Genomic DNA, 64,187 nt, shown 5'->3' on the forward strand with positions numbered 1-64,187 from the left:
ATAACATAAACAAAAGAAGAGAGATGAATCGGAGAGAGAGAGAGAAAAAAAAAAATTGCAGTGACGATTTTGGAATATTATAACAAACTCAATTCGGGTTTTGATAAGCGATCACATGAATACGTATTTTTTACCATATGCTTAATTTGTCCTTGCTTGATGAATATTATATCAGGCATATTATATATAGGCCTCAGTCCCTTTTGCTCCAATGGCAAAATAACTCGTGTTCTATGTGAGGTGCCCTAGAAGTTGTTCGTATTAGGGCATATGAATGTCACTTTTCTTTTTCAAAATTCTGCGACGACTAATTTGTTTACTAGCAACTTTAAGAGGAGGATCAGAATAATTCATGTCGAACTATATAGACCTATGTAGACTCCTCAACCTACCCTTCTTAACATATTGTTGGAGATGATAGGAAAAAGGAAAAAGATTCTTAGTGACAAGGATGATGATGGTGACGCGCATAGGGCACATCACCCTGGTAAAATTGTAGCATTGAGATAAGGATGTCAACAGATCGAATTTCGAATTTACATTGAATGTTCTATACCATATCCGATTCATCGGATGTTTGTATATAGAATTCAAATTTAGATTGGAATATGAATGAATGAAAGTCTATATCATACCATATCTGAATCTGGCTTTAAAGCTCACAGGCTGAATCCAATCAATCAGTATCTGGCTTTTAAGTCCATGTTTGAATATGAGACTCATTTCTAAATATATAATTGAATCCAAGCTGCATTACGATAGGAGTATATATTTCAGTCTTTACTATTACCTTATAACCTGAAATCTTTACTATTACCTTATAACCTGATTTGGGTAACTAGTTTATTGGAATTAGTATTTTTGTTACAAAAACTTTGAAAAAAGTTGGTTGACTGAGAAGAAAAAAGGCTTTAGGAAGTGGGGAAAATTTGTTGGCTGAGGTGCATAAAAGTGCAAAACTGCTTATGAATGATGCCTCCCATTATTGGAACAGAAGAAGACAATAAGCATTCACTTCTTTGCTTTTCTTTCTAGCCAGTTTCTAAAAAATTGCACAAGTTTAGAGTGCAATCTCAAGAACAGGAAACAAGTAGGTGACAAAGGAAAACCCATCTCATCATCTATGTCTATCAAGGGAGAACCACAAAAAATAGTCCTGCACTTTTTTAATATTTGAAATTCATGACATCTCATCACCCAGTGATATTCGCAAGTTGCTCCCGTTAAATGGGGAGCCCTTGCTTTAATATATATATATATATATATACACGCACACATTGAAATCTGCCAGCTGTTGGATGTTACTAGGTAGGTAGATAAAAGTATATTGCTGAAAGTATCATAAACCATTGATAAAATTGCCATAAACCGTAGCTAATACTTAATTTTGTGTCTTCAAAAATTAAGTGGAGATTAAGAACAGGAGTGACATGGGTTTCTGAGTACGAATTTAATTTCTTATGAATAAGTATGTGTTGAGAGTGCCAAGGTACACACTGGCGGCCACTATCCGTCAGCAATTCATACGCCCACGGAATTTATCTGAACGGTTCTGCAACTGTTGATATAGGAAACGAGAACAGCTCTGGGGCGTCAACAACGGCCGCTGTTGGCAAAACCAAAAAATGTTGTAGTGAGTCGATGTTGTTAACTTTAAAATTCTGTGGACTTTTTTTTTTTCTGTATTTTCCAAAAAATCCATAATGTAAAAGTCAAATTCTTACCAAAACAGGATAATGATAGAAGGAAATATCGATGTTTAGCCAAATTTCAGAAGGAACATTGAGAATCCATACTGTTCACATCAGGGGCGGAGCCAAGATTTTCTTGAGGGGTGGGCCGACAGTCTAACCTCTACATTCGAGTAGGGCCAAACTGAATTCAAATCCAAAAAATACATGACGTAATTAAAATTTTTTATTTTTTTCAATGTAATTTTTTTTCCATTGGCCGGGGTGGGGCCATGGCTTAAGTGCCCCCCCCCTCCACCACCCCTGGTACACATGGTGTGCTTCTGCATATGTATGTGTGTGTGAAGCAGCTTGATACCGGTTTTGGTTTGGTTTCGGTTTCCAGTTCCCAACCAAAGTACAAAGAAAAGATGAACAAGTAGGTGCACTCCAACCCGAAAGCAAGATGAACAAGTGAATTAACTCTGGTTCAGCAACTGAATCTTGGGCACAATTAGATGAAGGAGGTTAAGTAAGTTAACCTAATTTTATAGGGCAAACAGGCCATGGGCTTGAGTGGATTTGATCAAATATATCTAAAGTCAATCATGACATGAGATCGATGATGGAAAAGTCTGGCACAAGGTATTTGGCGCTCTGGAAGGAACCAATTATTGATAGATGCAAGTTATGTCCATTAAATCTGACCAATGTATCTATTCTGCAAATGGTTAGTTTCTGCTGTTAGTAGATTTGCAACTTTAGGTAATGTCTCGCCTAATTTGAAGTTGTAAGGATTTTGAGATTAGGTTGACCAATTGCATTCTCAAAGAGCTGCTTATTAACAGAAAATATTATTTTTTGATTTAAAATGATAACGGCATAATGCATCTGGGTGGTAAGTTGGCTCACATAAAAGGGATTCATTGTTTGAACCCTCTCGTTGCTGTTTCATTCCCGGATGTTACTCATCTAACTTGCAAATGATGGCAAGTGCAATACTTGAGTTGAAGCTGCACCGTAGGTTCACTTAAGCCCCGAAGCAACCCTATAACCTGAAAAAAGTATTAATCATTTTATTTAAAAAACTGTTTGCATGATCGCGGACACCATGATGGTCGTGTTCTAGTGGTCTGCCTTCATTCATCTACACCAGCGACCCGGCAAGGAACAATTTCTTCGCAGTGCCTCTCTCCAGTGGTAAAGTCACATGGTGGCAAGTGTGGGAAAGTTTGTTAATTTTATGTTAATGCTTTGACATATTTGATTGTCATATATATATATATTTTGAATAGTGTCTCTCTCTAGACAAGAAGCATAATAGACGTGCCATCATCTACAGGCCATTCCTCTGCCACTCGTCGAGAGTTTATCTCAGAAGTAGAATGCCCATTTATTAACTTTTAAGAGTTGAATCATTATTTGCTCAAATATTAAACTCTTTTTATATTTTTTCTGCACCAACCATGTGAATCAGTTCTAAAGATGAGATTTCAAAATAGGAAAATTTTAAATGTGAAAACATCACATCCTTTTACACTTCTAGACGACTTTTATATTTTGAAGTCTCTTCATATCCTGTTCCGTTGTCAATGGAAGACGATGACTTCTACACATCGGAATTCTACCCTCATGGTTGGAAAAAACAAGTTCAAGGCTGGTGTTCGTGGGTCTAAGATCACAACCTTCTTCTTCTTCTTCTTCTTCTTCTGCTGCTGCTGATGCTTCTAACTTTTTTATCTTTTATTCTTCTATTGTCAACAAGATAATGTGACACAATCAACCAGTTCTCTCGTTGCCATGAGGTTGGTTTCCTTGTATAAGATAAACTTATTTAGTGATGCGATATAGAACCCCATAGAACGTCTTATAATTTCATAGACATTTGATTTCCAAGATATTTGAACTCAATATATGTAAAAATTCAGAAATGCTATTTTTTGCTTGATATTAGATCCTATCTTTAGGGAAATCCAAGAACTAGAGAAATTAATGCATGTAAAGATGCCAAAGATTCATGATTCATGTTGATGGCTTGTACCATATGGGCAAAAGAGGCCAGTCGAAATGATAGGAAGAAGCACAAACTGGCAACATAATAAATCTTTATAGCTGGAATCCATTATACATATACATGTTAGAGACTAATTTCCATGTGCATGTTCTGTATTCTTCATGGAGAAAGAAGGAAGCAAGGCAACGTTTTGATGGAGAAGCAAAGAGCACAGGGACTTAAAATCCAACTCTGAGTTTGAATCCGTTTGACCGGATCTGGAAAAAAGATTTAGATCCAATCACCAATCTTATTTGAAGTTGTTATGCAATTTTGCAGCCATGTTTCAAATTTGAGTTTAATAGATGTCGATTCTTACGCTGGCTGGTTGTACCTGATTTTGGTTTTAAAAATGGGGTCTGGATCTGGATATGATTGCATCGGTTAAATTGATGTGATAAAGGGTGGACCAGACCCGAATCCAAGTCGTTCACATCCCTAACAATAATTTCGGAAATCATTAAATTAAGAGAATTTAGGGAAAATAAAGAAACGCACAAGGAAAAGAAGGAGAATTTTAATATCCTCAATTTGAACTCAACTAACTACAAAAAAAAAGTTCGGCTATTTAGAAACAAGAGGAAATACGATGAATTCAACTAAACAAAATACTGGTCTTAGGTAATTGACAACTTCATCCTTGCTTAATTACTATTACTATTACCAAATTGATACTGGAACCTATTGATACTGAGCTTGGACCTTATGACATCGATCGTCATTCTAGGTTTCTATGTTACAGTATCTCGTTATACATCTTTGGCAGCAGGACACTAGTTATGAAATTTCAATTTTTGAGGAGCATCAATATCTAAATGAATAAAATACATGAAATATCAATATGAAAACAGAAATTTTTTTGTGGGTCCGTGGGGGCAATTTCCCACACGGTTCCCACACCTGCCTCCGCCTCTGTAGAGCTCTTACTAATGAGTGAGTGGAATGCTTGTGACCTTTTTCATTAGTATTAGCAGGAAACCACACTTTCGAATAATAGACTGACTTGAAATGTTGAAGGTTTAATGTCCCATGACTAATTATAAGTGGTTCTATAGGAATTTGAACTCTAACTTGTCCTCTGACGGCCAAAGCTCGATAGGGCACAAAACCACTTGAGGCTAGAGCATTTGCTGCGGTTAATGAGGATATCAAGCTTTTGCCGGCGCTTAATATGTGTGGGGAATGTGTGCTTTTTGTATCACGCCAGGGTGATCGTCACTGAATCTCGTGACTGTAATTGTTTCGCGGACGAAATGCGTAATTGACACTGAACGTCCTCATCTGTGATGGTTTTCCAATGCAACAAAATGTCGAATGAGTGCCAAGGATTCGATGACTATTAGACAACGCAACTGATTAGCATTACTTGGCGGCCCAGCAGTGAATGCGATCCTTGATGCAACATTTATATTGTCACATGACAGCATTTACTTTGCGTTAATAACATATTTTTACACGATCCTACTTATATTAGGTTTTTGAAAATTGTTAAGTGTCGAAACATTTTCTCTCGCTAGCATATTATACGCGACATTTTTTGTCTCCGTCTTTAGAATTGCGCTACTATAATAATTTTTGTCACTTAAAACCAAGGTGTAATGATGCTAAATCTAACTTAGCGTTTGTCAGTGAAAGTACCTACTTATTCTTTTATAAATAAATAAACAGCAAACACTCACAATTATAGAAATAGAAATTCAACTTATGGCAGGATCTGATGTAGTGATATGCACCCACCCATGTTCATTCTCTTCTTGGCACCGCCTGTCTGTGCCTCTGTAACAAAAAAAAAGAAAGAAAAGAAAACAGGAGTAGCAAATCGGTATTGCAGAGACATCTCAAATTGTTGAAGTATTAAGTAAAATTGATCTTGTTGAATATCGTAGGTTGGCTGTGTTAGTGAATATGGTCACGTCTCAAACTGTCTGTGGAGTTATACAAATGCTTCTCCAGTTCAAGCCTAACTAGATTGTCATCCTGTGGGTCTACATAAATACTTCTCCAGTTCATATTTAACTAGATTGCCTTCATTTGCATATTGATGGACAAAAACTGGTGCTATGCTCTGCAGTAAGATGCTTGATTGTGTATAGCTTTACTAACAATGTTTGATCCCACTGACAGTCCCGTTAGGGGGCAGCATTCATCAAGCAACTTGGTCAGCCACAGGTGAGTACTTGCAACTGGACTCATGCTTCCCTGGCTTGGCCAACTCAGTCTTCATCAAGCCTCATACTTCATTGATGACATGAAATTACATCTTCAACAGATGCCGTGGACTTTATTGGAGCCACCATGGAGCAGAAAACCCATGTCGACAATGTTCATAGAGGAACATGGCCACCTTCACAACTGTACAGCAGAACAACCATGTCAATGATGGTCTTAAGAGGAACACGACCAAGAAAAAATTGCTGCTTCAGGTCAGAATTTTCATTAGACTGTGTCCTCTGTTACCGATGGTACTATTCCCTTTGCTTCAAAAGGATCTCCAACACAAATTGATTAGAATTACTTAAAACATTTGTCTGCAGTGCAAAACATAGGCCCTGATTCGACCAAAACTTCATGTTTATGCGAACACAATAACTTCAGATTCCGCGTTCAGGTTGCATTAGTGAATACAGAAGGCATAATGTTATTTTCTGCCAGCCAGTCTTACAACATTAGTTGAAGAGATTTCCCTAAATCAAAGTTAAAAATGCATTTAATAGGAAGGTCTCCATTGAACTTAGCCTAATGCAAATCTGAGTGCATTCTTAGAATCTCAATGTGGCTGGTTGAAGGGCTGGATTTCCCAAATGCTAAGCGCATCACAATGGCAGGTCAATCATCTGTAAATAGCTGAAACCAAGTCTCATTTCCATGAACATTTCAGATAAAAGAAAAAAGGGAAGGCAGGCTATCTTAGACAGTATCTCACATAAATGACAGTTTTTGTTGCCACCATCTCCCTGTCTATAATTGTGCCACCATTGGAATATTAGAACTAGACCTATTTCAACTGTTTGTGTACAGCAGCTTAAACCTAGTTACAGAAAGTACTTAACTTGGTTTCAATGACAACCCTAATCCCAGTTATAAACCGAGTTTAAATGACAAACTCAATCTAGAAAAAGGCTACTTGGTCTGGAGCATGTTTGGGTGATGCAAATTGGGTCTAGAGAAAACTGAGATTCAAAAAGAAAGCTCAACTTTTCGTGATGGATTAGATGGTCTAACTTTCTCTCTTAATGCTTAAGAGTTAAGACTTACAACAAAATGCTACCCAAGTTTTGTCCAGTCAGTTTTCTGGCCAAATTTTCAAATTTTAAATGTTTAGATATCAAGAATATTGAAGCTTCCATTGTTTTAGGTAACATTAAAAAAAAGTAGCAGTTAAATTGGCCATTTTTCAGACCACTCTCCGGCTAGAAAATGGGCTATAACATGGCTTAGCACCAGGACATGAATTTTTATTTAAATTAATTTTGATTTTTATGGGATATAAAAACAAAAATAGGTTTAAGCATGCATTTGTGAAGTTTCTTTCTTCTGCATCCCATTCTCTACTTCTAGTTTTCCATCGTTAGTGATCATACTTTTCTTAATTTGAGAAAAACCGCATCTAAGCCTCCCCAGATTTAGGGCCCATTTGGATGAAATATAACAAGTTTGAGTACAAAGATCAGTTACAGAGAGGTACCTTGGTTTGAAGAAAACTTCGTTTCAGAATGAAAGCTCAATTTCTCAGAATGGATTAAAGGTTTTTTTCTTGTCTTCGTTAAGTTTATTAAATTCTCATAACCTTTGTTTGTCATTACCCAAGCAAGAACTATGTTACATAAAGCGAAAACCAAGTGTAATCAGAACAAAGAAAACTTGGTTTTCGCTTTTCAATTACAGTTAGAAAATAAACCAACTCTAACAAAGCCGGCTAAAACCTAAGATTTGTTCATTTGGTCACCCATGTTAGATGGAAAACAGCTTTTTCCAAGTCACCAAAGAATGGGTGGTTGCTTGTGAAGTTCCTTACAGGAATGTTCCAAACTTCAAGATCTCAAACTCCTTTCCTGCGCTATATGCTTCTCCCACACGGTTTGCTTTTTCGCACCTTTTGGCTGCACAGTCCCAGCCATGATGGACAACCTGCCAAACGAAGGATTCTTCAACTCCAAGCAATCAAAATGCCATGAACAAAAACAACATGAGCGGAAAACAATCTTCTGCAACTGAGTCCTTCTTTTGATGTCAAAATGAACTCTGATTTCGACGTCGATTTCGGCAGAATTTTTGGATCACATGAAGCGAATGGTACACTAGATATTGACTTAAATCAAGAGGTCCTGGAGAAAATGGCGCTTCTAGTACTAGCCAACAGGAGTTCTCGGTTGTTCCAGAGTTGTTCCGCTGGAGGCAGTAACAGTTCAGTTTGATTTAAGCAGATCAGACTGTACAAATTAAGCTGAAAATATAGAAACCAAACTGTTTTTCAAAAGAACAAAATACCTCTCAAAGGAGTCCAATGAGAGAAAGAAAGTGAGAAGCAAACCAGCTTTCTAAACAAGAACACTTGTCTCATTCGAAGAGTGTTTCAGACTTTTAGTCTCTTAATAAACAGCTTAGCTTCCATTTGATCTGCCTCTTGATGAGAGAAAAACTGTCAAGTGGGTCGCTTGCCTTATTATAATGCGAACGCAAGAGGAAGAAAACCTTAAAATGGTGGGACTGAAGCAGTTGAAGTTAGCAGTAGTTATTTACCAAATGAATCCACTCATCGGAGCTTAATCATTGTAAGTTTTATAAACTCACCTTGCCAGAGGTGAATATTCATTATACTATATCTTAAGGGGCGCTTGTTGGTTTAGAATTTTGATTCAAGAATGAAAATTCTATAATCATAATTTCTACTCAAACTGTTATGGAATCAAATTTACAGGTTTCAGTTTCCTAATTCCAAAAACAAAATACTCTGTTTGTTTAACACTTTTAATTTCTTAAAAGATGAACATTTTGATTTTAAAATTTCATAACGCCCCTTAATTAGTAATTTTTAAGGTGACATTTTTTAATTCAGCGATAAATCGATCAATATAATTGGTGTCATTTTCCCATTTATCTAGAGCGATGTCAATGTACTACTTGGAATTCTTTGTAGAAATCTAATCAGTTTGGTTAGGTTGGAACGGTAAAGAGAGAAAATGTGCATGCCTGTATTAATTTGCTTGTAAACATGACTTGTGGATCGACATCCGAAAGGACGCACAAACACAGGCGTGCAGCATTGAAAATCTTGGGTTTGAACTGTTGCTACGGAACCTACATATTACTAAGCCCACCCCGGATCTAATGTAATCCAGATCTGGATTGGAATCAAATTTGGACTTGGATTCTAATGCTATATTCATTCAGCATCTATATGACTGTTGGTTGATCTGATGTTGACGACCGAAACTGGCTCCATCGACTAGTCAAATGGAAATTGACTGCCACCAAAGATGAACGAATAGAATGCAGGCAAATTAAGTCTCAGAAAGTAACAGGAATCAAAGAAGAAGAAATCTGGACTAAAGTTAACTGAAGGTATTGAAAGACAATGATAAGAAAGAAAAGAGCACCGAAGCTTTATCTACTGATCAAGAAAGGGTGCTCTAAAAGGGTATAGCATAATTGGTTAGATAAGCAGCTTTAGAGAAAACACGTTTTCTGTTCAATTCTTATCTATGTTACTCCCCTATACTGTAAACATATACTGTAATTTACAGTAGGATTGCGATCTTCTAGTTGATCACTTTTTGGTTAGAAGGCTTAGCACGCACGAATCGCAAGGCTAGAAGCCTAGAAGCTTTCACCCTCTTAAAAGATTCCAGCATTGTAAATAGGCTTTCAACCTCTGGAAAGCATTCCATTATTGTAACCACAGTGATAACGGTAGAGTCCAAAGAAAGGAGAAGAGAATCCCTTGTTACCATCTTTACCATGCAATTAGTTTTATTAATTTGTTTACCTCTTTAAGAGTGTTCAAAGCCACAAGTTGTCAGCATAAATTACTTTTCCTGTTCTATTCATTAAAGCGAGGCAGGAATCAATGTTATGAACATGACATATAAGTTGATGGTCCACATTGTTGTGACACTGTTTATTTCTTGAACTAAAAAGCAAGATAATGTGTTCCTAAAGGGGTTATTTGGTTATCCAAACAGTAACAAACTTCCATGAATCTGTCCTAAATATAAAGGCCATATTCATAAAAACATTAGTGCATAATGTTCTATAAATTATGAAAACAGCTTATTATTGTTCCTGTCACCAAGCGGCTCCGCCTGGCACCTACAAGAATCGAACTAATAACTGAGCCTCTACAAATCATTAGTCCAATCAGCTACGCCAAAACCTTTATCAACCAGCAGAAAGGCATTAAAGAACTTTTGCTGCCCCAAAGAAGGCATCAAACTCTTGTCCTTTTCTAAGTACTTGACAATATAAATTGATGACTCAATATGTACGAAGATGGTTGTAGCAATTTTTATAAGAAGTAATTATTTTTTCCGATAGCAATTGTTAAGCAATTGAAAATTGCTTAGATATAATACCCGTACATTGCTTTTTCTATAGAAAATTTGAGGTCAGGTAGGTTCCTGCTAGTCTATGCCAAATACAAAATCATCCTGGATAGTTACCTCTTGGTTTTCTTCATCTTAAGTGGGTGTCTCTGTTTGATTAGCTCATATCTGATGTGCGAGGATTTTAATTTATTTGAAATTGTGATTTATGATCGAGCTTTCATTTCTGATCTTAGATCTTTTAATTCTGTAAAGGCAGCGGCATGTGGATTTCAAATGTTGAGCTTAGGTTGACTTAAAATCCTTAGATTGATGAAATATGATTTTAGAATCAATCTTCATTTGTAATCTTTAGTTTGATAAATCATGGAGTTTGGCATGGATTTCTTACCACATTCATTAACAAACAAAGCCGACTTAATCGACAGCACTACTAGTGGCGGAGGTACATGTGGGCTGGTAGGGCAATTGCCCATTCCTGTTTTGTTTATTAGTTTTTATATTTTGGTGCCCTTTAAACTTAAAATTAAATTACTTCATTATTTTTCTTTATTTAAAATTAAATTATTAGTAACTTTAGTGGAAAATTTCTAACCTGGCCACTGAATGGTGAGCGGCTGAACGCTTCTTAGATAAACTTTAACATCGTCCAAGATGTAAGGGTTGTTTGGATGACACACTCAAAAAACTTGGTTTTGTGAAAACATCAGTTTTATAAACTTGGTTTGGATGTTTGGATGACAAGTAAAAAACTTGGTTTATAAGCAAAAATAAGTCTTACTTCAAAAACCTCGGAGAAGCAAGTTATTCAGGCCCTTTATGAAAACCAAGTTTTGGCAAAACTCAATTTTAATGTCATCCAATCATTCTTGAAATGGTGTTTTTGGACAAAACCAGGTTTTGTCTCTCAAAAAACCTGGTTTTAAGTTGTCATGCAACCCCTTTAATGTGGCAATAACGAGCAGATCAAACTAATGTAGCGGAAGTGAGCCTTCCTCTTTAAGAACATTTTTCATGGGCACCCACTGAAAGATTTCACTGAAAAGAAAACTTTAGAACAGCATTTCACCGGTTTGGTTTAAGTGCTATTCATTTAGTACAATAACTTTCGAAATATTTCAAAATTATTAAACATTCTTCAGAAGGCATTTGATAAAAAAGAAAAAAAAAAGTATTTATCCTGATAATCTATTCAATTTTTACTCACAAAACGTCCGATTCTTTTTGCTGTCTTAAAAAGTTCTTCTCTTTTCCTTTTTACTCCGTCAAACGCCGCATGAAGTAGGAAAAATATGAAACTGGGTAAAACAAGCACATACTGCACCGCGGCAAAACGATACGTGGGTCCTTCCACCCATGAAAAAGATTCTGAATTAAGTTTTGGAACCGTTCATCTCAAGATGGACGCGGCAAGCAAGTTTTCTTGGACAGTAGACCCCAGATCCGCCCTCGGTTTCTCCTCCCCATTGAACGCGGAATGCATGGTCGCCCGGGTGAAATGAACTCCCCATTTCTCCGTTTAAAGGTCGTCCATTTTCCTGCCACCTTCCCCTGTACCTTCGTTTCTCCTAACGCCCTTCTCGAATGGTCTGTCCCCCTCTTTTAATTCACCCTTTAGGCTTAACTACCAATTTCAATCAACTTTATTGCACCAAGCCTGATTTGGGTTCTTGGTGTTTCCGTCTCATTTTTTGTCTCCTTTGATTTCTGGTCTTTTCTTTTGGGCTTGGTTGCTCAATCTTGGGTTCTTGCTGACTTCTCGTGTCTGTCGTTCGATTTCTGGAAAAAAGAAACTTGGGTGTTCTTGCATGGAGTTGGGGGCCTGGCGATTCACAGATTTTGGAACGTTTTGGTGCTGATTTCGTGGTGTTGTGATTTAGTTCTTAATTTTGTTTAGCAGTTGAAAAGAAAGGATATCTTGAAGTCAGGATTTGGGTGATCGGCAGCCATGATTCAGTTGCTATATACGCTTCTGGTGGGCGAGGGGTTTGTGGTGTTGCTCCTGATTCTGAAAAACCCCATGAGAAAGCTTGTGACTATGTGCTTGGACAGGATAAAGCGCGGCCGTGGTCCCGTCGTCGTTAAGACGCTCGTCGGCGTGTTGTTTGTCTTGATGGTGGCGAGCCTTCATAGTATTTTCAAGATCCATAGGCGTTCGGATGAGTTTGGCTCGATCACGCCCACGGATCAGGTTCTTGTGAGCAGGCTTATGTTGGAGGCCTCTCTGATGGGTAATTTCCTGTCCCACTTTTCTTGGTTATGATCTGAATCAGACAACCATTTATTGGGTCATTAACATACGTTGTGTTTTTTGTTGACTATTAGTGACTTCTCTGATCCTTCATCTGAATCATTCTGATAGCCTGCGGCAAGATCCTCTAGATCTCTAGTTATGCATTTATGGTTCTGCTTAAATGGAATTCATGTGCTATAATCGTCAGAGCAATCCACGGAATCGGTGATATTTCAGTCCCTTCCGCGGCTATGTTTTATTAGTACCAGTGGTATCTATTTCGTTTTTTATCTCACATTGCGCTTGCTGATAGGAAGTTCGTTCATGATTCGAAAATTAAACAGAAGCTGATGTATTTTCTCGAACAAGAAAATGAATCACTCAATTTTTTTTTCACCCACAATTCTTTGCTGTCAAGCATCAAGAACTCGTACCCTCATAACAAGAGGTCGTATAAGTTCTAGTGTCCAGAACAGTAGCTAGGTTCGTTATATTTGGTACTGATGCCTTAAACAATCTCTATCAATCACTACTAAGTTTTTGGATTTTAAGAACATGGTTTTGAGAATTAATGTTGGTACTTATATGTTCAGTGTTCTTAGTTTTTTTTTTCAATCCTTATTTCAAAAGCTTGACCAGGTAGCACCTCTTCACTGAAATACGTTTAGCAGGAAAAAGAAAAAGAAAAAATCACTTGGCATATCTAAAAGTAATTAACAGATATGACAAATGGCTATCCTAGCTTATAACCATTAGAACATGTTTGCTTTTAGTTTGATATATTTGCTACCAGTACGTAGACACCCAAAAGAACTATTCTGTGAGTAATGAATCTGATGTGTGTACATCTAATGCTGGTCATGCATCTCAAACGTTCTCCTCCAATATTCATATATCCCCTAGGGTGTTTATCATCTTCTTGACTTCTTGTTACTTGAGAAGAGTGGCGCTAGATCTTCTGGATCCAAGTACTATGGTAACATTACAATTTCAGCTATTTTATGAATAACCACCCGTTTGGTGATCCACTGATATTTCCTTCGGTAATATTCTTTCTCCAAGTTGATTAGATCTGATTACCATTCTGGAGCAACAAAAATGCAGGACAGTTGTTTTGTGATTATGCGGTGTTGTGTCAAACACCACCGGATTGTGGATGGCCTTTTCCTGTAATGTCATTCCATAGTTTTGAGCTGCTTGTAGAATTTCATGAAGATTGAGGAAAGATTATCTGGCTTTGATGAGGCAATGTTTGAAAATATCTCTCTAACACAAAACCTAGCTAGATGTGTTTTACATGTTTTCTTTTATTTATCACACTGCAACTCCTTTTGATCCATAAAATATTATGGATTAATTCTAGGGGTACTGATAGCAATGATTTTGATATGAGTAGATTCAGTGCAAGGATGATACCTTTTGCTGCCCATCCTCATAACAATTGACAAGTATCAATCTTACCTTGTCCTCATGTCTGTGCAGGGTTTTGCATCTTCCTTACATTGATGATTGACCGCATGCACCACTATATAAGGGAATTACGGATGATGAGGAAGACTATTGAACCTCTGAAGATGCAAAGCAGAAGCTCTGAGGAATGGAAGAATGGTGGGTCAACGGTCAGTGAATTGGAGAAGGAAATATCTTCTTTGAAGGAGAAGGTGAATCATCTGGAAGCAGTAGCTGAGGCGAAGGACAAGGATGCAAAAGCTGCAGAAGCAAATGCTTTAGCTATGAAGAAACAGTCTGAGGGATTCCTCCTTGAATACGATCGCCTTCTGGAGGATAACCAAAACCTCCGTAGCCAACTGGAATCATTTGAAAGAAAATCGTCCTTCTCGGATGCCAAAAAGAATTCATAGTTACACTTGTTAGCTTCCCTTTGAATAATCAAATCTGAGAGCTGTGATTTTGTCTGATTTCCTCATCTTATTGGTTGCAAGCATGACTTTTATTTTCACAACTAGCAACCATGATTACTTTAGTGTGAATTTTCAGGTTTGTCATCTGAAGTTGGATTTGTACATTCTAATGAGATGTTATCAATAATTCATCTGTGTGTAACACAAGCTTTGTTGTTGTCGTGGAGATATCCACATTTACGTCGTTTACATATTCAGCAGCTGTTTATAGCTGGTATCAGTACCATTTCCATGCTCAAGACGCCTAGAATTGTCCCAATTTCATCAGAACATGCAAGCGAGATGTCACCTGCAAAGAATGTAGTTATGATGGCCTGCAAAGAAAGGAAGCAGGAGATGTCTTTTTACACTAGAGATTTCATTCTCATCCACATCTGGACTGTACCATCGCAATTACTGATTGCAGCACAGGCGAAGATCTGTCCAACTCCAGCTCCATCCGTTCAACACGGGCCCCCGGTAACGTGGTACCATGTATTCCTGGAAAAACTAAAGCACTGAAGATCTGTCCGTGTCGTTGTTTCTTATTTTTGTTGTAATGGTACTTTTTAAGGTTTTGGTACTTATGCTGTACCTAATTCGACTCTAAATTTCTTCATGATCATCATTTAAATCTGAGCCATAATGTAAACTCTACTTGCAACTCTAACTTCAACGTTGAGAAATTTCCATAGGCCATAGGCACGGGTGTGTTGTCAATAAGAACATTTTCTACCTGGCCTGTGTATTTGATTTTCAGAGGAAGATGTAGTTCTGTCATCTCTGGGGGTAAACTGGTCGGATCTGCTTAACCCTAGTTTGTCTCCCAAACAAAGAAGACCTTCAAACCACCAGTTTACAACATGATTCACCGGTTTAAATATTCTAATAGTGTTGCAATGTTGTTCACATCACAAAATAAGTCTATTCTTAGGTTTCAAACTCAGACTTGTTTTCGAGTGAAAGAACCTTCAAAAGTCGGATGAACAACATAAAAAATTGTGAAGTTTTTTATTACATCAAGACACCCCCACGTATATATTAAGAGAAATAGAGAAATTGGTATGTCCAAACTGTTTATGTTTTTGGTTAAGAGACAAATGCAGCTTAGAATAGATAAATTAATGTGTTTTTTGGTGTAATCTAATATTATAGATGTGGCTCGAAACACGTATTAAGACTGGCCACTTTCAAATTAGGTGTGCTTTTTTAAGCCATAAACAAATCAATGGCTTTCATAGCACCAATAATGAGGTAAAAAAAGTTCAAATTTCTTGCAGAATCAACTTAAACCAAAAGCATGTTTTCTCATAAATAAGTGGCGTGAGAGACATTAGCATGCTTTGTTAAGTTAACAAGCGTCTTTAAGTGTGTAATTTGATATGGTAAAAATATACAAACTTTTCAAAAAACTTGGTTAACTGTATACTTTTCACTTAACCACCCGTTTCTTATGGAATAAAGTTCTTGAACAGCTAGTGATACTCACCATTTGCCTCTTGTTGGTTGACATGAACAGGCATATTTTATATCCAATGCTTCTATATTTTGAAAATATTCAAAATTCGGATTCAAATATGAAAGTAAAAATCAGATTTGGATTGGATCCAAATTGTGAAATTGGACTTTTTATTCAAATATGACTTTTTTTTCGTATTTGAATCGAAAAATCTGAATAACCAAAAAAACGGATATGGTTAAGAATACATCTGGTTCAAATCCGATCCGATCTGTTAGGTAAAAACCTGACACCTATCGTCCATCTATACAATGCGGGTAGACGTAAGAGAATCCAAGACACAGATGATTAAGACCGCGGGCTACGCTTGATGCAATTTTCTTTTTCAACTTGTAATGTACACATATATACAAGAGAGAAAATCACTGTACTACTAAGCTTATTTAGACATCATAAATTAGATATGCACAATTGCTTTTCGCAAACCTGGATGTTCCGGTGCCAGGCACAAGCGCCTACAAGACAATGTAATGCTACAAAGCTGAAGTCGAATATGTACTGGAAGACATACTGTTTTCTTTGGTTGCATATGTACACCTAGCCTTGTTACTTCCACACTTTAACTGCACCATCCCTGCTGCTTGATATCAGTAGTCTCTGGTTTAACTTGACAGAAGCCAAAGATAGTACGGCATCACGGTGGCAACCTGCAGAATCTGTTGCGGCAGCAGCAAGCAGAGTTTTCGTCACTAGCTTTGGTGCTACATTTAATTTGTTAGTTTCCTGAAATATGTGAACATGAGTCAAATAAATTTCAAGGCCTGATAGGAATATTACTCTCAAACGCTAAAACAGTCAGATTCTATTGCTTACCTGCACAACTTGCACATCGAAACAAGACCTTGTATCATAGTACTCGTCTTTGGCTGTAGAATTTGTTGAGGGACCACAGACACAATAGCTACGGTCCGGGCTGCAGGAGAAACGATGGATAAACAATTGAGATAATAATCTCAGGACAGCTTGAGAATGGAAAGAAAGGGTGCAAGTTCAGGTTAATAGTAGGCCAGAGAAAGAAACCTGCAATGATCCCAGAGTCGAATCTTGAGATCGGTGCCGCCAGTCAACAGATCACCTCCCACTAAAGGAAGTAAGGAACGGATACCAGGCCAGCGTGCGGGAGGTTCATTCAACTCTACGACTCTGTACTTTTTATTGAAGTTTTGCCTTGAATCCAGTTTAAGGTTGGACTTGCTTGATGGTCTGGCTAAAGCCCAGGGAATTTCAGAATTATCACCACTGACACCACTATTTGCTAATCGAAATACCTATGAAACAAAATACAGAGAGAAGAATCAGAGCAACAGCAAAAAGCAAATTAGTACTTGAACAATACAAAGAAACAACTGGATGATGTCGTAAGCACCTGATGGCAACTTCCGTTCTCTGCATTCCACAAAGATACCTCATTACATCCTGCAGCAACATAAACTAATGGCCTTGACGTGGCTGACAAAGGTGCAGTTAATGGAGGAATAAGAAGACACATCTTCTCGATAGGACAAACAGCAGGATATTGCCATGAATTGACAGGCAGGAGAAACCTTACATCCCAAAGAGTAAGCACACCACGAGAGGACCCAGATACAAACCAATTCCCACAAGTGTCAGTCACAAGAGATGACACATATCCCTCTTCGGGGGTAGATTTTAGAGTCCATGAATCAGTATTTGCTCTCACATCCCACAGATGGATCCCACAACCACGAGTGCTATAGAGAACAAGCAAACTGGGACTACCATCCGTGGAGTAATTGGACAGGTTCAGGACAGCACCTTCATCAGTTTCTTGTCTCTTGATATCACTGATGCCCAAATACCTCTCAATACTGCCAGAACCTTTTGAGACTTGATCTACAGCAAACACATGAATAGTTCCATCGCTTGCTCCTACAGCAACTTGCGGTCCACCATGCAGCATGGTAGCACATAATGCCCGACTTCCATCCAAAGAATAAGTCAATCTGGATCTAAAGGATATATCCTTTTCCAATTTTCGTGTATCCCAAACCTTCACACATGAATCATCTGACGCACTGATGAAAAAGCTATGGTCATTTGATATAGCAATATCATTAACAGCAGAATGGTGCTCCTGAAGATGTGCCATCAGAACACCACGGGGCCTCCATCCAACATCAGTAACTGATGAAGCTCTCGCAAAATAGGGTGTCCCAGCTAAGTCTGCGATTGGACTTACATCCCCTATGCCAACAGCCGGTTGATTATATTTCAGTGTCCCAGATATGTTAGTATCTTTCAGCCGTCCAGACAAGTTCGCTATTTCATCTTTTTCATGACCTGCATCTGGTATGACCTTGAAAACTTGTTTACTGGCACTAGAACCATAGGAACCAGATACAAGTTTTGGTGCCAGGGAACTCGACAAAGTAAATGATCTATTCATTGAGTCCATCCAAGGCATGGTGGATGACAAACCTATTCCAAGAGAGCCCCATTGTGATGAAATCTCAGAACCGCTAGCCACAGCAGCCCCATCTGGGGGATGCTTATCAGCACAGAATGAATATAAAGGAATGCCTTCTGTTGGACCATCACAAATAAAACTATTACCTGTACTAACATGTGGAAGACTAAGACCTGAGAATTGCAACTTATCTGTGGTTGAAGCTTCTCTTACATCTAGACTACCAGACATACTGGACATGAGAGTTTCAACTGGTCTCAGCCTAGCCCCAGCCTCAATTTCTGGTCGAGCTCGTAGAACAGCAGTATGAATAGACTTGCTTCTCTGCAGCTCTAATGGCTGGCTAAGCCAGCCCCTTGTGGGGCTTCTTGCACCTTCAAATCCTTCAGGTCTCTTAATCAGAATGTCAGAATCAGAATCTCTTGTAAAAGAAGCTGAATTATACCATATCTTTCGCTGTCTCTCCAGCATGTCCGAAGTCCTGGTACTTTCTAACACTTCGTAAAATACTTGTCTGGTGACAGGAGACTTCAGACATGTATATAATGACTTTTCAGAAGCTAATGAAGCCGGCTGATTGCGCAAGAAGGGGAGTAAAATTGGAGAGAGATAAACGTAAGAGTCTACTTCTTCCAAGCATACACTACTAGCTGAAATAAATCCAACAGCTGACCTCCTGACCCATTCACTGGGATAGCATAACAGCGGTGAAGCCCTCTCTATCATATCAAGGAGAACCTTTTTCCTCAGGAACTTATGTCTGCAGAGAAGTGTCAGGCATTCCAATCCATTGACTATGACAGCTTCAAAGTTATCACTCAAAGCCTGCTCGATGTAAGGAAGAAGATATTCTTCCACACTTCTACGACCAACAAAGAAGCACACAAACACAATCTGCTCATAAAAAACTGCTCGTAGCTGGTCATCTCTATCATTTAAAAATGCAGGGAGGATAGGCAACAAGAAATCATTGCTCTGTCTCTTACCAAAGAAACAACATAAATTGCCAATGTCATGCAAAAGTGCCCTTCTAATGTTTGGTGTTTGCTTTGGCCCCATAACCAGTTCTTGCAGAACCTCACCAATAGACTTTCTCAATTGAACAAGCTGGGCATCATTACTTGAGTCCTGAATTTGTTCAAATGGTTCACTTATACTATTGCAAGTTGATGACTTCTTATTTTGCAAATCCAGGACAACAGCTGCATTCAACCTTTCTGAATGAACAAGAAACCTGAAAGCAGTGAGAGCAATCTTGGAAATGTTGCTAGCATAAGAAATTCGGACACTTTCCTCAGGATCATCTGGCAGCATGGACAACATAGGAAGGATGTACTCTGGAAAAATCTTCGCATCACTGGGAGGAAATTCATGAACAAGAGGCAAGATGTCACACAAAGACTGCAAAGCAGCACACCGCACAATTGCTGCTGTATCTGACAGCATTGCTATAATGTAAGGCAGCACATGTTGCAATCGGTCCTCATCATCAATGTACAGTGATGTATACTTCAAGAGCAATATCGCTGTCCTCCTCAGCTGTGGCAATTTTACACTCCGAATGCATGAACAAAGCAGCGAAGCAATAAGCACCATACCTTCACATTTTAGATTATGCTGAGGGCTGCCTAAGGGAGCAATACTTAAAGTGTTAGACTCACTGTTGCACCCAGCAAGCAACGTAGCCAAATCATTTTTAGCTATCTTTTTTAAATTTATGGATGTGATTTTCGTAAACCCCTTCTCAATTGTTTGGAACAGTTCACTTGAAGATTGCAGGTTATCCTTCACAGCATTTTGAAGAATGAACGAATTATTTTTCTCGTTTGAGTTACAAGATGCAGAAGAATGCACCTTATCCAGGGCAACCTTGCTATGAGGTTGACGAGTATTGTGTTCCACATCCTTCAAGAGAACACTGATTGTATTCACAAGCTGGGAATGAGAATCACCAAGCTTACGTTTCTCAAGCTCACCATTTTTCATACAATTATCCTTCGGCATTACACTATTGCTATCCCCACTTCTCATCTCCAAAAAAGATTCCTCAGATATTGTTGAGACTGGACTTCTGACATATGCAGGAATGTTTTCCCCACAAGAAGAGTTATTCGTCATTTGCTTATGTATCTCAGGAAAAGCACTTTGAGCCATTGCAACCTATCAGGAAAAGGATAAGTAATAGCTTAACACAGTTAATATCCCTTACCACCGAATGTGGGGGATCCCATTAATGGTTTAAACAAAAATGAATGCCTCTGTAGCAACACTTACCCTAGTATCTGAATCAAGTGGAACCAAGCAGGAAAAGAAGTCATGAAGAAGAGGAGAGAAGTAGCTCGGAAACACAACAGAGGAGTAGTTCTTCAGATAGCTTTCTGCAGTCAGTCGCAACTCTGGGTCCAACTGAATCATATGAAGAATCATTCTACGTATTCCAGTCTCTGGTATCTGCAGTTACAGGGTCACATAATGTCGATCACTATAGATCAAGAGCAACAATGGTATGTGACAACTACTCCAAGACAGATTTGTAACCAACCTTCTCCAAGTATGGTCCTGGATCATATTGACCTCTACGATAAGCAAGGAGCTGGGATAACTCAAAAAGTGGCTGACCCTCGAGAAAAAGCTCTGCAATAACACACCTGAAACAAGAAGGAGTCGACATGAAAAACGTTCAAATAATGAGACAAAAAGAGCTGCGGCAAGAATCAGGTAGACAAAACGCCATCCTAACATCAAAAGATTACTTCAACCACTAACGACTTCACAAAGTATCAAACATCATTACACAGCTACCCATTGTAAGTGAAGTTCTATAAAAACCAGTTGACAAACTTAGCAGGATCGAGCAAGTGAGGATGGCTGGTGCAATTCGGAGATCATGAAATTACAAACTTAGCAGGAGGTAGCACATTAGTATGGATGGTGCAATTTGGAAATCATGAAACTACTACCCCAGAGAGAAAATGTCCATAGATGGTTTCAAAGGTGCATCCTGTGAACTCTGAATCTCAGCTCCATGCTCAAAAAATCTCTGCAAAGAGGAAATCAAACTTCAGACCAGATCCGTTATCAGTTTCTCCAAGAAATAACTTTCAACTGGCCAAGGCAACGCAACAAACAAGGCAGAAGACCAGCCTCAAAAAAAGGAAAAAGCATTTGTACAAAAACAGAAAATATATTTTAGAACTTCCTACCAAAAAGTTTGTTGTCCAAGTGGTAATCTCAGGGTTTTCACATTTTAACTAGCTTCAGACATGGATGTTTCACTACGTTTGCAAGTATTATGTTCATTAGTTACCAATAGGCAATAATCCTGTTCATTATGCTTGACTATGATTACATGTATTAAGAATATAAGTTTGGCAATACGTATGGTACTATGATTGTGCTCATAAGTAGACTTTTGGTTCTAGTATATAAATATTGAGAATCGACCAAATTAGCCTCTCAAGGAGAACATTAGGGCCCTTAATCATCAAAACTGATCTCAGTCTAGGCTTCCTTTTTTGCCTTCTGCTATTCTACTCGTATTTTCCGAGCAAATAGAGGAGTCAAATCATATAGAAGCAAATACAATGCAAATAAACAGACAGCTTGAAACATTTCAAATAAAAGGTTTTAGTGTGCAAAACATACACAGGAAAGAAAAAACGAGATAATACTGCAGGGGGGAACTAATAGCATATATTTCCCTAAAATCCAGCTTAGACACTCATAAAGGAAAAATATAGATCTGCATGATCAAAAACATTCTTTACTTGGGCGCAGCGTGAGATGCTATCATATCTCCTAAGCCACATACATGGCCTCATATAGGGCTTGATCAGAATTTCCAGTACACAACTCCAATGGCTAAAAGAAAGCTACCCTAGATGTTCTCTAATAAAAAAAATCATTGTGTTCAAATGGATAAAACAAAAAGAAAGTAAACGAGAGAATTCCATAACCATTCACATGATGAGCTGTCTTCCCCAACTGATAACAGATGACTCATACAACCAAGATGCTTTAGCCTTCTGAAACCTGCTGCTATCTAGTATCTATGTGAATCCTCTCCAAACATATGAAAATCAGCACAGACTACTTCTCCATACCCTAAATGAACAAATAGATAGGATGCTCCAAAATTTTTAGTGTGCATGAGCACATATACACGCATGCTACTATGGAAATAAACACCATTGACAAATTGATCACTCAGTCCTTTATGATCTTTCAATGTCGAAATGCTGTTTCTTTTTCAGTCAATATATATAATATAACAGTCAAATGTTATCAAGAAAGAGAACATAATAATCATAGCATTCAGAACACAGATAACAGCTGCATTTGTAAATGTAAAAATAAGGACCTCTGGTGCCAAGTAACACCGTCTTCTTCCACCCGTATCAAAGAAAAATGAGAAGTCTGAGGGATCATCATCAGGTACATATGTAGGCTTGAATGAAGCAAAGTCCGCAAGGTAAACCCAATTCCAAGATGTCACCAAGACATTCTCACACTTGATATCACCTACAATTATAACCCATGGAAGAGTATTGGCATTTGAAATTCGATTACTTGATACCAAAAACATCTGTTGTCAGAAGCTTACCATGGCAGACACCATTTTCATGGCATTGCTTCACTGCACAAAGAAGCTGCACAGACAGCCACCTCACATGGGTATACCATGGAAAATCCTAGGAAAATAAAACGAAAGAAGTCCAGAACAACTTACTTGAAAAGCAATCCATTTCTTCTCAATCATACTGAGAAAGGGTCTGGTACTTAATCGGTCATGAAGGTTGCTGAAAAAGTACTGCCGAAGGAGATATGCAGCTTTATCTGTCTCGAGCCAGTACTGAAGAAAATAAAGAGTTTAGGTACTCATTATTCAACAGAACATGACTCACTGCCCTGGCAAAAATGGGTGCAATTTTGCTTACTTGAAAAGGCCAAACATGTGAGTGTTCAATACTGCGAAGAATCCCCCTGATCTCAGATAGCCTTCTTTCATACTCCTGCAATTGTTACTCCAGAGATTAATGTAGAAGACATTTCAAGTATATGACAGGTTTGAGAACATAGCAGATATTTATGGACGAAGTAGAGCATTATTTTGGAAAGTATAAAATCAATTAGGATGGGGAAAAAATGATAGAGAAAAAAAAAGGTGAAGATGGAACCTTGAGATCGATAAAATCTCCACGTTTAAAATAGACTTTAACAAGGACTAAACCCTCATCATGCTTGCACTGGATGGATTTGAAGAACCTCCCCCTCCCCAAGACCTCCTTCAAAACAAGATTATAGGAAGAGGGGAGATCATGAAGGTAATATTCTGATGCCGATACTTGGGTTGTTCTAGCAATTTTGTTACCCATCTCTCTTTCCTCTTCCTCTCTTTATATTTTGCTCCCAAGATTGGGGAGATAAAGTAGATCCCTGTTGTTGCTTTCCTGCATCTAACCTGCCATAGTCCAAGCATTACTAACCAAAAATTGCTAAGGTTATTGGGGATAATAAAAAATGTTTGGAACATCATTCTGGACCATTATATCAAATATCCAAAAAAAAAACTGAAATCAAGATCAAGATCACCATTTATAACACACATATAAGCAAAAAACCATGAAGAAGCAAAAGCGCAAAAAAACACCTTCACAAGAAAACTCAGAAAGATTTAAGTTAAAGCTAGGGCATACTGGGATGTAAAACCAGATATTTATGTTTCTTTTTAGTTACAGAGACTTTAAAATGCTTTACAACTCTGAAAGAAGAAGAAGAAAAAGAAGAAGGCCGACTTATATTTGGACCTCAAGGTGGATGGGTGCGGCTGCACTTAACAGGAAGAATAGAAAGACCTAAGATGTTCTCTTTTGCTGAAGACAAGTAATCTATTAACTAAGATTTGGCAAGTTGTGAAATTTTGCAAAGTCGATCTAAGCATTTCAGAATGGAGAAAAACATAAATTCCAGAAATAAGAATAAAAGAAACTAGCACAACAACCTGAGAACGATATACTTTACCCTTCCCTTTTCCACCCAGAAAAAGTACAAAGAATTCCAATGATAAGCGAGACCGTGAACTACTGATCAATGTCTACAAAACAGCATAATGGAATCCGTTGATGGACCTATACAATTGTATATAATCCTAGTTCCAATCTTATCAAGTGAAAAATAAGTTTGCTTCACATGATCAACTACCAAGTATCAAGTTTAACAACAATAAGCAGACAAACAGGCAAGGGAGATGGAGTTGGAAGGCGTAGATGAATAGGAGATGGGGATGATCCCTGGCCTCTGGAAAACACCGGCAGTGACCAACTATTCTCATGGGGAAAAATCATAGAGGGCTCAGTGGGAGACCTCCCGAAGGTGGAGGTAGAACTTACAGTGAAAGGACCAATGATTTCGATTTCACCTCAAGCTTATGAAAGGATGTCACAGGCATTTAGATAGATTTCAAGTGCAGGGCACTTTCACATTCCCTACATTGGATTATCGATTCACCTTTGATACCCTGCGAAAGCAATGGAGAGCATCGATAAACTCTAAATTTGTGATTGTTGGCAATGGTCACTTTATGATAGGGCTCAATTAGAGAATGAACTCTAGTCGTAAAAAAGGGCATGGAGAGTGGGAAGCTGGGTATTAATAGCAAGCCAATGGCTACCAAGAGAGGAGATAAAGATTGAAGAAGACCAAATGATCGAAATATGGCTCCAGCTTCCAAATATGTCAATTGAGCTCTAGAATGAGTACTCGTTTGTTGTGATTGCCAAGTCGCTTGAAGGAGTCTTTCTGAATGAAGATCCTTGCACCAACCACTAGGGGAAGCCCGAGTATGCGGATTCAAGTTAAAGTTCAGATTGAATTTAAGTCGGTTCCAGTGGTGAAACTCAGATGTGGAGGAAACAAGGTGATACCTCTAGAGATCATCTAGGAAGCAAGGGTTTCCTTATGATGCAAATGCAGTGCCCTCAACCACTCTGATGCCTCTTGTAGAATGGGGTTTGATGGCCAACAGAGAGACATTGCTGAGCAGTCAGCCACTCCACGGGAGAGGGTCGAGGTTGTGCAGAGACCAAAAGTGGGATGGTGTAATAAAGACATCAGAGAAGATGAAGGAAATACAATGCAGTCACATTCACCAGTAGGAGTCAGACCGTCTGCTGTGAGGAAGAAGTTGAGTTGGCTGGAAAAAATCCATGCTTGTAATAATATCAACTACATGTAATCACCAATGTCTCAAAAAAGGAGTGGGAGTGGTAAAGATGCAGTGATGCAATAAAGCTCAACGCCAGGTACACCGTTTTGGATGACACTCCAAAAACCTGGTTTTGGAGGTAAAACCGGGTATTGCCTCCAAAACCTGGTTTTGAGAGTGTTTGTATGACATGAAAATGTTGTTTTCTGAAAACCCAGTTTCTACAAAACAGAGTTTACATATGGTGATGAAAAACCTGGCCCCACCAGGTTTTCCATATAAAACTTGGGGGCATTTGGATGACACATTCAAATACTTGCATTTCACAAAACTTGGTTTTTTAATGAGTTTGAAAACCTAGTTTGTCTGTTTGCATGACAAGACAAAACCTTTCTACAATCAGCAGTTGTAATCCTTTCAAATTAGTATCCTTCTAACAAGATGTAGGAAACTAATGAATCACTTGCTCTTCCCAAGGAGAATTTGAATAACTTGGTCAAGAAGTGAAGGTATGGTTCCCTGAGGAAATGAGTTTATGTGTTCATCTGGTTCAATAGAAAGTCCTTCAAAATTGAGATGGACCCCCTTGTCATGGTTGGACTTTAGTAAGACAAGTGATATTGATTGGTTTTCTATTCACTTGATCTATATTCAGGCTTGTCCTATTCAATACCTTACTTTTCATTTCCAAACTTGCACTTTTTTTAGAGTTTGGACAAAGGGGGAACAAAGACCTGGAAAAATGAAGTACAGGTAAAACTCAACAATATAACGTTGTTCAAAAGTAAGTCAAGAGAACGAATTTTCTCAACAAAATGACCTGCGCATCACAACTTCTAGATCAAACTGTCTGGTCATGAGTATACCAAAAGTTATGGACAAGACCAGTTAACTACCATAGTATGGCTTTGCCAAGGATATATCATAAAGAGACAATTTATTGAGCAGCAACTGAACTGGAGGAAGATGTAGACAAATGGAGAAGTATGCCTTTTTTACCAAGTTATTGTGACTCAATGGATGTAGACAAATGGAGGCATATTAATTAACCGGTTACCAAAGAGTAGATCTAACCCAACAAAATCTGCATCAAGATATTGATATCAAAAACCCTCGAGGAATTTGGCAACTTTGTTCCCAACGCGCTGCCCTGCCTGGAATTTTTTCTTTGTTGCGTACCAGGGCAAGAGATGAGTGACAGCTCGTCCAGATTGTTCCAGACATTCACAGGGAAATTCCAATTGGTAGTTGCATTCATAGGAGGTCTATGGAACATCCTATTGATTGCAATTACACAGGAAGGGGCCTTGTTTAACAGTGATCCCAGAAAAATTGTAGTTCACATTCTTCCAACACTTGGGCCTTCTCTCTAAGTTTCCAACCAGCAAGAATTCGCAGACGCCAACAACGTAAGTTCACTTTATTAGAAACTAAGATGAAGAGCATGCCCCGATTCTAGAGAAAATTCCACGAATCATTGCACAAGAAGATAACATTTTGATAACACCACAAATAAAATCCAAAACAGCATAATCGTAGATCCGATAAAAAAGAAAAGGAGATTTGTACCTTTGTTTTCTTCTAGGGCAGCCCCCACAGAGAGAGAGAGAGAGGAGCTGTTCCTGAGGGTGGGCGTGAAAGTGGTGGGAAGTCGAAGCGCTTTGAGAAAACCCGCCAACCGCTAAAACGTCGATCACCCTGCCGCCAGTTGCTCCGCACGTCAACCTGGATGAAAACCAGGTCTTCACGAAACCGGCTTTCTGAAAAGCCCAGTTTCCTCGACATCCAAACGCCCTTGAAACAGGGCTTCGCTCCACAACCGATTTTTCAGCATGTATTCAAACACGTACCTCATTGAATCTGATGAAAAGGCTCCAATTTCATAATTATGTTGAACTTTAGTACATATGAATAAGTCTGTCACGATTCCCTTCTCAATCGATTACTTTAATATGCTCTTGAGGACAAAAAAAAAAAACTGAATTAGCGAGCGTGCCTTGCATCCTGCCTTTCATCTTTGATCTCTTAATTTATATTCTTTTCAGAATTTCGAAGCCAAGGACATATATATATATATATATATATATATATAAATATAATTTTTTCCTTAATTGGGGGACCAAAAAATTTGTCTGGCTATGTGGTTTTGATGTTGTCTCGATGTATGGCTTGTGTACTTTTCATACAGCCAAACAGGAGCCCTAGGTAATGAAAATAGGAATTTAGTTTTAGGGGCACTATCTTTTCTTTTATTTGTGTGTGTCATTATATATATATATATATATATATATATATATATATATATATATATATATATATATATATATATATATATATAATGACACACACAAATAAAAGAAAAGATAGTGCCCCTAAAACTAAATTCCTATTTTCATTACCTAGGGCTCACAAATAAATATATTTGCAAATGCAATATAATTATCATTAATATTTAATTAAATTTGTTTTTAATAAACACCATATTTGATCATCCAAAGAAAAACCAAGTTTTAAAAGGTGAAACCTAGGTTGTCAAAGCTCATTAAGAAACGCTAGTCATGCACGACGCCTGGTCTGATACAAAATTCTGACCAGCTAAAAGCCAGGAGGCCCTTGAGCCTACGCTATGGCTTTACCCTGGCCAATGAAAAAAAAAAATCATTGAAAAAAATATAATTTTTTAATTACGCAATATATTTTTTTGCATTTAAATTCAATTTGGCCTTACTCAGATCCAGAGGTTGGACTGTCGGCCGGCCCCTGAAGAAAATCCTGGGTCCGCCCCTGCCCTTGAGGAAGCTGAATTTCGAACATCAATCGTAAAAAGAAAAGTGAACTATATATCGAAGTTCTGGCCTCTCAAGAACAAGAGCTAGTTAATGATAGAGGATTTGAGGGCAAGGAAGAGAACTCCAAGGCCCCTGACAATCAAGGGGCTATGAATGAATGCATGATGAAAGTGCTTGCATGGAATCTCTAGATTTGATCTCCCTCTTTAGTGATTACAAGCCCAATATTCACTTTCTTATTGATACAATGGTGCGAGTCCTCAGGCCATAGGTAATTTAGCCTTTAGGCTTGGGAGATTGGAATCAGAGACTAACTTTGAGATGGGAAAGATCGAATCGCATCTGTGTGGAGTCGAATGTTTTCAAGTTCGTATCCTGGAAGAATTCTAGGTGGTGGATCATTTTTATAAGTTAGAAAGATAATTCTCGTGTTCATATTACAAAATTCACTCTCTCTCAAAGAGACACACAGACATGGAGACCATACGAGTAGTGCAAACTGCCCATTTCTCGTAAACAAGAAACATGGTGATCGACATTATTACATTGGGATCATATGTAGGCGCTGAAAATCTGGTATATATGCTCATGTAAATGTTACTCTCATATATGTATACTAATAAAGATGACATCTTATTCAACTACTTGGGTGGAGTACAAGTAGCCTTCGCTGGTGGCGCGTGCCTCTCAGCCACTTGGACTCAGGTATCCGACTTGAATAGTAGGACTTATGTCACCTTAATATACAGAACATCCACTGTGATTTCCGTGTTATAACTCAAGACGACCATTACCATGTATCTAAGACAATGTTATTGACGCCACCTGATGTACAACAAAATTTTTTCCCAGATTTACAAGGAAAAACTTGAAACTATCTGCCTAGTAGCAAGAAAAGAGCAGCAGAAAAGTTGAAATCTTTCACAAGCAGAATGAACCGAAAATGTCCCATGTCTATGCAACAACAAATACACGTAGCTCTCCCTTGTCTCCTCTTGTAATGCGGATATCAGAATCTATATAGGTAACTTCAAATTCTCCAGCTCCAGTATTCGAAGGCGGCCTTAAGGCATCTGGTATTCGAGGAAGATCAAGAGGAGGCAGCTGTGAGAAACTTCCAGTTGGCCTTACTGTGGTCTTCTCAAAAACAATCTTAATTTTTGCATCCCCTGCAATAAAATTGAAAATATGTAATGTTTGTGTAAATATATGAATGGAAATTAGGCTGAGACAAACTAAATGTTACAGCAAACAAGGCAAACCTATCAGTTCAAACTTATGGGCTAATGTAGCAGTGACTTCAAAAGGTGGAATTGGCCATGGGGTCCCTATCTGCAGCTCCACAATGTTATCAAAATCTTTGTTCACAACATCAATCCTTTGGAACACCTAGAAAGCAAAAAAGGCAACTCATTTATGTGTGGAACAAAAGTTCAGTAAATAGTTGGACACTGCAACCACAAAGAACACTTACCTGTCCAAGAGTCAGTGGAAGTAGCCTACCAACTGGAGGTCCAGGACGACTTCCACCAAGTGTTCGAGATGAGAATGCACTGCTATAGATCAGTTTCCATCTTCCCTGTAGCTTATCAAGATTGGATGACAGATCTACAGGGCCTCCTATGCTTTCAAGTTCTTTTGCAGCAGAATCGGCCTTTCCCAAATCATCCTCATTAGCAGCAAGGCCTCTATTCAATCCAGAAACAGCATTCTGCATTTTGTAACAAAACATTAGGAGAGGCAGAGAAGATTGGATAAGAAGATTCTTTACCACATTTGAGAAGCATATCACATACACATATATAGAAGCTTGCCCAATGGCAAACATTAATTTCTGCACATACAAAACTTACACTCAGAGTTAATTCCAGGGACAGGACATATATATTGAATTGAGATTTCTGAATTTTGTGTGGTTAATGCTATATAAGTAGAGATGGAACATGTCCGGCATATCAATCACACAAAATAGCTACTTGAAACTCGCTTGCAAGCTTAAGACTTAACAGCACTTGTCACCTACATAACAGGGTGAATTTGAAAAGTGGATTGACAATGTGAAGCTTAGGCTTTAATGCCAAGAACATCATGAGACTGTCCGACTGACTAGCATTGATTAGGTTAACTATATCCTCCAAACGATCAAAGTTTTTGCCTGGCTTGCCCACATGCACGTTTCTTCCCTCACATAATTTACTTGTTTCTCAACTTTCCTTCCTTCAACCACTGTCTATCGGAGGCCACAGCTCAAAGCCGTAAAGATCCCAATGAGGAGACAAAAGCCACATATCAGTGACCTTTTCCCCTTAAAGTTTCAATTTCACTTTTGGTTCCCTAACGTTTGTAGAATACAAGATCAGGAAAAGATTAGAAATTGTTAGTTTAAAGTTTCATGTAATCAAGATTAGGTGCTCTGAAGCTTATTGAAGAAAGATTGACAATTCATGGACTTGCCCAGCTCAGGCTCGAGCCAATCAGCAGGATTCAGGGCCTTCAGGTGTCCTGTTCTACTCTGTTGGTTTGCTGAGGGATTTTTCTTAACAGAAAGCCCTCTGTTTGTCTACCAGGATCCTTTTGTAACGGTCATGGCTACATTTCCTGCACGATTTAGAGAAAAAAAAGGGAAGTGAAGTGCGATGGGAAAAGCTAAGAATAACCAAGAAAATCTACAGTTCAGGAAGGCTTAGTGCTCCAAGGCCCAAACAATATCAACGGAACAAAAAAATGACAATCTTTCTCAACAAGCAGCACAACTACTACTCTAGAAAGATCAAGATGCTATCTAAATGCAAACCAGCGTTCCAGTACACTGTCGCTGGGAATATACTGTTCCAAGTGCGTCAAATGATTACACAGAGACCATCTGAAACCAATAGACAACTCTAGAACTTCAGATGCTTAAGTTGAATGTTGAGAAGCAGCTTAATAACAGGTTCCAAGCAGGTCGAGGAAAGCTTTGGAAAAAAAGAAGAAAAAAAAATGGATGACCAAACCGAAATAAGTTCATGGCAGACCAATATTTCTTCTGAAAAAGTATGGCGATAATTCAAAATCGGGAACCAATAAAGCGGAAGCACAAAACAATAGAGCAGAAATGGAATCAACGGTGCTCCATGAACCAAATCCACTTCCAGACTACCACTAAAACCACAAGCTGAATTTTGAAACTTATCGTATATCTTCAGCACAATAACAGCAAATGAAAGCTAATTTCGGAAAAGGAAAAACAATCGAAAGACAAAAACTCACGAGCAATTTCAACTTCAGAGAGGTAACGAGATCGGATTCGGATTCCTCCACCCCCTGAGGTGGCTCGGAAACGGAGGTTTCATTCACTATGGCTCTCAAAGCGTACTTGTTTTCAGTGGAGAGGCAAGTGGGTCTACTCGAATTCGGTGGTATACGAAATGGGCCGCGCGAAGTTCCGGAGGAAATCGATTGGAGAGACGAGAATCTGCGAGCCAAGGACGTGGTGGAAGAAGAGCCAGCGCATGTGGCGAGAAGAGAAGCCATCTCTATCTCTCTCTCCCTCTCTATGCGGAATTTCCGGCGGTCTGGTGGCATCTTTGGTTGAAGCCGAATATAAATAAGAGCACATCGCTCACTTACGACCGCAAAATTTTCTGTAATTGGCGAAACAAAATAGGCGCCGTGTCGGTTTTTTCCTTTTCTTCCCGAGGTTGCATCGTGGCGAATTCTATCATGCACCTAAGTATCAAATTGTTTCTCAAGAAAAAAATTTAAAAAATCATGCCTGAAACAATGCGAGTGAATCGGACATGGTCGTAGCTAACTCTGACATACGAAGAGCGAAAACTGAAAAATAATAGCTAATTACTTGAAAAAAAAAACAGAAAATAAGTAAATTAGGATATTCCAAATGAGCGAGCTATATGTAAATTCAGTGAACTAGATTGAATCAAGAATTCAATTTTATGTTATTCCGCCCAATGACTTAAAAGTAAAATCATTAAAAAATCACTATTTAAAACAAGAAAAAAAATCCTAAGCTAATATGGTCTAATGGCATTTTAAATGCTCACTGCGCGCCGAAATAATTTCTTTTTTTGAATTGAGCGTGAAGGCAGGTGCCCAAAGAATCATGTGATTTGCAAGAAATTATTATGCTAAAAACCAACAAGTTGGAGAAGATTTAATTAGTTTTCCCGTATGGACTTACTTGAATCACAAAAATCTAAATATTTTACCATGCCTTTCAAATTATTTTTTTATACATGCTAACAAAAAAAATCCTTTGTCATCCCCAGAAAAATTCTGCAACTTGGTTCCAGCCAACAAAAGCCAATGGCGGTGGATGCAGTGACTAACGAGAGAGAAAGAAAAAAGATCTTCAAGAGTATATTCCATATTTTAAAGCTCTTCCACATAAAACTGATCCTTAATGCCACATATTTCTACTTAGTTTATTTGTCTTTGTAGCCAAATTTCCAATATTATGAGCATGTATTCACTAAATGAACGGGGAAATGAATATAAATGTTTAATTTGTATTATGGCTTCTAATAGACTTTTCAGCGGCCAAATTTTCACTTACCAAGACAACAGGCATCCAACTCTTTATCAAACAGATTATGTAAATCACAATCAGCTGCCAAATTTTCACTTACCAAGAAAACTAAGCATCCAAAGTTTTCATCAAGCAGATTAAATAAAAGACAACCATATGGTCAATTTTTAACAGATAAATCATCCAAAGAAGCTCTCTCGAAAGGGAGGGGGAAGTATGAAATCAACTTTTACTCATGAAGTGTCAGAAATGAATACACTGCAATCATGCCTCGTGTGCTATCTTTGGATGGATCTATACCAGATCTGGATCTGGATGGATCCAAACTTAATATGGGCCCAAAGTGATCATAAGTCACAGCTTTCGAGTGAGCAAGAGGTCATCCCACCACCCGAAGCGAGGCCCAAAGGACCCCCATTCCTCATGCCTCCAGGGTTCTGAGCTGCGTCGGTGTCAGCAGATTAGAAGTTTTGAAAGGTCATCCATATAATGGAAAAGTAACATTGTCCAAAAGGATGAGTTATTTGGGAAGGAGAGGACACCCATCTCCATTTGAGATCTAACTGATGAAGCTCTGTAATATGAATTCTTTGTGTATGACAATCCATATGAAGTGCCATTAAGATAAAAGAAACTTATATTACCCATGAAATATTTCCAATACCCATGAAATATTTCCAATGTATAGAAATTATAATTTGTTTAATACGGAGAAGAACAAGAGCTGCTACAATATGGTAAAAAAAGATCACAGGTATGGAAGTTCAGCTCGTCCATGTGCCCACAGAATATACAATTGAAACAAATAAACGCACAGTGCTTACTTTTCTTTGCATTCAGCCAAGTTGTGTGAGAAAATTTCTGCATTCGAAGGACACCAAAATGCAACATGTCCGAGGAATCACATAATTTTTGAAAATAGAATGTGGCTGCTGTAAGAATATCATCCCCATGGCCATGAAAAGCAATACCATCGAATATTAAATTCTGGAGTAGACTGAGTACACGATTTTGTGACGCAGTTTGGTGAAAGAAAGGGGAAAAAACCAATAGGTATACAGCATAGGTTTCACCTGGGACCTGAAAGGAAAAGAGAATCGTTTGTTCCCATCTGTATTTCTGATCCACTTTGCGTTTCAGGTCCTGATTGAGGCTCCAATGTATGGAAAGTGCCAAAATCAATGTGGCCTCCACCCAAATCCATGGCTTCCTCCAAAGCCTTTACCACCTGAGACATTGGAGGCCTCTTGGTGTGATCATCCTGCAAGCACCACATTGCAACCCTCATTACTCTCATTGCATCTTCTCCATAATGTGATTTTTCTTCGATTACCATGTCGACAAGATCTAACAGTTGGTTCTCTTGTGCGGAGAGTTGCAGCAGTTTCAGTAAATGCCTGCTTTCTTCAGGCTGAGAAGGGTCCAGGTTCTTTCTTCCACAGACAATTTCCATGACCACTACTCCGAAGCTGTAAACGTCGGCCTTCTCTGATATGGCGGCGCTCAGCCACTCCGGCGCGAGGTAGCCAGGGGTTCCTCTCATGGTGGTAAATACTTGGCTCTCATCCCTGCTGATCAGCTTAGACAAACCAAAATCTGAAAGCTTAGCATTGAAACTTTCATCCAAGAGAATGTTCTGCGGTTTGATGTCCAAATGCGCGATTCTCTGACAGCACTCTTCGTGAAGATAGCATAGCCCTTTTGCCGTGCCGATTATGATGTTCATCCTGGTTTTCCAATCAAGATTTGGGTTATCATTTTCATGGAAAATCCATTTATCTAATGAGCCATTGGACAGATACTCATAGACCAGGAGTCTGTGTGATTTCGTAGCACAGAAACCTACCAAACTTACCAGATTCATGTGGTGGATGCGGCCAATGGTTTGAACCTCTGCCACAAACTCCTTTGTCCCCTGCCCTTTATTGTCCAGCCTCTTCACTGCAACTTGGATTCCGTCGCTCAGGACTCCCCGGAAAACAGCACCGAACCCTCCCTGACCGAGGATCATTTGAAAATCCCCAGTGGCCGTCTTCGACTCTTCATAAGAAAATCTCCTGGGCATCATTCCAGGCAATTGGTCCAATTCATCTTCCTCTTTATCCTCTTCTTCTTCCCTCTTCCTTTTGACTAGAAACACAATAATTCCAGCAACAAAAACCGCAACCGCCAATGATCCAACTGCAATTCCGATGATGGCCTTAGCGTACTTGTGTTTCCTATGCTGTTCTCCTTCACCTTGTGACTCAGACATAGGAGGTTGAGGTTGAGATATTGACAGTCTTGATACTTTGAAAAACGCCCTGGAAGTATAGGTCTGGTTGTATAATGGGTCTATTCTAATTGAGAAGACCTGGTCGAACAAGTAGCAATTACCACCGGTACTTCCATTCTGAGAATTGAAGAAGACTGCTTTACAGGAGCAGTTGTTCAAACAGGCTTCACGGCATAAATCAAGAGTTCCTATATTACCTGCTGCTGTACTGAGGTCTACATAAGCGAAAGAAGAATAGTTGCCAAAATCCACTAAGATCCCGTCGTTAGGCTTCTTGCAGGAAGGGACTGAATTGACTCCTTCACACCCCTTATCTGGAAGTTGAGGATCCAAGTGCTTGAAATACTTGTCTTCACCTTTAGGAGTGATCGGGCAACTGCACTGTCCGTCCTTGCAAACACCAAAACGGCCACATTTCAGGGGATACAGACATGCATCTGAGTATGGATTTCCCAACTCAGAGGACATCCATTCATTCTCATTAGTGTTCCAATCATAAACCATCAGCCGTCCATCAGACTCCAGCTTTATGAAATGATTCGCAGTCTTTCTGACAGTCTTGGGACTGTTCCCATAAAGGGAAAATGTGATCAAGAACGGGGCCACAGTTGGTCTGCAAGGCAGCCCTCCAGTGGAGTGACCAGTGTTAGTGCACCGAAGTACGCTTTTGCTGAAATCCTTCAACTGGAGATACATCTGAGGTGTCCCATCGTCGATGAATGCGCTCAAATCACCGTCTTTCGTTGAGACAAAATATGAGGCATTAGTAGAACTGGAAGAAGATGTAAGTTTCTGCCCATCCTTCAGCTGATGTCTTCCAACCAGAGTGTCCGTGGGGTGATCAAAAGACTGCCATACTGTCGCATTATCCGCATCAAGGAGCACCAAGTTTCCCCACTCTTCGAGTTTCATGGCGGTTATACTCTTATAGTTATCTGCTGTTCCTGCTTTCCAAATAACATCGCGACCTCCATCAACTAACTCCAAGTTACCGTCCTGAGAGAGCCTGAGGATGGAGCTAGCATCCAGATGCTCGTCTCGGTTTGCAGTCCAGACCGTCACCGTCTGATTCTCTGATGATGAAGAAGTTAGATCAGCAGACATGAAGACGGAGAAGTAGTAGGAGGTGCCATTACTATGGAAGCCACAAGCAAAGGTGGGGTTAGTCGATTGAGTTTGGAGGATGTATCCTTCGCTGCTAACATTCCATATGAAGTTCTTCCCAACAGCCAAGAAGGGTGGAAGCTGAGCAGAAGATATCAGAAAAAGGTAGCAGCAGCATGTCAAGAAGATGATGCCGCAGTTTTCCATGAGAATCCTCTGCTCCTCACTTGTTTCCAACCTCTGCCTTCATTTTAGCCTCCCTGTTCAAGGAAGAAAATGTAGTCAACTTTGGACTGCTGGCATTTTGTTGCCATCGCAGTCACTGCCAGCCAACGATCTTCAGCCATGGTCGCAAAAGACTCTTTACATTTCTGTCATTTAGAACCAATAATTGAGGCGTAAAGTTTGGGGCCATATAGAACTGTGCTGGAGATGAAATGGCGTCATCTCACTTCGCCCGCACCACTCAATAAATCATGTCGGGTCACGAATCAGTCAACTGAAGTTTCTTAAAGCGGCGTCCTAATATTTACTTTTCGAGTCATTTTTTTCGCTTTTTAAAAGGGTCCAATAAACTACAGGAATCGAACGAAGCGAGTCCTTCTCTTTAGAACCTCACCAAATCCTCTTCGTCCAGCTTCTTTTTATGTTGACATACACACACATTTTTTTTTTCCTCTTGTTTTTTGGTATATTTTTTGTGCCTTTTTGTTCGCTTCTTTGTATGCTTACTTTCTCTTTTATCTTTATGCGGATTTTTTTTGTGTTGTTTGACTACTACACTCAAGTTTGCTATTGAATTTCTATTTCATGAGACTTTTTATTTTTTTTATAGTGTTCTTGTCAATGCATAGTATTTCTTAATTGTACCCTTTTAAACCTATCTTCCATTCACTTTTTTTTTTCTTTATTGTCCTTCCTTTCTTCCCATCTATTAATTTTGTGGGGTAGTGTTTGAAAGTTGTGGTTTATATATTTTTAATGGCGCATTTGAAAGGAGCACAATAACAGGTCTTCAGGAATACCTTCATTAACATATTCTATAGTAGTCTTGTGTAAGGTGATGTGTAAGGTGACGTCCACATTGCTATTTAACTACGACTCCGTCTTTCGTTTACTACTTTTTATGTCACTCCGTCTATTTATTTTCTTTTCACCCCTTTTATTTTAGTTTATTGTGTTGTCTTGTACACTCCGTTTTACTATTTAGTTTTTAGGATTTGGAATTTTTTATTCTCAAGTTTTGTTTTGCATTTGATCTTATGTAGTTATGAAGAGGACCGTCAACAAATCCTCCGACCACGTCAATACCTTTAATCACCTGGACTTCAGCTTTTCAACATCATACACTTTTGCCTCTTTGTTACGGAATCCCCATCATCAAGTGAACATAATGTTTTGGATAATTAACATGTAAAAATGATATGCGATATGTAAACTGCAAAATGTATTTTTTAGAGAAAAAAAAAAGTGTGTCCAAGTGTGTCGCCTTATACACATCTACGTGTCAAGACGAGGACCGTAGCCGTCGTATGCATACAACACAGCTTCTTAACAGGTACTTTTTCGTTCTGCCTTCAAAGAGGTTTCAGCAAGGCCGTGTTTGTTTGCTTCGGATTTTAGATCAATGGTGGATTTGAGATTCGAGAATTTTAAATCAGAGAATTTAAGATGCATGTTACCTCGGGTCTCAAGTTTGATCGTCAAAAGGAGACACCCCGGATCTCCCTTTTTCTCTCGTTCGATGCTGCCTGGAACTGCCATGGTCGGAGTCTTTGGTTCTCTGCACAGCTTATACCAAAGCTTCTTAAAATCCCTCCACGTTCTTCAATCTATACTTTATTATTCAGTCATCTTTCGTCTGGGCACTTCTTAAGCTGCCTGGAACTGCCATGGTCGAGTCTTTGGTTCTCTGCACTGCATATACCAAACTTCTTAAAATCCCTTCACGTTTTTCAATCTATACTTTATTATTCAGTCATCTTTTCGCCTGAGCACTTCTTCTTTCTCTCGTTCGAAGCTGCCTGGAACTGCCATGGTCGAGTCTTTGGTTCTCTGCACAGCTTATACCAAAGCTTCTTAAAATCCCTTCACGTTTTTCAATCTACACTTTATTATTCAGTCATCTTTCGTCTGGGCACTTCTTCTTTCTCTCGTTCGAAGCTGCCTGGAACTGCCATGGTCGAGTCTTTCGTTCTCTGCACTGCATATACCAAACTTCTTAAAATCCCTTCATGTTTTTCAATCTATACTTTATTATTCAGTCATCTTTCGCCTGAGCACTTCTTCTTTCTCTCGTTCGAAGCAGTCTGGAGCTGCCATGGTCGAGTCTTTGGTTCTCTGCACAGCTTATACCAAAGCTTCTTAAAATCCCTTCACGTTTTTCAATCTACACTTTATTATTCAGTCATCTTTCGTCTGGGCACTTCTTCTTTCTCTCGTTCGAAGCTGCCTGGAACTGCCATGGTCGAGTCTTTGGTTCTCTGCACTGCATATACCAAACTTCTTAAAATCCCTTCACGTTTTTCAATCTATACTTTATTATTCAGTCATCTTTCGCCTGAGCACTTCTTCTTTCTCTCGTTCGAAGCTGCCTGGAACTGCCATGGTCGAGTCTTTGGTTCTCTGCACAGCATATACCAAAGCTTCTTAAAATCCCTTCACGTTTTTCAATCTACACTTTATTATTCAGTCATCTTTCGTCTGGGCACTTCTTCTTTCTCTCGTTCGAAGCTGCCTGGAACTGCCATGGTCGAGTCTTTGGTTCTCTGCACTGCATATACCAAACTTCTTAAAATCCCTTCACGTTTTTCAATCTATACTTTATTATTCAGTCATCTTTCGCCTGAGCACTTCTTCTTTCTCTCGTTCGAAGCTGCCTGGAACTGCCATGGTCGAGTCTTTGGTTCTCTGCACAGCTTATACCAAACTTCTTAAAATCCCTTCACGTTCTTCAATCTATACTTTATTATTCAGTCATCTTTCGCCTGAGCACTTCTTCTTTCTCTCGTTCGAAGCAGGCTGGAACTGCCATGGCCGAGTCTTTGGTTCCTGCACAGCTTATACCAAAGCTTCTTAAAATCCCTTCACGTTTTTCAATCTATACTTTATTATTCAGTCATCTTTCGCCTGAGCACTTCTTCTTTCTCTCGTTCGAAGCTGCCTGGAACTGCCTTGGCCGAGTCTTTGGTTCTCTGCACAGCACTTCTTCTTTCTCTCGTTCGAAGCTGCCTGGAACTGCCATGGCCGAGTCTTTGGTTCTCTGCACAGCTTATACCAAAGCCTCTTAAAATCCCTTCACGTTTTTCAATCTATACTTTATTATTCAATCATCATTCGTCTGCGCACTTCTTCCTTCGATTTCCCTTCTTCATCCGCTTCTCCCTGCTTCTCATCCGCTGCAGTGGGCCTGGTCGAATCCTCCCTTTTCCCCCTTTGCCATCATAATTATTTAAAGCGAACTATCATTCTGCAAACTTTGAAATAGTATAAATAAATCAAGAATTAGTCCTTGGTAGTTAGGTCTTAGGTCCAGTTATATAGGTAGACTTAGGTGTAGTTATATTATATGTGACAGCTTCACAAGACCCAGTCACTATCTCATAAATTTTAATATTATATATTTACTGCCCCAGAAAAAAGAAATGACTCCTCCTATCAACATCAACAGAAGGCCCACCACTAAGAATTGGTCCCAAATGGAGTGACTTTTGCAAGACATCTAACTTTAACTAAATAACTCAATAGGGGGTCAAGGTAATCCTATTAAGAGTTCCTCAGAATTCAACGGATTGAGATTTGATCAATTAAGTAGGAATCTCCTACAAGGAAAAGAGGGAATCTAATCGGTTCAGGCATTTCGTATCGAATTAATAGAAGATTCTACGCTCGAATCTGAAATGTTAATGAACAGAATAAAGAATAAAAGAATCCACCAGCTCGAATCTGAAATGTTAATGAACAGAATAAAGAATAAAGGAATCCACCAGTGCTACTAAGTCGCATATGTCATGCCGTAAGTGTGGAATCATAAATAGGTTTATCTGATGACAGGAAAAGAAGAAACGTAAAAATTTGAGAGGAGATCACCCATCTTCAACAAAGGCGAAATTGCTGAATATATGTGCTGCAGTGCATGTAAATCTGAAAGCCATTAACGTTTATATAAATCATTTCTGTACTCCGTACTACTAAGACACTAACTTGAATGAGCCCATGAAATATCTCCATGACAACTCGCTTATATATAAATATCAATGACGACCTCCCCCACCATCACAGTTGCGTTCCTTAACTCAATGGATCAAACAATCACTCTTCAACTCAATGAAGAAAGCAAAGTGCAGCGTTGATGATATGAGATATACGAGCACTGGTAGCAGTGTACCTATCACCATATTCAAAAATAGAATTGCTTAGATCCAGCGTTTAGTTGATTTGATTTAATCAAATTCTGCGTAAGTGAATTCAAACCCGAAGTTAGACTAAGAACCCTACTTGAATATGACTAGCATTATAAGATGTGAAATTTATAATCATTTGGATGAAAGAGTCGCTCTTTTCATCAATCTTGTTTCTTTAACAATGATACAATGTGCATCAGCCGGGTCCATATGCAATGGATCTCAGTAAATCTAAAGGAAGCCAAGCATGTCTATATGTTTGACAGATCCGAGGCTGATTTTAGATCCACGTTGGGTTAAATCTACAGCTTAAACAAACAGTAAATTTCTCAATTGAGAATGTTCAATCTGAGTTGCCTTGTAAAAACCATGGATTTGTAGTCAGAGAGGGGAAGGGTCTGACCACATATCCATGATTTTAAAATCTGTGGTAGCCTCAGACTGAAGATTCGAAGCTATCAAACATATTTGAGTTTGACAATATGCAATTAGTGCTACTAAGCAAGAATAAACTTGAATTTGCTCGTGAAACATCTCCATGTAAAGCAACTTTCACATGTTTTCATGACACTGAGCAAACAAAACAAGCTGCTATGGTGGTAAGAAAAGCACCCAAGTCTGGAAGCTCAGCTCCTCAATGCAGGTTTACCCATAAAAGGTAACGATAGAGAAATTGACCATAACGTTTGCTCTGATTTTGCCCAAAATGTGTAGAGAGAGAGGGAGAGAGAGAGATTTGAAGCTCTGTTATTCAGCTAGATTGGTGGGTACAATTCTAAATACTTATTCAAATTGTCCATAAATAAGCAGCAATTAACAATAAAAAGCAATATAGTTTGGAAAAAAAAAAAAACCTGTCATCAACTATCTTCACACGGACAATTAAAAGAAGCAGAACTCCGCTGGTTCGTGAAGAACATAATTTGTCCTAATTACTTCAAAACAATGCGAACATTGGTGTTCAGGACCATGGATGTGAAGCCAAGCTTTACCTAGAGCCTGAAAGCAGAAGGGATTGGGTGTCACTTTGAGTTTCTGATCCACTCTGCGTCTGTGAAGACGATCGCCGCTCCGTTGCATAGAAAGGATCAAGCTCAATGTGGCCATCCAGTTCTATGGTTCCCTCCAAAGCCTTTACCACCTGAGACATTGGAGGCCTCTTGTTGTGATCATTCTGCAAGCACCACATCGCAATCCTCATTACTCTCATTGCATCTTCTCCATAATGTGATTTTTCTTCGTTTACCATGTCGACAAGCTCTAAGAGCTGGTTCTCTTGTGCGGAGAGTTGCAGCAGTTTCAGTAAATGCCTGCTTTCTTCAGGCTGAGAAGGGTCCAGGTTCTTTCTTCCACAGACAATTTCCATGACCACTACTCCAAAGCTGTAAACGTCGGCCCTCTCTGATATGGCGGCACTCAGCCACTCCGGCGCGAGGTAGCCCCGGGTTCCTCTCATGGTGGTAAATACTTGGCTCTCATCCCTCCTTATCAGCTTAGACAAACCAAAATCTGAAACTTTAGCATTGAAACTTTCATCCAAGAGAATATTCTGCGGTTTGATGTCCAAGTGCGCAATTTTCTGACAGCACTCTTCATGAAGATAGCATAACCCTTTTGCCATGCCGATTATGATGTTCATCCTGGTTTTCCAATCAAGAATTGGGTTATCATTTTCATGGAAAATCCATCTATCTAATGAGCCATTGGACAGATACTCATAGACCAGGAGTCTGTGTGATTTCGTAGCACAGAAACCTACCAGCCTTACCAGATTCATGTGGTGGATGCGGCCAATGGTTTGAACCTCTGCCACAAACTCCTTTGTCCCCTGCCCTTTATTGTCCAGCCTCTTCACTGCAACTTGGATGCCGTCGCTCAGGACTCCCCGGAAAACAGCACCGAACCCTCCCTGACCGAGGATCATTTGAAAATCTCCAGTGGCCGTCTTCAACTCTTCATAAGAAAATCTCCTGGGCATCATTCCAGGCAATTGGTCCAATTCATCTTCCTCTTCATCATCTTCTTCTTCCCTTTTCCTTTTGACTAGAAACATAATAGTTCCAGCAACAAAAACCGCAACTGCCAATGATCCAACTGCAATTCCGATTATGGACTTAGCGTACTTGTTATTCCTATGCTGTTCTCCTTCACCTTGTGACTCAGACATAGGGGGTTGAGGTTGAGATATTGACAGGCTTGATACTTTGACAAACGCCCGGGAAGTATAGGCCTGGTTGTATAATGGCTCTACTCTAATTGAGAAGACCTGGTCGAACAAGTAGCAATTACCAGGGGTACTACCATTCTGAGAATTAAAGAAGACGGCATGACAGGAGCAGTGGTTCAAACAGGCTTCACGGCATGCATTAAGAGTTACTATATTACCTGCTGGTGCACTGGGGTCTACATAAGCGAAATAAGAATAGTTGCCAAAATCCACTAAGCTCCCGTCGTTAGGCTTCTTGCAGGAAGGGACTGAACCGACTTCCTCACACCCCTTATCTGGAAGTTGAGGATCCAAGTGCTTGAAATACTTGTCTTCACCTTTAAAAGTGATCGGGCAACTGCACTGTCCGTCCTTGCAAACAACAAAACGGCCACATTTCAGGGGATACAGACATGCATCTGAGTATGGATTTCCCAAATCAGAGGACATCCATTCATTCTCATTAGTGTTCCAATCATAAACCATCAGCCGTCCATCAGACTCCAGCCTTATGAAATGATTCGCAGTCTTCCTGACAGTCTTGGGACTGCTCCGATAAAGGGAAAATGTGATCAAGAACTGGGCCTTAGTTGGTCCGCAACGCAGCCTTCCAGTGGAGTTACCAGTGTTAATGCACCGACTTGCTGTTTTGCTGAAATCCTTCAACTGGAGATACATCTGAGGTGGCCCATCGTCGATGAACGCGCTCAAATCACCGTCTTTCGTTGAGACAAAATATGAGGCATTAGTAGAGCTGGAAGAAGATGTAAGTTTCTGCCCATCCTTCAGCTGATGTCCTGCAACAGAGTATCCGTGGGGTGATCAAAAGACTGCCATGTAAGATCAATTGGTGGGCCGACATATGTCTATGAGGAATTTCAGACATTATCGCTGTCTTAATGTAAATATCCGCTTAAGTGATTGCATTTTGGGATATTACGTCATTTTAGATGGTATGAGGTAATTTTGAAATGTATATATACCAGTACGGAATTACAGACTCTTTGATGGGTGGAATCCGTAATTGTCCTTATTATAAAATGGTAGTGGTCCCTAGGGTCGTGCAATGGTTGCCTGAAACATTGGTTTCTAGGGTTTTCCTCTTCCCCATCTGAAAGAGACCTCAAGCGCGCCGCACGTACTCTGGAAGACCCTGCTGCGATCTTCCCGTGCACCAGATCAGATGGATTTCGGTACGCTTCCGCTTCAGTTTAAGGTTTCGTTTATTTCAATGATTGAGCGTGAGCATGATCATGTTTTATGGTATATACATTTGGTTTTGTATATGCGTTATGGGGAGAAATCCCAACAATTGGTATCAGAGCCTATGTTCTTCGTTAAATCGTTGATTATTGATGATTTTGTGCGTTATTCCCATTCGGATGTTTCCCCTTTTGATTCTTCGACTGCAAGTTTTTGTTTTTCAAAAAAAACAAAAAAATGTAAAGGGCGTGCGACGGAAGCCGTCGGGCTTCCGTTGCAGCCATATGGAGACGACGCATAAGGAAGGGGACGGCCGGATCAGCGGGCGTCGGTCGCCGGATGGGCGACGGGTGGCTTCTGGCCGTCCAGGCGGCGCCCGTCGGCGACCACCCAACAACACCGGTGGCTCCCTTGCGTCGGGCGTTGCAGGCGATAGAAGAAAGGGGAAACAGGGTAGGCGACAAGAGGGAAGGCAGTGGAGCGGGAGGGCCCGATTCCGGCACCCACCTGCGCATCTCCACCGCCGGAGGAGTTTCCCGTCGCTGGACGGCGCCGTGCCTCTCGCCGGCGCCCACCCAGCTCTCCGGTGGCTCTCTCGTTCTCGATGCAAATGCACAAAATAGGAAAGGGGCAGATTTGCAAAAGCAGAGGATCAAACCGGCGGTATTGGCCATTTTTTTTGGCGGGCGACGGCCGGCCGTCCTGGCGGCGCCCGCCGGCGGCCACCCACGCAGTTGGGTGGCCTCCCGGTGGAGCTTCACCGCCTGCCTGCCGTTCGGCAGGCGAGCAGTGGAGGCAACGCCTGTGATCGCTCGCACGGTCGAGCGGGCGGGCGGACCGGGTCGGGTCTTGCAGACTCGATCCGGATCCATTAGCTTTTAAAAAAAAAAAAATTCGTTTGCCGCGCCTGCGCCCGCGTTAAGTTTTTTTGGACCGGGTTGGGTCCTGTCGGACCCGACCCGTATCCATGGTTTAACTTTTAAGAAACGGTTCGTTATTGTCAAACCGGTTTTGAAAAGAATCGAACCGGTTCATTCAGTTTCAGACCGATTCAACTCGATTTAGAACCGGTTCTGACATGTTGGGACCGATTCAGATCTTTTCTGGACCGGTTCAGTTGGTTTTCAAACCGGCTCGTACCCTTTTGGAACCGGTTCGCACCTTCGGGGATCGATTCAGACATTTGGTGGAGCGGTTCATTCAGTTTTAGAACCGGTTCAGACCTTTTAAACCCGATTCAGACCATTTTGGGACCGGTTCATTCAGTTTTAGAACCGATTCAGGGCTTTCAGGACCGGTTCATTCAGTTTTTGAACCTATTTTTGCCATTTTTAACCGGTTCATTGGGTTTTGGAACCGATACGGTCTAATTTTGAACGGTTCGTCCAATTTTTAGACTGGTTCAACCATATTTAGGGCCTTTGTGGGTGTTTTTGTTGTGGTTTAAGAACGATACAGTCAATTTTAAGGCCGATTCAGTAGTTCTTGACCCTCTTAAGCACGATTATGGTACCGGTTTATAAATTTTGGACTCTTTTGGGTCCATTTCATTGAATCATTTTGGTTTTGGATTTAATGTAGGGCATACATGTATGGTAATTTGGTTTATGCATCAGGTTTTGGATTCATGTAAGGCAATTTTGTATGTGTCACATCATTGAATCTTTTGGTTTTGTATTCAATGAATGGCAAATTTTGTATGTAAATTTTAATTCATGTATCATGTTTTGCATGTTATTAAAATTATGGGTGTACTTTAGATGAATATTTGGATTATGAATTTGATCTTTGGCCATGTCTTGTTGTTTAAAATGAGTACGTTTGTACTTTATGTCGCCAAAGTGACATCTATTGTACGAATTTGCCTGTTTTGAACATTAAATGATAGTATACTTGATCCATGCGGTCCATGATCAATCCAAAGGAGGATTGTTGCTTGGTCAGGTTTAAGTATACAGGGCAATGAATATGTGATAATTTTTCAGGTTTCCATTTGAATAGTGAGTCAATCCAAAGATAGGCTCGTTGTTTGACAGAGTTAATTATATATATTCATTGTTGACCAAGAATACCACTTGCAGTTAGTATTTCAATCTAAAGATTGGATATTAACGTTGCACCAGTACCTTGTGATGGGGTTTTGGACCATTGTGTTTAAATTCATTTATATTTGTTGTTTCATCTTTGTACATGTATTGATTGTGAGCATGCTTTGGTTTGTTCTTTGTACAGTGAGTTCTGCTTATATGATATTTGCAAATTATGAGTACTATTCATGAGTTAAATGATTCGATTTTTTCAAGTAAGAAAAGAAAGACTGTTATAGAAGTTGCCATTGACCAATCATCCGTTAAGAAACAGAAGAAGCATAAGGAAGGCCTTTTAGGCTGCTTCTTTTGTAAGGGTGAAGGTCATATGAAAGAGGATTGTACTGAGTATCACGCATGACGTGAAATGAAATGTACACTTCTCACTTTGGTTTGTTCGAAGGTTAATTTAACTTCAGTACTCAGGAGTACTTTGTGGGTAGATTCAGTGTTACTACTCACATAGTATCTATGCAAAGCTGCCAAAATTGTCGAACGCTAAATGATGCTGAAAGATTCATCTATGTGGGCGATGGCAAGAAGGCGAAGGTTGAAGCCATAGCAGATTTTTGGTTATTGTTAAAAACTGGTTGCTATTTGAATTTGACAGAAACTTATGTGGTACCGTCTTTTAGATGGAATTTGGTTCCTATTTCCTCATTGAACAAGTTTGGTTATTATTGTTCATTTGGAGGAAGTAAATTTAAGTTGTTTCTGTATTCAAATTTGATTGTCACTGGTTCTTTGTCTAGTAGCGATAACCTTTATTTGCTTGATACGGTTGCTTTATATAATGAAATCTTGCATGTTATGTCTAGTGGTACTAAAAGTAAAATGAGCAAATTAGAATTCTATTATGTTGTGGCATTGACGTTTAGGACATATCTCTGAAAAGAGAATATAAAGGCTTATGTCAAAAAGAATTCTTGAGTCCCTTGATTTTGCAGACTTTAATGTTTGCATTGCATGTATAAAGGGAAAATGAACAAACATTAAGGGGTTATAAGTTTTATTAAGCCTGGGCACCGGGCCGGGCCGCCGCCGGGTACCCGGTACCTGGTACCCGGCCCGACTCGGTCCCGGGCGCGGGCCTTGCTTTTATAGTAGTCTAACTAACGGGCCGGGCGCGGGCCAGCCGCTTTGATCGGTGGCGGCCCGCGAAGCCCGTTCTTTTTTTTTTTTTTTTAAATGAACTTCGTTACTCGTTAGGGACCTAGGGTTAAATAAAAATGAACTTGAGCTTAGAGAGTTAGGGTTTACTTTTCGAACTTCCGTCGTCACCGTCGCCCGTCGAGACTCGAGAGATTGCATTTGCGGCATTGCCTCCTCTTCGCCCATCGGCTGCTCCTCCGGTCGTCGCTGTCGCCATCGGCTGCCTTCTCCGGTGACCGTGTGCCGGCTGCCGTGAAGGTCTTCAGTCTGTAAACTATCAATGTGCCTATAAAAGAACTTGATACTCCATGGTGTTTCATCATCAGAAGCTGTAAATTGTGCTGCCTCATGCATTCGTTGTGTCTGAGTTTTTTCAATAACGGGCCGGGCCGAAGCCCATCTCAGCCCGCCCGGCCCATTATTAATCGGGCCGGGCCGGGCCTCGGGCCTTGACCGAAGCCCGAGGCCCGATATGACTTGGGCTCGGCCCAGCCCGTTTAGAAACGGGCCGGGCCTCGGGCCGGCCCGTTTAGGTTATTGGGCTTCATTTTTACATTTTTATCGGGCCGGCCCGATGCCCAGCCTTAAGTTTTATAATTCATTCAGTAAGTCTTTCTTTAAAAGGGAAATGCCCATTTCTTTGAGGATATTGAGTTTGGGGAGGTGATCAGGTTAGAAGCATTGTCTTTGAAGAGGGACCTGAGTCCACTCTATTCAGAAGAAGGCAATGATGTCGATCTCTATACTGAAGAACAAACTCAACAACATCAAGAAAATCAAGTAGAGGTGCCACTGAGGAGATCCACTAGAGAGAGGAGAAATACAATTTCAAATGATTTTGTCTATCTCCAAGAACATGATGTTGATATGGACTTAATGGAAGATGATCCTATTAACTTCCAGCAAGCAATAAAGAGTTCTAAATCTCATAAGTGGATAGATGCCATGAGTGAAGAAATAAAGTCCATGATGGACAATGACGTATGGGATGTTGTTCCCTTGCCTGAAGGTGTGAAACCCATTGGTTGTAAATGAATATTTAAAACCAGGAGGGATTCATTAGAAAACATCGAAAGGTATAAGACACGTCTTGTTACAAAGAGCTTTACTCAAAAGAAAGGCATTGATTATACAGAGACTTTCTCTCCAGTTTCGTCGAAAGACTCTTTTAGGACCATAATGGCACTTGTGGCTCATTTTGACTTAGAGCTGCATCAGATGGATGTTGAGACAGTATTTCTAAAAGGAGACATTGATGAAACGATATATATGGTGCAACCAGAAAACTTTGCTTCAGGAAATGCAAAAAAAATGGTTTGCAAGCTTAAGAAATCCATCTATGGGCTAAAGCAAGCTTCCCGTCAGTGGTATTACAAATTTCATCAAGCTATAGTTTCATTTGGTTTCGAGACTAATATGGTTGATGAATGTGTATACCAAAACTTCAGTGGGGCAAATTTATCTTTCTGGTTTTATATGTCGATGATATATTGCTAGCAAGTATTGATGTGTGTATATTGCATGAAACTAAGAAATTTTTGTCATCGGCAGTTTGACATGAAGGATCTTAGTTGTGCATCTTTTGTATTAGGAATCTAAAATATTTCGAGATCGTTCTCGGGGTATTTTTGGATTATCACAAAAGGCCTACATTGATAAGGTGCTTCAGCGATATGGCATGAAGGATTATAAACCAGAAGATACTCCAGTTGTTAAAGGAGACAAGTTTAGTCTCAAACAGTGCCCTAAAAGTGAAATCGAATCTAAGGAAATGGAAAGGATTCCCTATTCGTTTGTTGTGGGAAGCCTTATGTATGCTCAGGTTTGTACTCGTCCGGATATTGCATTTATCGTTGGAATGTTTGGCAGATACTTAAGTGATCTTGGAATGTATCATTGGAAAGCAGCCAAAAGGGTATTGAAGTACTTACAAAGAACAAAAGGTTTTATGCTCACATACAGGAAGTCAGACCAGTGGGAGATCATTGGGTATTTAGATTCTGACTTTGCTGGGTGCCAAGATAATAACATCCAATCAGGTTTTGTGATTACAGAATTTTGTCACGAGGCTGCGTATTATGTATGGTATAGAAATACCACTAAGGTTGTTGTGTGACAATAATTCAGCAGTCATGTACTCTTATAACAGCCACAGTTTGTCAAAGTCGAAGCACATCGACATTAAGTTTTTTTTTGCTGTTAAAGAGATGATACAGAATGGTCAGGTGTCTTTAGAGCACATTGGGACAAACTCTATGATTTGCGGATCCGCTTACCAAGGGTTTAACACATAAGGTCTTTCACGAACATGTTGTTCATATGGAGGTGTTATCCTTGGATAATGTGCTGGTTTAGTGGGAGTTTGTATTTTGTTTGCTCTAATGTATGGACACATATTTAGTTTTGTGCAGAATAAAGTTTAAAGTTCTTTGGTTCCATTCTGTATTTAATGTGTTTATTTTTTATCTCCATCAGGTTTTAAAGTTGGACCAGTTGAGAATAGACATGTTGTAATCACATTGCATGTAATTCTCATGCTATACATCCATATCAGATCTATGTCATTGGTTATGTTAACATTTGTAATCATTGACGGTTTAGCTAATTTTGATATAGCGAAAGCCGCTTTGGTTCTGTGTTGATATGGTCATGGACGAGATTGGTGAAAATGACGTTTAATGAGATAGTAATTATGAGCTCCTAAGGTTTTATGTAATGTCTGAATGTAGTAAGACATATTTGGCCCAAGTGGGAGATTGTAAGATCAATTGGTGGGCCGACATATGTCTATAAGGAATTTCAGACATTATGGCTGGCTTAATGTAAATATCCGCTTAAGTGATTGCATTTTGGTATATTACGTCATTTTAGATGGTATGGGGTAATTTTGAAATGTATAGATACCAGTACGAAATTACGGACTCTTTGATGGGTGGAATCCATAATTGTCCTTATTATAAAATGGTAGTGGTCCTTGGGGTCGTGCAATGGTTGCCTGAAACATTGGTTTCTAGGGTTTTCCTCTTCCCCATTTGAGAGAGACCTCAAGCGCGCCGCACGTACTCTAGAAGACCCTGCTGCGATCTTCCCGTGCACCAGATCAGATGGATTCAGGTACGCTTCCGCTTCAGTTTAAGGTTTCGTTTATTTCAATGATTTAGCATGAGCATGATCCTGTTTTAGAGTATATACATTTGGTTTTGTATATGCATTATGGGGAGAAATCCCAACATGCCATACTGTCGCATTATCCGCATCAAGGAGCACCAAGTTTCCTGACTCTTCGAGTTTCATGGCGGTTATACTCTTATAGTTATCTGCTGTTCCTGCTTTCCAAATAACATCGCGACCTCCATCAACTAACTCCAAGTTACCGTCCTGAGAGAGCCTGAGGATGGAGCTAGCATCCAGATGCTCGTCTCGGTTTGCAGTCCAGACCATCACCGTCTGATTCTCTGATGATGAAGAAGTTAGATCAGCAGACATGAAGACGGAGAAGTAGTAGGAGGTGCCATTACTATGGAAGCCACAAGCAAAGGTGGGGTTAGTCGATTGAGTTTGGAGGATGTATCCTTCGCTGCTAACATTCCATATGAAGTTCTTCCCAACAGCCAAGAAGGGTGGAAGCTGAGCAGAAGATATCAGAAAAAGGTAGCAGCAGCATGTCAAGAAGATGATGCCGCAGTTTTCCATGAGAATCCTCTGCTCCTCACTTGTTTCCAACCTCTGCCTTCATTTTAGCCTCCCTGTTCAAGGAAGAAAATGTAGTCAACTTTGGACTGCTGGCAATTGTTGCCGTCGCTATCACTGCAGCCAACGATCTTCAGCCATGGTCGCAAAAGACGCTTTACTTTTCTGTCATTTACAACCAATAATTGCGATGTAACGTTTGGGGCATATAGAACTGTTGTGGGAGATGAAATGGCGTTATCTCACCAAAAACTAAATCATGTCGGGTTGTTACGATGCTCATGAATCAGTCAACTGAAGTTTCTTAAAGCGGCGTCCTAATATTTACTTTTAGAGTCGATTTTTTAGCTTTAAAAGGAGTTCAATAAAACTACCGGAATAGAAGGAAGCGAGTCATTCTCTTTGACTACTACTCTCATTTGGTATTGAATTTCTATTTTGTCATCTATTTTTTGGGTTCTTTGACTAACTCTAGTTTGGTATTGAATTTCTATTTTGTCAACTCTTTCGGTCTTGTTATAGTGTTTTTTAGTATTCATCAACTCTTTCTGTCTTGTTATAGTGTTTTTTAGTATTCATTAGTTCGTAGACTTTTAAACTTGTCTAGTTGTCTTCCATTCACCTTTTTTTTTCTTTATTTCATTCCTTCCTAGCTGTTATTTTCCTGGAATCGTGTTTGGAGGTTGTGGCTTATATCTTTTTAGTGGCACATTTACTAAGAGCGCAATAACAGGATCTTCAGAAGTACCTATTCTTGATAGGTAGGGTGATCTCTACTTTGCGTTTGTTTACTGTTATGTGATTCTACCACTCCGTCTATCCACTTTTTTTTCACCTTTCTTATTTTGTTTTATTGTGTTGCTGTCTTTTTGTATACTTCATTCTATTATTTTATTTTTATGTATCGAACTTTTTGTTCCCAAATTTTATTATGCATTTTTATTTTAACAGCTCTCTCTTTTTCTTATAAAAATCATAAAAATTTGTATGCTTTGATGGTTGGACCATTTGGGTAGTTATAAAAGACCATCAACAAATCCTCTGATGACGTCAATACCTTCAATCGCCTGGCTTTTGCCTCTATGGAGTTCCAACATCAAGTGAACAGTATGTTTTGGAAAAATAACATGCAAAAATAATATGCGATATGTAAACTTCAAAATGTACTTTTTTGAAAGAAAAAAAAAAGTGTCCAAGTGCTTATCTACATCTACGTGTCAAGACGAGGACCGTAGCCGTCGTATGCTCTTTAACATGTACTTTCAAAGAAGTTTTAGCAAGGCCGTGTTTGTTTGCTTAGGATTTTAGATCGATAGTGGATTTGATATTCGAGAATTTTAAATCAGAGGATTTAAGATGCATTTTACCTCGGGTCTCAAGTTTGATAGGCAAAAGGAGGCACCCCGGATCTCCCTCTTTCCCTCGCTCGAAGCTGCCTGGAACTGCCATGGTCGAGTTTTGGTTCTCTGCACAGCTTATACCAAAGCTTCTTAAAATCCCTTCATATTTTTCAATGTACACTTTATTATTAAGTAATCATTCGTCTGCGCACTTTCTTGCTTCCATTTCCCTTCTTCATCTGCTTCTCATCGGCTGCAGTGGGCCTGGTCGAATCCTCCCTTTTCCCTCATAATTATGACAATAACAATGTTAAGCGAACTATCTATCATTATGCAAAATTTGAAAAAGTATAATGAAATCAAGAATTAGTTCTTGGTAGTTAGATCCAGTTGTATAGGTAGACTTATGTCCAGTTATATTATAGGAGACCCGAGTCACTATCTCATAAATTTTAATACTATATATTTAATGCCCTATAAAAAAAATGACTCATCCTATCAACGGCAACACAAGGCCCACCACTAAGAATTGGTCTGAGATTGAGCGACTCTTACCACTAAGAATTGGTCTCAAATTGAGTGACTTTTTCAAGATGTCTAACTTTAATTAAATAACTCAATAGGTGGTCACGGTAATCCTATAATGAGTTGTTTTCTTATGTATTATGTAAATGTAAGGGTTCCTCAGAATTTAACGGATTGATATTGAATCGATTAAGTATGAATCTGGTACAAGGAAAGAGAGAATCTAATCGGTTCAAGTATTTCTTATCAAATTAGTAGAAGGTTCTACGCTCGAATCTGAAATGCTAATGAACAGAATAAAGGGATCCGCCAATGCTGCTAAGTTGCATATGTTATGCCGTAACAGTGGAAACATAAATAGGTTTATCTGCTGACAGAAAAAGAAGAAACGTGAAAATTTGAGAGGAGATCACCTATCTTCAACAGAGGCGAAATTGCTGAATATCTGTGCTGCAGTGCATGTAAATCTGAAAGCCATTAACGTTTATATAAATCATTTCTGTACTCCGTTCTACTAAGATAAGACGAACTTGGATGAGCCCATGAAATATCTCCGTGACATATATATATATAACAACCTCTCCCACCATCACAGTTGTGTTCCTTAAATCAATGGATCAAACAATCACTCTTTAACTCAATGAAGAAAGTAAAGTGCAGCGTTGATGATATGAGATATACGAGCACTGGTGGCAGTGTAGCTATCACCATATTTTAAAATAGAATTGCTTAGATCCAGTGTTTATTTGATTTGATTAAATCAAATTCTGTGTAAGTGAATTCAAACCCGAAGTTAGACTAACAACCCTACTTGAATATCACTAGCATCATAAGATCTGATATTTATAAACATTTAGATGAAAGAGTCGCTCTTTTCATCCATCTTGTTTCTTTAACAATGATACAATGTGCATCAGCAGGGTCGATATGCAATGGATCTCAGTACATCCAACGGAAGCCAAGCATGTCTATATGTTTGATAGAACCGAGGCTGATTTTAGATCCACGTTCGGTTAAATCTACAGCTCAAACAAACAGTAAATTTCTCAATTGATAATCTTCAATCTGAGTTGCCTTGTAAAACCATGGATTTGTGGTCAGAGTGGGGAAGGGTCTGACCACAGATCCATGATTTTAAAATCTCTGGTAGCGTCAGACTGAAGATTTCGAAGCTATCAAACATATTTGAGTTTGACAATATGCAATTAATGCTACTAAGCAAGAATAAACTTGAATTTGCTCATGAAATATCTCCATGTAAAGCAACTTTCACATGTTTTGATGACACTGAGCAAACAAAACAAGCTGCTATAGTGGTAAGAAAAGAACCCAAGTCTGGAAGCTCAGCTCCTCAATGCAGATTTACCCATATAAGGTAATGATAGAGAAATTGACCATAACGTTTGATCTGATTTTGCCCAAAATGTGTAGAGAGAGAGAGAGGGAGAGAGAGAGATTTGAAGCTCTGTTATTCAGCCAGATTGGTGGGTATAATTCTAAATACTTTTTTAAATTGTCCATAAATACGCAGCAATTAACAATAAAAAGCAATATAGTTTGGAAAAAAAAAACTGTCATCAACTATCTTCAGAAGGACAATTAAAAGAAGCAGAACTCCGCTGGTTCGTGAAGAACATAATTTGTCCTAATTACTTCAAAACGATAGTCGAACATTGGTGTTCAGGACCATGGATGTGAAGCCAAGCTTTTACCTAGGGCCTGAAAGTAGAAGGAATTGGGTGTCACTTTGAGTTTCTGATCCACTCTGCGTCTGTGAAGACGATCGCCGCTCCATTGCATAGAAAGGATCAAGCTCAATGTGGCCATCCAGTTCTATGGTTCCCTCCAAAGCCTTTACCACCTGAGACATTGGGGGCCTCCTGGTGTCATCATTCTGCAAGCACCACATTGCAATCCTCATTACTCTCACTGCTTCTTCTCCATCACGTGACCTTTCTTCATCCGTCATGTCAACAAGATCCAACAGTTGGTTCTCTTGTGCCAAGTACAACAGTTTTAGTAAGTGTCTGCTTCCTTCTGGCTGAGAAAGGTCCAGGTTCCTTCTTCCACAAACGACTTCCATGACCACTACTCCGAAGCTGTAGACATCGGCTTTCTCTGAGATACTTGCGCTCAACCACTCTGGTGCGAGGTAACCAGGTGTTCCTCTCATGGTGGTCACCACTTGACTCTGATCTCTGCTGATTAGCTTAGACAAACCAAAATCTGAAAGCTTAGCACTGTAATTTTCATCAAGAAGTATGTTCTGTGGTTTGACGTCCAAGTGTGCAATTCTGTGACTGCACTCTTCATGGAGATAGCACAACCCTTTTGAGGTGCCGATTATGATGCTCTGTCTAGTTTTCCAATCAAGACTTGGGTTCCCATTTTCATGGAAGATCCACTTGTCCAATGAGCCATTGGACATGTACTCATAGACCAGGAGCCTGTGTGATTTTCTAGCACAGAAACCCACCAGCCTTACCAGATTCATGTGGTGAATGCTGCCAATTGTTTGAACCTCTGCTACAAACTCCTTCATCCCCTGCCCTATGTTGTCCAGCCTCTTCACTGCAATGCGCGTGCCATCATTCAGGACTCCCTCAAAAACAGAACCAAAACCTCCCTGGCCAAGAATCGTCTGAAAATCCCCAGTTGCGGTCTTCAATTCTTCATAAGAAAATCTCCTGGGCACCATTCCAGAAACTTGGTCCAATTCATCTTCCCCTTCATCTTCTTCTTCCCTTTTCCTCATGACCAAAAAAACAATTGTCCCCACAACAAAAACGGCAACTGCCGAAGATCCCATTGCAATTCCAATAATGGACAAGGCGTCCTTGGGATCATCCTGTTTTCGATGATCTTGAGGTACTGACCAGTTTGATACTTTGAAAAATGCCCGAGAAATATAGGTCCCTCCTTCTAACGTCTCTGCCCTGATTGAGAAGACCTCGCCTAACAAATAGCACTTACTTGTACTATTATCATTCTGATAATTGAAAAAGGCAGCTTTACAGGAGCAGTTGTAGAGGCAAGCTTTACGACATGCATCAAGACTTATTATATCACCTGCTGCTGCATTGGAGTCTACATAACCAAAATAAGAATAGTTGCCAAAATCCACTAAGCTCCAGTTGTTAGGCTCCTTGCAGGAAGGGACTGAACCGATTTCCTCACACCCCATATGTGGAAGTTGAGGATTCGAGTGCTTGAAATAATTGTCTTCACCTTTAGAAGTGGTCGGGCAACTGCAGTCTCCGTTGTTGCAAACACCAAAACGGCCACATCTTAAAGGATATAGACATGGGTTTGAGTCGTTATTTCCAAACTCTTGAAGCATCCATCCACTCCCATCAGCGTTCCAATCATAGACCACCAGCCGTCCATCAGACTCCAGCTTCAGGAAATGGTTGGGAGATCTAATGAGAGGCGGCTGTGTGGTGTTTCCATAAACCGAGGCTATGATCAAGAACTGGGGCGTTGTTTTGTTGCAGTTCTCTCTTGTGACATTAAGCAGCTTTGCGTAACTATTATATCTGCTTGTAGTATAGTTTCTGCACTCTCTTACGAGCTTGCGGAAATCCTTCAATTGGAGATACATCTGAGGCGGCTTACCGTCGATGAATGCTCTCAAATCACCATCTTTCGCTAAAACAAAGTATGAAGCTTTGGGGGAGTTGGAAAAAGATGTAAGTCTCTGACCTTCCTGCAGCCTTTGACCGGCAACCAGAGTGTCCGTAGGGTGATCGAAAGACTGCCATAGCGTTCTGTTCTCTGCATCAAGGAGCACCAAATTTCCTGTTTCTTCCAGTTTCATGGCTGTTACAGGCTTACCGGATGTGCGTGTGGACCAAGCAACACTACCATTTCCATACACCAACTCCAAGTTACCGTCTTGAGCGAGCTTGAGGGCTGAGTTATCATCCAGAGGCTTGTCTGTGTTTGCAGTCCAGACCACCACCCTAGCGGTTGATGGTTCATCAGCATAAATGGAGATGGAGAAGTTGTAAGAGGTTCCATCCTCGATGAAGCCACACGCAAAAACAGGGTTGGTTGATTCACTTTTGAGGATTTCTCTTTCGCCTGTAACATCCCATTTGAAGCTTCCATTGAAAGCCAAGAAGGCAGGCGACGATTGGGCAGAAGCAAGCAGAAACTGGCAGTAGCAGTTGCAGTAGCATGCCAAGAGGAAGATGGCCAATTTTGACATGAGCATCCTTCTATCTCTCTCTCTCTCTCATGAGTTTCTTTTACTGGGAGGTGGAGATGTGATATAATACTCGGGTTATCAGATTTCTATTTGAGAGGAAAACAATGCTGGCGTAAAGTTTGGGGCATATAGGACCGTGGTGAGAGTTGAAATGGCGTCAACTCCACTTCGCCACAGAGGTTTCTCTCAAATAAATGCACCACACACACAACCTCTTATCCTCCCTGTTCTCTGTCTCTGTTTCTGTTTTCAACCTCTGCCTTCATTTTACCCTCCCTGTTCATGGAAGAAAATGTAGTCAACTTTGGACTGCTGGCATTCGCTGCCGTCGCAGTCACTGCCAGCCAACGATCTTCAGCCATCGTCTCAAAGGACACTTCACTTTTCTGTCATTTACAACCAATAATTTCTGCGTAAAGTTTGGGGCATAATATAGAACTGCGGTGGGAAATGAAATGGCGTCATCTCACTTCGCCGCACAGGTTTCGCTCAACAACAAGAAGCACCACACAATAAATCATGTCGGCTTGTTACGATGCTCACGAATCAGTCAACTGAAGCTTCTTAAAGCGGCGTCTTAATATTTACTTTTCGAGTCATTTTTTTCGCTTTAAAAGAGTCCAATAAACTACCGGAATCGAACGAAGCGAGTCCTTCGCTTGTAACTTCACCAAATCATCTTCATCCTTCATCCAGCTTCTTTTGTTATTGAATTTCCATCTTGTCGCTCTCTCTCTCTCACAAACGTAAAAAAAAAATCTCTAAATGGTTTGGACCATTTGAGAAGTTCTGGACAAAATCTCTAAATGGTTGGACCATTTGAGAAGTTCTGGAGAAGACCGTCAACAAATCCCCCGATTATGTCAACACTTTTAATCACTTACAGTGTCTGACCTTCACCAGGATTCACCTTTTGCCTTTTGTTACGGAGTCCCAACAACTAGGTGGACAGTATGTTTTGGAGAATTAACATGTGAAAATAATTTGCGATATGTAAACTGCGAAATGTACCTTTTTAGGAAAAAAAAAAAAAAGAAGTGCGTCCAAGCAGCCAAACGACAATAAAAAAACAAAGATAGTATGGAAGAAATAGCCATCATTTCAATTTCCCTGCACTAAACAAAGGCAAAAATGTTCTGATTCCTTGAAGATCAGGAATCATGTCCCATGGACAAATCATCCAAAGAAGATTTTTCAAAAGGCAGCATCAAAGTCAGGCAGACAATGGGGTTGTTCGAAATCAAGTTTCGCTCAGCGTCAGAAATGAACCATGAGACTGCAACCATGCCTCTTGTGTGCTATCTTTAAGTGGACCCTCTACTAAATGTATACCAGATCCGGAACTGGATGGATCCAAACTTAATATGGGCCCCAGCCCCCAAGTGATCAGAAGTTAGATGGAAAAGGTCATCCATATAATGGAAAAGCAATAACGTCCACAAGGATGAGTTATTTAGGAATCAGAGGGCACCCTTCCCCAACTGAGATTGAACTCTTGGAGCTCTGTAATATGAATTCTTTGAGTATGACAGACAACCCATATCAAGTGCCATTAAGATAAAAGAAACTTGAATTACTCATGACATATTTCCAAGTATAGAAGTTTTAATATGTTTAGCACACAGAAGAACAAGAGCTGCCACAATACGGTAAAAAAAGATCACAGCTACGGGAGTTCAGCTCGCCCCTGTCCGCAACAAAATATACAATAGAAACAAATGAATGTACAGTGGTTACTTTTCTTCGCATTCTACCAAGTAGAGTGTGAAGATTGCGGCATTCGAAAGTCACCAAGATGCAACATGTCTGAGGCATCGCATGAGTTTTGAAAATAGAATGTGGCTGCTGTAAGAATATCATCCCTATGGCCAGGAAAAGCAATACCATCAAATATTAAATTCTGGAGTAGACTAAGTACACGATTTTGTGACGCAATTTGGTGAAAGAAACGGGAAAAAACCAATAGGTGTACAGCATAGGTTTCACCTGGGACCTGAAAGGAAAAGAGAATCGTTTGTTCCCGTCTGTATTTCTGATCCACTTTGCGTTTCAGGTCCTGATTGAGGCTCCAATGTATGGAAAGTGCCAAAATCAATGTGGCCTGCGTCCAAAACCATGGCTCCCTCCAAAGCCTTTACCACCTGAGACATTGGAGGCCTCTTGGTGTGATCATTCTGCAAGCACCATATCGCAATCCTCATTACTCTCATTGCATCTTCTCCATAATGTGATTTTTCTTCGTTTACCATGTCGACAAGATCTAAGAGTTGGTTCTCTTGTGCGGAGAGTTGCAGCAGTTTCAGTAAAAGGGCCTGTTTGGTTGGAAGGAAAGGGAGGGAAAGGGAGGGATTCAGCAATCCCTCTTGTGTTTGGTTGGCTAATTAGAAAGGAGGGAAAGGAAGGGAAAGAGAGAAAGTCTGTTTGGATGGGAGGGGAGGGAAAGGAAAGGAAAAGAAATGAAAGGATTGTATAGTGTAAATTCAATCCCTCCCAAATCGGACGGATTGGGAGGGAAAGGAAATGGAGTAAGTACAAAAGTGTTGACTACCTACAATACCCCTCCACGTTTTTTTTCTCCCTGCCTCTCAACCTTTTGACTATTGTGGGTATTATTATAAATTGTATAGTTTCCTTTCCATTCCATTCACTTTTATCCAAACAAGCTTTTATAATCACCTCTTTCCATTTTATTCCCTTCCCTTCCCTTTCTCTTCCCTTCCCTTCCCTTTCCATTCATTTCCCTCCCTTTCCCTCCATCCCTTTCCCTCCCTTTCCCTCCAACCAAACAGGGCGTAAATGCCTGCTTTCTTCAGGCTGAGAAGGGTCCAGGTTCTTTCTTCCACAGACAATTTCCATGACCACTACTCCGAAGCTGTAAACGTCGGCCTTCTCTGATATGGCGGCACTCAGCCACTCCGGCGCGAGGTAGCCTGGGGTTCCTCTCATGGTGGTAAATACTTGGCTCTCATCTCTCCTGATCAGCTTAGACAAACCAAAATCTGAAACTTTAGCTTTGAAACTTTCATCCAAGAGAATATTCTGCGGTTTGATGTCCAAGTGCGCGATTCTCTGACAGCACTCTTCATGAAGATAGCACAACCCTTTTGCCATGCCGATTATGATGTTCATCCTGGTTTTCCAATCAAGATTTGGGTTATCATTTTCATGGAAAATCCATTTATCTAACGAGCCCTTGGACATATACTCATAGACCAGGAGTCTGTGTGATTTCGTAGCACAGAAACCTACCAGCCTTACCAGATTGATGTGATGGATGCGACCAATGGTTTGAACCTCTCCCACAAACTCCTTTGTCCCCTGCCCTTTATTGTCCAGCCTCTTCACTGCAACTTGGATGCCGTCGCTCAGGACTCCCTGGAAAACAGCACCGAACCCTCCCTGACCGAGGATCATTTGAAAAACCCCAGTGGCCGTCTTCAACTCTTCACAAGAAAATCTCCTGGGCATCATTCCAGGCAATTGGTCCAATTCACCTTCCTCTTCATCCTCTTCCTTTTGACTCGAAACACAATAATTCCAGCAACAAAAACCGCAACCGCCAATGATCCAACTGCAATTCCGATGATGGCCTTAGCGTACTTGCTATGCTGTTCTCCTTCACCTTGTGACTCAGACATAGGAGGTTGAGGTTGAGATATTGACAGTCTTGATACTTTGAAAAACGCCCTCGAAGTATAGGTCTGGTTGTATAATGGGTCTATTCTAATTGAGAAGACCTGGTCAAACAAGTAGCAATTACCACCGGTACTTCCATTCTGAGAATTGAAGAAGACTGCTTTACAGGAGCAGTTGTTCAAACAGGCTTCACGGCATAAATCAAGAGTTCCTATATTACCTGCTGCTGCTCTGAGGTCTACATAAGCGAAAGAAGAATAGTTGCCAAAATCCACTAAACTTCCGGCATCGCGTTCATTGCAGGAGGGGGCTGGGCTGATATATTCGCACCCCTTCTCCGGATGTTCTTCATCCAAGGGCTTGAAGTACTGGGTTTCCTTACGCGGAGGTGCCCGGCAAGTGCATGCATTGCCCTTGCAAACACCAAAGCGGCCACATTTTAGGGGATACAGACATGCATCTGAGTATGGATTTCCCAACTCGGAGGACACCCATTCATTCTTATTACGGTTATAGTCTTGTAGTTATCTGTTGTTCCTGTCGACCAAATAACATCGCAATGTCCATCAACTAATTCCAAGTTACCGTCCTGATGGTTCTATTCTAATTGAGAAGACCTCGTCGAACAAGTAGCAACTACCACCGGTACTTCCATTCTGAGAATTGAAGAAGACTGCTTTACAGGAGCAGTTGTTCAAACAGGCTTCACGGCATAAATCAAGGGTTCCTATATTACCTGCTGCTGCACTGAGGTCTACATAAGCGAAATAAGAATAGTTGCCAAAATCCACTAACCTCCCGTTGTTAGTTTCCTGGTAGAAAGAGACTGAATCGGCTTCCTCACACCCCTTATGTGGAAGTTGAGGATCCAAGTGCTTGAAATACTTGTCTTCACTTTTAGAAGTGATCGGGCAACTGCAGTCTCCGTCCTTGCAAACAACAAAACGGCCACATTGCAGGGGATACAGACATGCATCTGAGTATGGATTTCCCAACTCAGAGGACACCCATTCATTCTCATTAGTGATCCAATCATACACCTTCAGCCGTCCGTCAGACTCCAGCTTTATGAAATGATTGGCAGTTTTCCTGACAGTCTTGGGACTATTCCCATAAAGGGAGAATGTGATGTAAGATCATTTGGTGGGTCGGCTTATGTTTATGAGAAATTTCAGACATTATGGCTGTCTTAACGTAAATATCCGCTTAAATGATTGCATTTTGGGATATTACGTCATTTTAGATGGTATGAGGTAATTTTAAAATGTATAGATACTAGTACGGAATTACGGACTCTTTGATGAGTGGAATCCGTAATTGTCCTTATTATAAAATGGTAGTGGTCCCTCAGGTCGTGCAATGATTGCCTGAAACATTGGTTTCTAGGGTTTTCCTCTTCTCCATCTGAGAGAGACCTCAAGCGCGCTGCACGTACCCTGGAAGACCCTGCTGCGATCTTCCCGTGCACCAGATCAGATGGATTCAGGTACGCTTCCGCTTCAGTTTAAGGTTTCGTTTATTTCAATTATTTAGCATGAGCATGATCCTGTTTTAGGGTATCTACGTTTGGTTTTGTATATACGTTATAGGGAGAAATCCCAACATGTGATCCAGAAGTGCAGGGCCTCAGTTGGTCTCCATGGCAGGCTACCAGTGGACTTACCGGTGTTAGTGCACTGAATTACTTTTTTGCTGAAATTCGTCGACTGGAGATACATCAGAGGTGGCCCGTGCCCATCGTCCATGAACGCGCCCAAATCACCGTCTTTCGTTGAGACAAAGTATGAGGCTTCTGTAGAGCTGGAAGATGTAAGTTTCTGCCCATCCTGCAACTGATGTCTTGCAATCCAAGTGTCCGTAGGGTGATCGAAAGACTGCCATAGCGTTCAGTTCTCTGCATCAAGGAGCACCAAATTTCCTGTTTCTTCCATTTTCATGGCTGTTACAGGCTTACCGGATGTGCCTGTGAACCAAGCAACACTACCATTTCCATCAACCAACTCCAAGTTACCGTCTTGAGCGAGCTTGAGGGCTGAGTTTGTTGGTGCATGGTGTTGGGTCGGGTCCAGCCTCAAGTGGACCCGATCCGGCCCGTCACTTAAGTGACGGGCGGAAGAAAAAGAGGGGCACGCGATGTGCCCCCTCTCTCTCTCAATCCCTCTTACGTCTCTCTCTAGGGTTCCGTTTTTTTGGGAAAAGAGAGGTGTGCTCTCTTTTGTGCGTGGTGGCTGCAAGAGGAGAGAAGGAGAAGAAGAGAGGAGAGAAGGAGAAGAGGAAAGGAGAGAAGGAAAAGAGGAAGAGGAAGAGAAGGTTGCGAGCTTGGCTTGAGCAAGATTCAATTCCAACGAGGAGGCGAAACGCATCTCCTCCCAATCCACGTTTTGGGCATTCAATCGGTGATATTTTTCCCTTGTTTTTCTCATATAGCTTTGGTGAGATATTATTGTTGGAGGGTTGGTTTTGTGTAGCCCCTCGTGGGAAAACTTATATCATTGATTATAGTGGATTGAGTTTTGGGTCGTAGTACCCCGTGGTTTTTACCCTCATTGTTTAGAGGGGTTTTCCACGTAAAAATCTTCTCGTGCATTTGTGATTGCTTGGTCGTTGATCCGTTGCTTATTGCTTGATCGGTTTGGGCTATACTTCGTTGTTGAATCTTTTTTTGTAGATTCGTGTTTATCCGCATTTTATCCCAACAAAGTGGTATCAGAGCCAACATGGTGGATAACAAAATTGATTTTGGTACTAGCCGTATGATTAGTCTAAATGGGACTAATTATAGTCTATGGAAAAATAAGATGAAAAATCTCTTATATGTGAAGGCTATGCACCTCCCAGTTTTTGCCAAAGAAAAGCCCGATTCTAAGTCTGACGAAGAATGGGAATTTGAACATGAACAAGTTTGTGGTTTCATTCGACAATTTGTGGATGAAAATGTTTATAACCATATTCAAGATGAAAATCATGCATGTAGTTTGTGGGCAAAATTAGAAAATCTTTATGCCTCCAAGACAGGAAGTAGTAAATTATTTCTTCTGAAAAGATTGATGAATTTGAGATTCAGGGAGGGCAGTTCAGTGTCAGATTTTCTAAATGATTTTCAGGGGGTCATTAGTCAGTTATCCAGTATGGGCGTTAAATTTGAAGATGAGATTTTGGGATTATTATTGCTTGCTACTTTGCCTGATTCGTGGGAGACATTTAGAGTCTCGCTTACTAACTCTGCAGCTAATGGGGTTGTTTCTTTAGAGACTGTTAAGTCAGGTATTCTCAATGAGGAGATGAGAAGAAAATCTCAGGCTTGCTCTTCTCAGACAGAGGTTCTTTTCACAGAGAACAGGGGGAGGAGTAAATTCAAGAGTGACAGGGGCAGAGATAAAAGCAGAAGCAAGTACAAATCGAGATATAAGAATTTGGAATGCCACCACTGTGGAAAGAAAGGACACATAAAGAAGTACTGTTTCTAGTTGAAGAAGGAGAATATAATTG

At 40.1% G+C, this 64,187-nt stretch overlaps 8 protein-coding genes across 8 annotated transcripts; 1 reads left to right on the forward strand and 7 right to left on the reverse strand.

The window, feature by feature from the left end:
* Positions 1 to 11,704: 11,704 nt before the first annotated feature.
* LOC116264764 (uncharacterized) lies at positions 11,705 to 14,567 on the forward strand. Its single transcript, XM_031645140.2, has 2 exons — positions 11,705 to 12,496; positions 13,981 to 14,567. The coding sequence occupies exons 1-2, from the start codon at positions 12,214 to 12,216 to the stop codon at positions 14,358 to 14,360; spliced, it is 663 nt and encodes a 220-aa protein (XP_031501000.1). The 5' UTR covers positions 11,705 to 12,213; the 3' UTR covers positions 14,361 to 14,567.
* A 1,639-nt stretch (positions 14,568 to 16,206) lies between these two features.
* LOC116264084 (serine/threonine-protein kinase VPS15) lies at positions 16,207 to 27,538 on the reverse strand. Its single transcript, XM_031644043.2, has 13 exons — positions 27,120 to 27,538; positions 23,524 to 23,807; positions 23,284 to 23,358; positions 23,076 to 23,198; positions 22,950 to 22,995; positions 22,707 to 22,867; positions 21,307 to 21,386; positions 20,889 to 20,994; positions 20,621 to 20,797; positions 17,285 to 20,506; positions 16,939 to 17,186; positions 16,732 to 16,831; positions 16,207 to 16,641 (listed from the first exon to the last, which is right to left on the reverse strand). Exons 2-13 carry the CDS (start codon positions 23,719 to 23,721, stop codon positions 16,465 to 16,467), a joined length of 4,713 nt encoding a protein of 1,570 aa, XP_031499903.1. The 5' UTR covers positions 23,722 to 23,807; positions 27,120 to 27,538; the 3' UTR covers positions 16,207 to 16,464.
* A 1,413-nt stretch (positions 27,539 to 28,951) lies between these two features.
* LOC116263728 (plastid-lipid-associated protein 6, chloroplastic) lies at positions 28,952 to 31,924 on the reverse strand. Its single transcript, XM_031643477.2, has 4 exons — positions 31,589 to 31,924; positions 29,814 to 30,050; positions 29,602 to 29,728; positions 28,952 to 29,508 (listed from the first exon to the last, which is right to left on the reverse strand). Exons 1-4 carry the CDS (start codon positions 31,901 to 31,903, stop codon positions 29,294 to 29,296), a joined length of 894 nt encoding a protein of 297 aa, XP_031499337.1. The 5' UTR covers positions 31,904 to 31,924; the 3' UTR covers positions 28,952 to 29,293.
* A 1,903-nt stretch (positions 31,925 to 33,827) lies between these two features.
* Positions 33,828 to 36,600, reverse strand: LOC116263504 (G-type lectin S-receptor-like serine/threonine-protein kinase SD2-5). The gene has a single exon (XM_031643234.2). It carries the CDS (start codon positions 36,451 to 36,453, stop codon positions 33,937 to 33,939), a length of 2,517 nt encoding a protein of 838 aa, XP_031499094.1. The 5' UTR covers positions 36,454 to 36,600; the 3' UTR covers positions 33,828 to 33,936.
* Positions 36,601 to 41,609: 5,009 nt separating this feature from the next.
* LOC116263598 (G-type lectin S-receptor-like serine/threonine-protein kinase SD2-5) lies at positions 41,610 to 42,409 on the reverse strand. Its single transcript, XM_031643333.2, has one exon. It carries the CDS (start codon positions 42,286 to 42,288, stop codon positions 41,638 to 41,640), a length of 651 nt encoding a protein of 216 aa, XP_031499193.2. The 5' UTR covers positions 42,289 to 42,409; the 3' UTR covers positions 41,610 to 41,637.
* LOC126410498 (G-type lectin S-receptor-like serine/threonine-protein kinase SD2-5) lies at positions 42,323 to 50,990 on the reverse strand. Its single transcript, XM_050080363.1, has 3 exons — positions 50,603 to 50,990; positions 42,418 to 43,652; positions 42,323 to 42,337 (listed from the first exon to the last, which is right to left on the reverse strand). Exons 1-3 carry the CDS (start codon positions 50,988 to 50,990, stop codon positions 42,323 to 42,325), a joined length of 1,638 nt encoding a protein of 545 aa, XP_049936320.1.
* A 3,343-nt stretch (positions 50,991 to 54,333) lies between these two features.
* Positions 54,334 to 57,314, reverse strand: LOC116263703 (G-type lectin S-receptor-like serine/threonine-protein kinase SD2-5). The gene has a single exon (XM_031643438.2). It carries the CDS (start codon positions 57,066 to 57,068, stop codon positions 54,561 to 54,563), a length of 2,508 nt encoding a protein of 835 aa, XP_031499298.1. The 5' UTR covers positions 57,069 to 57,314; the 3' UTR covers positions 54,334 to 54,560.
* A 1,486-nt stretch (positions 57,315 to 58,800) lies between these two features.
* LOC116264815 (G-type lectin S-receptor-like serine/threonine-protein kinase SD2-5) lies at positions 58,801 to 60,574 on the reverse strand. Its single transcript, XM_031645225.1, has 2 exons — positions 59,850 to 60,574; positions 58,801 to 59,374 (listed from the first exon to the last, which is right to left on the reverse strand). Exons 1-2 carry the CDS (start codon positions 60,531 to 60,533, stop codon positions 59,045 to 59,047), a joined length of 1,014 nt encoding a protein of 337 aa, XP_031501085.1. The 5' UTR covers positions 60,534 to 60,574; the 3' UTR covers positions 58,801 to 59,044.
* Between the last annotated feature and the right edge of the window lie 3,613 nt (positions 60,575 to 64,187).

This window comes from Nymphaea colorata, chromosome 11 (assembly GCF_008831285.2).
Source record: "Nymphaea colorata isolate Beijing-Zhang1983 chromosome 11, ASM883128v2, whole genome shotgun sequence".
NCBI lineage: Eukaryota > Viridiplantae > Streptophyta > Magnoliopsida > Nymphaeales > Nymphaeaceae > Nymphaea > Nymphaea colorata.

Coding starts and splice junctions, on each gene's coding strand:
- LOC116264764 (XM_031645140.2), top strand. CDS start 12,214: ATGATTCAGTTGCTATATACGCTTCTGGTGGGCGAGGGGTTTGTGGTG. Junction 12,497..13,980: donor GTTGGAGGCCTCTCTGATGG/GTAATTTCCTGT, acceptor ATGTCTGTGCAG/GGTTTTGCATCTTCCTTACA.
- LOC116264084 (XM_031644043.2), bottom strand. CDS start 23,721: ATGGGTAACAAAATTGCTAGAACAACCCAAGTATCGGCATCAGAATAT. Junction 20,507..20,620: donor CACTTGATTCAGATACTAGG/GTAAGTGTTGCT, acceptor TTTTCCTGATAG/GTTGCAATGGCTCAAAGTGC. Junction 16,642..16,731: donor TCGATGTGCAAGTTGTGCAG/GTAAGCAATAGA, acceptor CACATATTTCAG/GAAACTAACAAATTAAATGT.
- LOC116263728 (XM_031643477.2), bottom strand. CDS start 31,903: ATGCCACCAGACCGCCGGAAATTCCGCATAGAGAGGGAGAGAGAGATA. Junction 30,051..31,588: donor CTCTGAAGTTGAAATTGCTC/GTGAGTTTTTGT, acceptor TACAAAATGCAG/AATGCTGTTTCTGGATTGAA. Junction 29,729..29,813: donor TTCCACTGACTCTTGGACAG/GTAAGTGTTCTT, acceptor TTTGCTTTCTAG/GTGTTCCAAAGGATTGATGT.
- LOC116263504 (XM_031643234.2), bottom strand. CDS start 36,453: ATGGAAAACTGCGGCATCATCTTCTTGACATGCTGCTGCTACCTTTTT.
- LOC116263598 (XM_031643333.2), bottom strand. CDS start 42,288: ATGAACATCATAATCGGCATGGCAAAAGGGTTATGCTATCTTCATGAA.
- LOC126410498 (XM_050080363.1), bottom strand. CDS start 50,990: ATGGAAAACTGCGGCATCATCTTCTTGACATGCTGCTGCTACCTTTTT. Junction 43,653..50,602: donor AACAGCAGATAACTATAAGA/GTATAACCGCCA, acceptor ACTCTGTTGCAG/GACATCAGCTGAAGGATGGG.
- LOC116263703 (XM_031643438.2), bottom strand. CDS start 57,068: ATGCTCATGTCAAAATTGGCCATCTTCCTCTTGGCATGCTACTGCAAC.
- LOC116264815 (XM_031645225.1), bottom strand. CDS start 60,533: ATGATGCCCAGGAGATTTTCTTGTGAAGAGTTGAAGACGGCCACTGGG. Junction 59,375..59,849: donor AAAGCAGGCATTTACGCCCT/GTTTGGTTGGAG, acceptor CCAACCAAACAG/GCCCTTTTACTGAAACTGCT.